At 36.2% G+C, this 60948-nt stretch overlaps 2 protein-coding genes across 3 annotated transcripts; both read right to left on the bottom strand.

Moving 5' to 3' along the window:
* Positions 1–17988: 17988 nt before the first annotated feature.
* LOC149840994 (small ribosomal subunit protein uS4y-like) lies at positions 17989–32743 on the bottom strand. 2 transcript variants are annotated; one of them, XM_090003529.1, is made up of 3 exons: positions 32518–32743; positions 31642–32023; positions 17989–18491 (listed from the first exon to the last, which is right to left on the bottom strand). In XM_090003529.1, the coding sequence occupies exons 1-3, from the start codon at positions 32543–32545 to the stop codon at positions 18308–18310; spliced, it is 594 nt and encodes a 197-aa protein (XP_089859655.1). In that variant the 5' UTR covers positions 32546–32743; the 3' UTR covers positions 17989–18307. The 2 variants fall into 2 exon arrangements, with proteins under 2 accessions (XP_089859655.1, XP_089859654.1); XM_090003528.1 differs by lacking the exon at positions 17989–18491 and adding an exon at positions 26797–27213 and having other exon boundaries at positions 32518–32688.
* Positions 32744–44584: 11841 nt separating this feature from the next.
* Positions 44585–47135, bottom strand: LOC149840993 (expansin-A10-like). The gene is made up of 4 exons (XM_090004615.1): positions 47066–47135; positions 46760–46889; positions 46321–46633; positions 44585–45336 (listed from the first exon to the last, which is right to left on the bottom strand). The coding sequence occupies exons 1-4, from the start codon at positions 47111–47113 to the stop codon at positions 45030–45032; spliced, it is 798 nt and encodes a 265-aa protein (XP_089860741.1). The 5' UTR covers positions 47114–47135; the 3' UTR covers positions 44585–45029.
* Between the last annotated feature and the right edge of the window lie 13813 nt (positions 47136–60948).

Raw genomic sequence — 60948 nt, 5'->3', positions numbered from 1 at the left:
TTTGACAGTGCAAAGTCTAGTAAAGAATATAACTGCATTAAAAAAAGTGTTTTCATCTTATGAGTAGAATGCATATCCCCATACACAAAAAGAAAGTCAAGAGAAATTGTAGATATTATATTAAAAAATAAATTATGGGATTCATGTGTGAAGTTGTTGAGAATCATTATACCTTTGGTGAATGTGATTTGATTAGTTGAGAACGAAGACATGCCAGGTATGGGTTATTTCTATGAGGTCATGGATAACATAAAAGAGGCTATTAGATATAATTTTAATGAAAAGAAAAAGTTATACATTCTTACATGAAACATCATTGATCATAGGTGGAATGGGAAACTTTATCAACTTCTTAATGTTGCAACATATTATTTAAATCATGCATTTAGATGCTCTTATACATTTAAAATGGATAGAAAAGTCAATAAGGGACTCTTGGATTGTGTTGAAAGGTTAAACTCTGATTATGGTATTCAAGATCAAATTCATAAAGAAATAAAAATTTATGATAATGCGTTGTATGATATGGGGAGACCTGCAGCATTGTGAAACCATATCATGATGTGTCTACATAATTTATTTTGTCTATTTTAATTTTAATTTCGTATTATTATTTAGTTATAATGTTTTACATGATTGTATCTGTTATTGCCTTACTGATTTCTCATTTTATTATTTTTTTTCAAACATATGGTGGATCAGGTTTGAAAGTGATATTTCAAACTTGAGAGCTTTTTTCATTTGCATTCTTAGTCAAATGTGTGATGCAAGTGGATGCAAGAGAAATTTGAGCATCTTTGAGCAAATATATAAAAAACAAAAAATAGATTGGAGCACAAAAAACTCAATGACCTCGTCTACACTCTTTACAACTTATGACTGAGACAAAGGTATATAAATTTATAAAAAAAAAATTTATTATTATGTGTTTATTTAAAGTTTTTTATATCATACAAAACCCAACTAATTTTAATTTTTTTATGTCATCTTTTTAGGTAACTAAAAAAGTTATTATCAAGGAGTCACAAAGAACAATTTGATCCAATTAATTTGGAAACTTTTGATGTATTAGATGCATAAGTTCAAGAAGAAACAAACATTTTAAAAAAAAAGGATATTCAGTGGATAAACGTGAAAGAAGCTTATGACATATATGATGAAGAGCTCACGTACATTGGAGATGATGTGAATGTCGAAAAAGGAGAAGAAGAAGAAGATAATGATGATGAATGATGGTATATTTTTAAAAAACTTGGTTATGATGTCTTATGCAACTCATAAAGACATAAATACTTTATATATGATTTTATGGTTGTATTTTATGCAATTCAACATTATTTCATGTGTTATAATTTTTTTGAATCTTTTCTAATTTTTTTTATTTTTAATAATTTATTTTAGATATTTTTAAAAAATTATTAAAAATTTATGAATTTTATGATACAATATGATATGTATCTTATTTTGAACTTGACTGGTATGAGTAACGATACAATACTTACAACCTTGGCAATCACAACTAACAAAAATGAAGTAAGGACTGGGTAGAACACAAGGTTAAGCTAGCACAACAATCAGCAATCCCACTCTATTATACATGAGTGATGACTAAAGAGAATCACATCATGCTTGGGTAAAGTAAAGAACTTCAAACCAAATCCACTCCACTAACAAGAGTTATGTATGACAAAGAAATACATAAAATGAATGTGATAAGATGCTTGTTCACTGAATTAACACCTAACTGGTACATATCATAACCAAGCACAAGATAATTGTCTAAGAATAATATACACTAAAAGATGGGAAAAATGATTTCACACATAAATGTTTGGGGCAATTATGAATAAGTCTACACCAAATGAACCAAGTTGCAAGTTGTTAGGACCCGACTTTTAGAAGATGATGCATATTTGAGCTTCAAGATCCACATGTCTTTCCCTGCAGGCAGTGAGGGTCGTCTAGGCCTAGGTGAGACTCATGAGGGTGATGTAACAACTGAAATATCCTCTTCACATGTAAAAAAATCAATGAACACATGTCCATACTAGAAGAAAAAAAAATCATGATACTTGTACATGCAAAAAGCAAAGAAAGTCAATCGGCGGGGCCCACATGGGATACGTTAATTAAGAAGTCTAAGGTGAGATGTCCCCACCTTTCTAGAGGATTCTTTCACCTTTCAGGAAGGTTATTAGGGAGAGTCTAATCATGTATTCTTAAGTTAATTTTAATTTAAATTTTTAATTAGAGTAGGAGTCATGATACAGATAGAATTATAGAATCATCTTTATAATCTAATTTTTGTTTCATAGTAAGATTCTCTGGTAGTATTGATTAATTTAATTACATTGTTGGGTTTGGACTCTACTTCAGGCTCTCATGTTATAAATAGAGGTTTGAACAACTGTTTTGGATTATTAAATAAGATTGAATTGATTTTCTAAACCTCTCTCTAGATGTCCCTCTCTCTCTTAGACGTCTCTCCTTTTTCTTTATATTCTCCCTCATGTTTATCTCTCTTCTTTCTATGATCTATGTAAAGCCAGGCTTTCTTAAGCTTGTCTTTCATCCATTCTAAGGGTCCAAGCCCTTCTTGTACCTGTATCTTTGTTATGGAGTGATTTCTATCATGAAATTTGATGTAGGAGCCCCATCAGTTGTGATCAGTCATCCTCTCAAATTTGTTCCAAATATTTATACACTCCATGGACTTATCTTAATCCCCTATCACCATCCCTTGCTTTCTCTGCAGTGTAGTCTCATTTTGTGGGTTATTTTGTTTTTTCTAATCTCCTGCAGATACCTTGACCATACCTAAATGTGTAGACCCCTTTAATACCTCATTATATCGGCTATACAACTCCTGAAACCAATCCCAACTTTAGCTAAAACCTACCAATGGTTGAGACCCGAAACACAAAAATTGCATTCTATCGATTCGACAGAATGTATAATTTTGCTAGTTTGACCCTATCAGCATCTCCAATGACCCTGATTGACCTCTCTGATGCCAACACCTATATCAGACCCCAACATGTGATCCTAGGTCCCTCTAAAAGCCCTTAATCAGGTCCTTTTAGATCTGGATCGAAAACCCTATTTGAACAACTTATTAAACTCAATTTTGACCTTTTTTTTTTATACAACCTAACTGAAATATATCGCAACATAGATCTTGGGGTTGCGGGTAGCAGCCACCACACAAACTAAAAAATAAGAATATCAACAAAGTAGTTAATCATATATTCATATCATTAGATTATGAAAGAAGTGGCCTTTGGCAGGCAATAACAAATAGGCTAAAGTCAAAGATAACTTGAAGGAGAATACTAGGGTGATCCACTGAGATTTATAATAAGCCAAGAAGAAGAGCATGCATGTTTGTGTGATGATACTACCGTGGAAAATTTTCTTATAGAAATCACACAACTCCACATGGGAATCAATATGAGTTTACTTTCTCCACAAATTTTGCCTATATGGACCCTGACAATAACTAAACATGAGCAAAACCACGCATCTAAAAACAAACTCCAACCACAAGATAAGCCAGACACATGATAAGTCAGTATAGAGCAGATGGTGAGTGAAAAGAATTTGTTTAGAAGCACTATAGCTTATTAAACTCGATAACATAAAATGGTCAGCAATAGGAGTGCCAGCCAAAATAGAAGGAAAGGACCTCTAAATCACTTCGAATGCCGTGACTATCCATGCCAGCCAAACTGTTGCTTACCATGGAAGTACATTTTCACAAAAATATAAAACCTCAAGCATTGCATAATTAACTATGACCATCATAACAAAAAAAGAAAAACCTACGAGGATGATGTTCCTTGCATCAGGTGGGATAAAAGAAAAAGAAGAAAAAAAAGATCGTTACAACCTATGTAGAAATTTGTACAAGCAAAACATTTGAAAATTCATCGAAATGCTCCAGTAACCCATTTCACGACCAAAGGAAAGGAAAAAGAAACCCTAAACTGATGGGGATGGTAAGACTTGTAGAGAGAGAGAGAGAGAGAGAGAGAGAGAGAGAGAGAGCACATCAAATCGGTTTAGGGTTGGAGAGGGCTTTTGGAGTTCGACATCTTTCGAAGTGTGTACAACAAGGGTTGGAGAGGGCTTCCAGCATCCGGCATCACATAACAACAACGGTTGGGGACGCCTCCGGCATCCTGCATATCCGACGGTGCACGATCACCAACGCCAAGGGTTCTTGCAGCTCGGTAAAGATCGAGTGTTCATCGTCGACAGAGAAAGAGAGAAGAAGAGAGGACGGACAAAGGGAGAATGAGCGAGGCTGCACCATTTTTTTTTTGTTGTGGAAATAGAGGGAAAGGATGCACAAAATGGGAAAACCCCTGTTTCACTGGCGATGTATTTGGTTTCATCAGTGAAACTTATGTTTTCTGGCACAAAAGTTTGTTGCGCCAGTAAAACCCGTTTTTCTTGCGGTGCTAATAGTAAGAGATGGTGCAATTTAGTTTCAGTTGCATTCGTGGAAAGTCGTCTTTTGCATTGTCTCTCTCCCTTAGATTCTGTAGTGATAATGTTTCCTGTAAGAGCCCTCTTTTAGCCATTGGTGGGCCATGTTCTTCTATTTTTTGCGCAATTGATTCTTTGTTTTGCAAGGATAAGCCACTGGATTGACTACCCTCTACGGGTGATCACTTGTAATTTTATTTTCTCATATTGGTAGAATTCGACTTTCCCTCCCCCACTCTCAGCGTTTGCCTCTCAAAAACAAAATGATCAAAAGCCTGATATAGGGTCCCAATCTCAAATGTCAGTTTCCTAAGCTTAGCTCGAGTATTTCTCAAAATCAGAGGGTCCCAAATACAAACTCCGAAAGTCCAATTCTTTTCATGAAGGGTCAAATGCAAATTTTCCAATTAATAAAATAATTTAATAGACCAACTTAAACAAAATGACCAACAAGAGTACGTATTGGCAGAGACGAAGTCACAGTTCGAAGGAAGCTCCTCGTGAAGATGGCGCTTCCCAGTTCGAGAGTTCCTCAGCCACTCGAGTGAGAACAAAATGATATAGGGTTGAAAATATTAAAATATTAATGGCCAATTTCTCGGTTCTTCCAGTAATTGCTCTTCTTTTTATTATTTTTGTGTAATAAAGAAATTACAAAAAATCAAAGCTTAGAAAAAAAGAGGTCAAGATTATCCAAAACCAACCCTAGGGAGCCGTGGTGATGTTGGATGCGAAAAGATATGCCTTATCATGATTGAGTGGATCCTATTTCCTTATTCCCTCTTTTTCTTTGAAAAAATTTACGTAAAAAGAATAAACTGACTTTTTGTTTTCTTTTTGTTTTCTTTTTGTTTTTTCAAAGAGGATAATTTTAGGTGGGAAATAACTGCAACGCTCATGAGAGGGAAATCATCTTTAGGGTGACCTTTTGTGGAACGTATTGTTTGACACTAGGGGAACCTGACCAAGTTCATGAACTTCAACGTTCCAATCGCAAATAGAGAAAACCAATATCTCTGTCATGAAATTTGTTACATATTTCATTTCTAACATGGGAGTTCATGAACTTGATCACGTCAAACTCTTTTATCGGATTGCTTTCTTTGTTTGCCTCCACAAGGGCTCGGCTCATCTAGTAGTGGGGGCGACTTATGAATGTCACCTAGGTGATGGGACGTTACAAGTTCAAAACCTACGGGTGACATTTCAAGAATGTGTAGGGGTGGCAGTGGACCAGGGGAAAGCGGAGCCCAGCCCCGCCTCACCCCGTTTGAACCCGGGATGAAGGGCATGAAACGGCGATGGGAGTTCTTCGTGAAACACGTCCAAGTTCATGATCACGAACACCTCCTGTTCTTGTGACTTCGACGTCATATAAAACTTGATTTAGTTCATGAAATCCAAGCAATATTTCGGTGGTTAGTTGTGTATTTGGCGTCACGTGAAACAAGAACCAAACTTTTTCCGTCTCACATGTTCCCAACGTTAGAGTGGTACTAATGGAGTTCACAAAGCTAGCTGGGGACAGTTGGCCACTAGACAGGATTAGGGTGGTGGGACCAGAACGTCTCTTTATCTTTTGTTGACATTCGCACCGTCAGATTCATTGAGATCGACAGTGGAGATGACCATGTTACAAATGGCAATTGGTCTGTGTGCGAAAGGAAATTACATATATGGGAAGAGAACAAAAGAAAGATAAAAAAGTTCCCAGTGTTACTAATGGAGTCTATATGATACTCCAACGTTTCTCTTTGATCATCCTCTTTTGTTATCCTCACTCAGCCTCTCTCCCTCTCCCTTGTTTTCCCATCTCTCTCTCTCTCTCTCTCTCTCTCTCTCTCTCTCTCTCTCTCTCTCTGTATTTCTTCCCTCTAAACACATTGAAGCCATTATTGACAAACTCATGATGGCCGAGACATACAGAAAACGTCCCAGAGAAGAAGAAAAAGAAGGGAATGACCAAATCAGAGAAGAAAAAAAAGAAGAAAGACAAGAGAGACCCCACAAACGATCCATCCACGACATCCTCTTCCTACTGGAGTCCGAGGAAGAGGAGCCCACGGACCCCAACCTCTCCTCCCTCATCACCACCCTCCAACACGAGCTCTCCTCCTCCTCTCCATCGTCATCGTTATGCGAGCATAGTCAACAAGGTCTAACCCAACCAGACACGAGCCCACTCAACCAACAAGGCCCAACTCCCCTCCTGTTCATTGACCAAGAGACCCCGCAAGAGGTCATGAGGTACCTTCTAGAAGCTTCCGACGACGAGCTTGGCATCCCCATGAGCCCCATCGGTCAATCTCCTCTAGAGAGAGAAGAGCAAGCCCACCAATCTCCTCTAGAGAGAGAAGGATTCGACCAACTGGAGATCGAAGAAGGGCTAGGATTAGGGTTAGGGTCAGGGCTACAGTTGAAGAGGGAGGTGGAGGAGGAGGAGAGAAGTTTGGACTGCGATGGGTGGTGGGAGATGGACGACCAGGATGCCAACTACGACGATTTTTTGCTCTGCTACGATGAGGGTAAAATTGGAATATGAGGAAATCGTTGGGGGCACAGGAGGAGAAACACTTTGTCAGTGACTCAGTTTGTCACGGTAGGAGAAACACTTTTACTATGTATTGCATTTTGGTCCCTCGTCCTTTTCGCTTTATTTTCTCTCGGGCTGACCTGATATTTTTTTGGAGAATAGTATTGTAAATTTTTAGAGATCTCGATCCTTTTTAAACTGGTTATAGAAGGAAATGTCTTTCTTGGTTGACTGATATTTTCGTGTCTGTAAAATTATGTAACTACCCTTTGGGCGAGAATTGAATCCGACCTTGCACACACCATTACACCATGGTTGGTTTGCATGAATGCCGCAACATTTAAAATGTTTTGCAAAATTTTCCATTACAAGAAATGGACAAATAATGCAAATGATATCACTTCTGTTTTTAAGATGGTTTGGAAATATTCGGCGAAGGCCTAATGATGCTCCGGTTAGAAGGACCGAAAAATGGGAAAATCTATTAGCTAAAAGAAGTTGAAATAGGATTAAAAAGACTTAGAATGAAGATGATAAGAAAGGACATGAATGCTTTGAACTAAGGACATGATATTGGATAGAAATGATTAGAGCAGAAGGATTCATGTGAAGGACCTAAAATGATTTTTTTTTTAGCATATTGCCAACCCTAATTGTTTGGGATGAAGTTGTTGTTGTTGTTGTTGTGGTATATCACTTCTATTTTAATTTTAAGTTACTAACGCTTATATAATAAATCTTTTTTGGAAATCAAGTTAGTCTTAAAGAATTAGAGGATATGGATCGACTTAACAAGATCTTAAACAAGCCAATAAATATGGATGCATATTGGTATTCTTTTGAAAAATATTTTTTAAATATGGTTTTTTCTTGTCCGTTCTTTACTCCAAAAAAAAAAAAAGTTTTTTGTCGACCTTATGAAAAGATGGGGGTTGCGTTTTTCTATTTCTATTAAAATTTTACACGGAGAAAAATTTAATATGTAAAAGAATTCAGACTACCATAAATTATAGGCATCCAATGACGTAGCCATTTCACGTGGAGCCTGCACTCTGTAAGTGTGGACCCCATGCAATTCTTTTTGACTCATCACATGAATGGTTGGCATCGCATAACATCATCTTCTGGGGCCCACCGCGTCGGCAGTTTACGTTGGGTCGATCTCTTTACAGCTTGTTCAGTATTGTACAACCTTTGTTTAATGCGGTGTGCAGAAACGTGAACAGACGGGTAATAGGTCGGATAATTTTATTTTGGATCGTACATCCGTGCAACCATATGAGTATTACATATTTATTACGGATCTTAGACTGGATTTCGGATTGGATTTAAAAACGAAAAAATATTTACAATCTGAGCTAAGGTTAGGCAGACCCCCGACCAGTTATACAACCATACCATTTGGAGTTCAAACTTGCAACTTCGAGAAGCACTGATTGCTCCTGCCAAACAAGAGGAGCTCCGTTGGTACAATTAGTCATTTGAGAAATAATAAATATATATATGTGATTTAATCAATGTCACGTCACATTTAATTATGAAATTTTATCATAAAAATATCAAACCCTAAAAACAAATTAACTGTAAAAAATCAAATTATCAAATCCTATTAAATCATAAATACTTAAAATGCAATAATATAAATCATAAAATAAACCAAAAAACCTTAAACTATAAAATATATATATAATTAAATAAAAAACCTTTAATTCAAACCCTAACCAAACAAAATAAAAAGATCCCTGGTCAAATTATAAAACCTTAAAATATAATAAAATAAATCATAAATAAACCAAAAGACCTTAAATTATAAAAAAAAACATAAAATTAAATAAAAAATTCTTAATTCAAACCCTAACCAAAGAAAATAAAAAAATGGCTAATCAAATTAATTAATATTAAAATATAATAAAATAAATCATAAATAAACCAAAAAAACTCCAAACTATAAGAAAAAACCATAAAACTAAATAAAAAACCCCTAATTCAAAACCTAACCAAAGAAAATAAAATAGATTATAAATAAACAAAAAAAAACCTAAACTATAAGAAAAAAATCATAAAATTAAATATAAACCCTAACCAAAGAAAATACAAAAATCCCTAATTAAGTTAACTATAAAAAGTTTTAAAAAAACTGATTCAAAACCTAATCATAAAAAATCAAAGAAAAACTAATCAAATAAAAAAAACCTTAATCAAATTGAATATAAAAAGCCCTAATTTTAAAATTTTAATTAAAAAATCTTAATCAATGAAAAAACCCTAAATAATAGAAATCAATGCGAAGAAGAAAAACGAAAAAGACAGAAAGATGTGGGTGGTCTATGGTGGCGCGGTCGATTGTGGGCTGTTGGTGGCCTTGCCTGACCTGCACGGAGAAAGAGAGAGAGAGACTCATGTTTTTTTTCAACACCGCCCCCATGCATCCATGTTCTCACCATAACATAAGGGTGAAGTGAAAATTACATGTTTTTTTTCAACACCGGCCCATGCATCCATGTTCTCACCATAACATAAGGGTGAAGTGAAAATTACACCCAAAAAAAAGATGTAGTGGACGCATTTCTCGTGTTTGTCGCATCCAAGGTTTGATGGCAGTAGCATCCCGTGCGTTTGTGATGTCATATGTGTCTTATTACGATCTTTTTGCTAAGAACCCTGTGGCACATACTATGCGGACTAGGCAAGTCTGTGTAGCAAAAGCAGCACGCGGAAGTGACTTGGAGCAACTTGAGGCGGTGCATTGGGAGACGATACCAATGAGTAAAAGTGATGCATGGGAGGCAACTTTTTAAGGACACCGTGTGGGAGAGGTTGCCCAATCAGTGCTCAAAGCAATTGAGAGACAGCTATTGAGGGCCACAGCGTAGGGGCGGATGCCCAATCAATGTTTACAGTACTTGAGAGGCCCAATGAGATTAGAGGCTTGTGAAAAAGTGACAACCTTGGGAAGGATGGCCACACGCGAAGCCACAAAGGTAAGCAGTATGGCAGGCAATCACCAACCAATAAGCATGAGAAACCTGCAAGCAAACAAGGTGGTGCAGCAAGGCACCAAGCAAGCAATTGAAGAGGCGAAGGCACAATGTCCAAGAAATGTAACTTCCAAGGTTTCTTTTGAGTGAGAGTGTATCAAATACCACCTTAAAAGATGAAATTGCATTTTTGTTTTTGAAAGGCAAGCTAGGGTTAGGCGGACCCTTACCAGTTATACAAGTATACCATTGGGTTCAGAACATGCAATGTCCCAACACAAAGGTGACGCACCAGCTGCTCCTACCAGACAAGCTCCTCCGTTGGTACCAAAGTGTGATTTGCTTAGAGGTATTTTGTTTCATTTACGAGAGCTTAAAAACCAAACAAACATCTTTCTTCAGTGAAATCTAGGGACCGCAAATGGGCCATGTTTACATAAGCAGCCGAAGGAAATCACTCGTCATTAATTTGTGCTCCTTCATTCTTAATCAAATGGCTTGGTGTTCCTACCAACGGTGGCTCCGCTTGTTTGGTAAGAGCTGTTAGTGAACGTCACCATGTGTTGGGACATATCTTGTGTAACCTGTGGGGGTCTGCTTAACCCAATAAATAATAGGTTACAATGTCATAAAACATGGATGGTTGAAGTGTTTCACTTGCAAATAATAAGTTTAGAGTTCAAATCCTTTTGCTTATATTTTTGAAACAATGTATTTATTATGTAAAGCTGGTGGAGTTTGCTTCACTAGGTTTAAGAGTAGAAATTCTTTTAATTTTGAAAATGTAATTTTTTTGAGAAAAAAAGCCTGAGATTAGCTTGTTAACTCTTGCTCGTCATGAGATGGAGGTCGGTTTGGTTCACCACCAGAATGATCTGAAGTTGAACACCCTCTGTTCGGCTTGTTTAGCTCATGATTTACCAGCCTACTCATGCCCCGACTGAGCACATTGTGTGTCCGAAAGCAAATAGGGTCCAAGATTCAAATAGCCGATAATTAGTATTAGTTTTGTTGGTCATAATGGCCGAGCCTCACAAGTGACAACACGTTCCAAACCCGGTCGAAACTTTTAGGATATATATATATTACCTACATCTAGACACAATACTGTTAGTTTTAAGATATCTCAAACGAAGCCCAGTTAAAGAAACTCTTTTATCGTCCTCTAGTTCGTTTGATCTGAAGGCGGATTGTGATGCCGACTGGGAAAGTTGCCTCGATACCAGAAGATCATTATCTGGCCATGGTACCTTCTTGAGTACAAGCTCATTATCATGAAAAACAAAAAAATAAAATATTGTTTCATGATCATCCGCAGAGGCAGAATTATATCACTGAATGATGACTGCTACATGTAAACTTATATAGCTAAGATTTCTTCTAAATGACCTACGGGTTCTACTATCTACACCAGCAACATTGTTTTGTGATAATCAAATATTGTAGGCAACCCCGTCTATTATGAAAGCATATTGATCTTGATTGTCATTGGGTTACTAAGAAGATTTCGTCTCCAGTAATTCAAACTTGCTCATATTTTTACAAAAGCTGTTGAAAAAGAATAGCTTCACTACCTTCTTTCCAAGATGGGTATTCATGACACACGCGCCATCTTGACGTGGAGTATTAGTAAGATAGGGATCCATTGATCACGACACCTTATCATCAGCTAAATATCAAAAAGGAAATGTTGTTATTCAATCCCTTCATTTCAAGGTTTTTTTGTTGTATACATAAAGGAATGATGTAAACTCAATACTAGATATACAAGAATACTCGTTTTCCATTTGGGTTCATCTTATCTAACAAATTTTTGCAGTAAAAACAGAAAAAACAAATGAGGATGATAACATCATAAACTGATCCATCTTTTGAAATTACAGATTTCCTTCAATAAAAGCTCTATTTTTTTTTTCAATTTATCCCAAGTTTTGACCAGGCCATTTGTGTTGTGTTGGTCCAGTAGTCCCGTAGGATCACTGTGGCAACCCTTGAAGATGTGTAGATTTCGTTCATGCCAGGGCTGTAAAATCCAAAAAAAATAAGATAAATAAAAGTGAGAATTTTTGCGAAATGATATGTCTATATCAAATCCAACGGAATTCCAGTTAATCCAAATTGGTCCACACGGGTCCAATAAAAAAATACGGATTGATAATCATATTCGAACTCCAGGGGGATCCGAAGATTCGACCTGATTTGCGAGGGAATCTCAAGAAATTTGAACATTTCAAGACTCTGGTGTAAGATCCGAAATATATTAAATAGAAGTTAATGCAAAGATAAGAAGAATCGGAAAAGCCCACGTGAAAATAAAAAAATCTGCCAAGTAGAGAAACATCAAGCGTAAGCTTGTATAAATTAATCCTGCTAAAACAAGCAACAGAGATAGTGTGGTATAGTGGTTAGGCTTTGTTACCTTCTAGGGTTTGATGTAGGTTCAAAACCCACTGTGAGCACACATGTAGTATAAAGAAAAATCTTTTTTCTTTTTATATAAAAAGTGGAAATAGGCCCATATAGGTTTAAGTATAATAAATTTTACAATATTTGCAACGAAATTGAATATAGCACAGTACCCCTTTGAGAGTAGACCATAGTTCAAAACCCCTTACGTACATGGCTTCTTCTATAAATTACTTGCGTTTTTACCTCTTTTAGCCCTTTTCCACGAAAAATGTGACAGGAGTTTTGCTACTCCTCTCACTTTTACAAATTTTTAGGAGAATCCCACCACAAGTGGTGGAGGGGTACCACAAAAATAAAAAAACATGCTCAAAGAGGGGAGGGGCATCAACGGAAGTGAACTAAAACCCCCAAAATTGTGGGAGACTAGAGGACGTTTCATGGGGTTTCAAAAAGTTTTGAAAAGGCTACTTTTAGGGAGATTAAGTAGGGAAATGGAGGCTTGAAAAAAAACATGATTTTAATTGACTCCACCATTTTTTTATCTCTCTCTCTCTCTCTACTCTCTAAGCCTTCTACGACTTCCATTATTGACGTGGGAAGCTCTCCTCTTCGCTTTACGTGGAGCTCCAACCGTGAAGAAGGAAATGTCATTTTCTCAGGCTTGATCTTCCAAACAAGGTAGGAGTATTTTATTTTGTATGTGCGTGTTCAATGCCCTACAGCACAAATATGTTGTAATGCCATCGATTTGAGCATGGACGGCACCATCAACACGAGTGGTGGTCAGCTTCATAAGGCATGATCGGGCGGGTGCCAAACCATCCGTTCGCTTAAATGATGATCTAAGAAAGTTCAGCCAACAGCCTCGCTGTGATGGCCGTAGGGATCGCGTGATGCTGTTACAAGTGTGCACGCAATCTGGTGTGTCACTACAACAAAGAAAAAAAAAACAGAAACCCATTATTAAACTAGGGTACCGAGAAAGTAGACATTTTATTTTGGTTGATGCCTTGAAATACAAACGTATCTGGATAGGTATGGTTGAGTCTTTCTTTTAAGTGGATTCGGTCATTTCGTGGGATGTGATATCATCTATTCATTCACTTTTATATGTGAACCAAATATAATGTGTAGTTGTAGAAATATGTCTATCGGATTTATGATGATTGTTTTGTTTTAGCATCACAATCAAGGGTTACATTAACAATTCAATGGTCTTTATGTGATCAAGTTGGATACTGACCCGAAATTGTGTTCACATCATTGATTAAACATGTTTGTTCAGATCTACTGATCAGGTTTCACGAATGCACCGTGAGCCTTAATGTTACACTTGTTGCTGAAGGTTACATTTTTATTTCTTTCTTATGGATTAAGCATCAGCCAATGCCTATTAGATGACTTCCAAATAACATATTAATACATCGATCGACCTCACAAGATTTTTGAAGCCTGTAGCTCTTAGTTTTAACTCACGTTTCATTAAAAAAAAAAAAGAAATAAACAAAACCAACCTTTTATAAATCATCCCACACGATAAAAAAAATGTTGGGATATTTTCACTAAAGTGTCAAACTTGTTCTGGACGTTATCAGATTATTAGAGGTTTCTGAAAATGCCAGTGGTAGACAAATTTTTAAGGAATCTATTTCTTGATATATATATATATATATATGGCCGGTCTGCTCTTGCCGAACTGGGTTAAATTGAGTGCTTGGCAGGTGGTTTGGTGGCGCTGGCGGCTGCAGGCTGGTGAAAGTCTGTCGTAAGCCAGCCAAATGTGCTCACTCTCCTTTGCGTACAAAGGAGTAGGTGTGGGTAGTGGTTAGTTGGACCCCAACCTGATTTCCCGTTATTTTAAACCACATGTTTGATCGGTCTAATCCGGGTAGCATGCTGCGGGATTTGGAGAGGCTGCTAGCGGTGGCGAAAGTCACTGTTTGTGACGGTCGGTCGACCCATAAGGGTCTGTCGTGACCTACAGGATCCAAATGGTGGTGCTACACCACTAGCAGGGATGCGGCAGCAGTAGGAAAAAAAACCACTTCGGGTGTTTGTTGGGCCTTGCACACATAGGTGGCAGGCGGGCTCCTCAACGAGCGATAGCGATGGTTAGCAGCTTTCATTGATGGCGTCACCTGGAGGTGGCAGCCACAAGGCCACGACACGAGAGGGCTCAAGACATCCCAACTTGGTGTGATGAGTCTCTGTGACCTTAGTAAGGGCACTCATGAAGAATATATATATCAAGCAAACCATGCATCTGGTATTCATGTTTAGACTTTGATTAGTGAGATGTATGTTTCAATTATGAGTTGTAATTAATGACATTAATGCTTTAATTAATGAATGGAATGCTTTTTAGTACTTCTCTGTTTTACTCCGTAATTCGCCCGACTCTTGAACTTATCACTTTCGCTATTTCAAAAAAAAAAATCCAAAATTTTTTGTCCAAATTGTTGGGGGCGTTACAACAGCAGTCTCCATGCCGTGAGTATCGGAATCCTCCAGCACACCCCTAGGGAAGTGTATATAGTCCCAGGTCAAGCACAGGTCCTCCCACACATAATTGAGAAGTGCACGTACAAAGGCGCACTCCCAAAACAAGTGGGCCAGCGACTCTTGATCACAGCGGCACAAGCTGCACCTGCTGGCCATTTGAATGTTTCAACACTTAAGTCTCAGCTCCATGTTCACCCTCCCGTACAGGATTAGCCAGCTCATGAGCGATCCTCTTGGTGGGAGCCGACCCCCCACAATGCGTTCTTTGGTAGGCAACAAGGTGTCAGGTTGGCCAGTGCCTTGTAAAGGGAGGACACACTACAAAATTCCATCATTGAACAGGAACCACCTTACCCTATCTTCACACTGCGTTAGTGAAAAAAAATATGCCAGAAGGGTGGGTTCGATCGACCATCCCCCACCTCTATGGTAATGGTCTGACAAAAGATATCTATAAGTGTGGTCCATCCCTTCCAAATACCTGCCCCCGTCTCCACTTGTGGTTGTTCAAGGCCAACCATTTAGGTCATATTCCTCCTTAAAGATCAATGATATGCGGCCCTCCTTTGTGCAGATTTTCTATATCCATTCGCCAAGAGGGCTGCGTTATGTATGCCCAACCACCCCATGTCGAGTGGTTGGGACATGGTCCCCAACACACTTTTACTTTTCAGCGGTCATCTAGTTTGTCATTCTATATGAACCGCTGAAAAATGGTGACTAACACTCTCGGTCAGATTGGCATTCGGATTCAGATCAAGTCCGACCACTTTGAACATTTTGCATCTAAAAGTCCTATTTTCTACATTATTCTTACTGGATATGGATTCAATTCTGCTACATCATATATTGTTTGGATTGGGACTTGGATTCAGAGCTCCTGATTAAAATTGGTATTCAGATGCAGATTCACCCTTAGATTCGCAGTGTCCGGTATGTTTTGCCTGTTGGTAATCTCATATGAGATGAGGCCTGATACGATCACTATCCATTTACTTAGAAATTTTTATTTTTTTCTCCTCTCTTTCTTCTCCATTTTACAACCAAACGATTGGTGGACTATGTACAAGGCCTAAATGTCAATTCTGTAGTACGACACAACTCATTTTCTGCGGACTGGCAATTACAATGTTTGGATACTTGCGGAAAGCGAGAGAAATTTATAAAATTAAGTTTCAGCAAGGGATTTCAGGCTTTCTCACAGTAAGCAACCATGTTAATTTCTTTTTCAGTGGTAAATAATGTAAATTTATGCAAATGAATAAGTTTTTTCCCGTACAAGTCGCCAAACTTCTACTAAATAATAAAGTGTTTCCCAGGCTACTTTCTTACGATGGAAAAATCGCTTGCTTGATTTCGAACATCAGCTAGGTTGGACATGGGCTTGGATCAGAGCCTACTGCCATTTTGAATTCCATTTCCATGAAATCAACACAATGTTTTTTTTGATAATCCAACAAGGGGAACACCTCCCCCACCGACCACACATTGGCTGGGCTCGATTGGTAAAATCCTTAAGGTCCTTTTGACCTTCAAGCAAGTGACGCTACCCATGGGTTTCAAACTTGTGATGTCCTGTCAACTTGGTGACATTCACAAGTTGCCACTACCAGATGCCCTGCCTCCATTGAATTCAATTTCATTGGGTCCGCAGACAACCTAGAGTTTTGGTTAAACTCTTTATCTTTAAGCTTCCTCTTAGGTGCTTCAAATGCCATCTTAACATCATTTCAAGTTTAATTTGTATTGGAATTGAAGAACTCCATTCAACTAAGATGATTTTTCACTGGAAGGAACTGAGACAACTAACTGATGCTTCAAGATATGGGCAGTTTCAAGACTAAGTTCTGAGCCCTGGATTCGTACAACCTCTGGGTTAAACTTTATGAATAAGTGATCCTAAAGTTATGTGACCATGGCTGATCTACATGCTTAACTTCGTCTAAAATATGATATATTGGCTAGGTCAGTTTTCAACTAACGACATGAACTAAAGGTTACGTATCTAATTTTGAATCAGGGTCCGATACATATTTTCATATTTATATTCATTTTTTTTATGACGAAGAACCCTCACCCACGCAAGGAAAACCCCGGGTGGAGCTCCACGGCCACCCTGCCTTATGTGAAATTTATATTCATATACTTGAATCAATATTTTTGGTTGTAACTTTAGCTCAAGTATTCAACCTTATTAGACCCAAGGCGTTTGGCTTAGTGGGATGGGGCCTAAACTGTTTGACGGGAAGTCTAGGTTTAAATCCCATGGGCATCACCCCCTGCGTAAGCCAAAGCTTGGTGACTCCCTGGGGTCGAGGGGTAAAACCTCGGAGTCCACTAGGTATGCACCTGGGGCGGACTCAAACTTGCTACGGTTACTAGTTCAATTCGGTCTCGAACTCAAGTCCAGATCCAAGTTCAAACATGATGGGCACCTTTAAAATCTGCCAAAAAATAACAAAATAAAGTATGTAGGCTACAACTTGCATCTAATAGAAGACGCTAAAGTTTGAGCTTTAAAGCTTTCAATTTGGGTTGATTTGGGGATAAGATGTCCCACCAACCAAATGCAGATTAACCAACACAGCTTAGGATGAGAAAACGCTGTCCAAGTTTCCAGTGTCGAGACACTTGAATAGTGCTGACGCTTCTACAAACCCATTACACTGACCTAAATCACAACCAAAACACAAGATCGAGCAAAGGAAGTTGGCCCATACCCTTTAAAATGAACTCACGCCAACTCCATCCCCAGAGTGACTAGACGATTGGTCCACTGAAGTAGCCAAGAGATCAATCCAATTGAGACAGCATACCCAAAAGGGCATAGCAACAAGGTCATTTAAAAACCAACTGAGGCTCCGCTTGTCAGGTTGGAGCAGCTAATGCATGTCACCTTGTATTGGGACGTTGCAAGTTCAAATCCCAATTGTATGGCCCCAGCTAGACTATCTAATAAAAAAAAACAAGACCAAGCCATATCACTCCTAGATTGCACAATTAGCTGTAGACCCCAATGGTCTGCTCGGATTGGTGAAGAGGAAACTGAATTTGCTCATCTTTTTAAAGGCATGCTAGTGTAAGTTCAGCCACATATTGAATTAATAAAATACTGAAATGTATAAGCATCAAAGGTTTAAATTCACTGCCATGAAGGCATGAACTACGAATATATCCTCAAGTAGAAGCAAAAATGAAAACAAAAAAAGAAAAGGCAAAAAATAAATAAATTCTCCAACACAGGCGAAGTTACTGCAGTATCACCAAAAAGAAAAGGCTACAAAGCTACCAGACAGAAACATCTGTAGGACGAAGATGGAAATATGAGAAGGAATAATAGTTCAGGTTTAGAAAAGATTTTTTCGAAGTATAGGGGAACGAGAAGCTTAATTTATCAATCCTCATCCTCTTCGTCTCCATCACCACCACCAGCCTTCTTGGATGCAGCCTTGAGATTCTTTCGCTTCAGACGACCAGGGCGTCCTCCACCCAGTGGGCTTGTCAGTGAGAAGTCAATGTGTTTCTGTGAATCTACACGCACTAGAAACGATGGAATGTTCACCACCTGCCTACCAACCCTGCAGCAAGCAGGACAATGATTTTTTTTTTCAGAAGCGACCTTGAATAAATTAGACGGAGCATAAGATACAGTAACATTCATGTAAACTGTCCATTCTATGGACACCAATGGAAATCATCCCACTTGAGCAAATGTAGTTAGAGAAGAGACCTTTCAAGCTACAGCAGACTCATCCATTCCACAAGAACTACTGCAGTTGAAAAATCATAGGTGCAAGTTGTAACAACTAAATCTAAGCTCATAGATGTCAGCATGATTTGTTTGTAAGGGAAATAGCTCTTTGGATCATCTCTTTTCCATGTAAAAATATGATTTTTTGAATCATAAAATTTTGATACATTATGAGCTATTGCTTTTTTAAGCCCTTAGTAAACCAACTTACATGTTGCAAAAATGTGATTTAAACCATAGTAAAAGTTATCCACGATATTTTTAAAATATTGGGATATCATCATTGTATTTCAGCAAACAATATTAAAGTTAAAATATTGCCAATTTAAGTATATCACAATATTATAACTATTTTTAATGTTTTTATCTATTTTTTACATCTTAAATATGATTTTCTTTTTTCTTTTTTTACTTATTTTTTATTATATATGTATTTTATTGTCTAAACATGATATTTTCTTACTTTTGTTATTTTATACTTTTAAAAAAAATTAGGCCAAGATATAGCCAATACTGATATTTGTGACTATATTTTAAACTTGTTTTCTAATGAATAAACTATATAGATCACATCTATAAGGTCAAGTTTGCAAAAGCAGAAAATATATATAAAAAAATGGTGCTTTCTACTAGGTTGTACATACAAACAACTAGCAAATTTATATCCTATATATATCCTAGTGAAAAACTGTAATTTTTTTTCTTTGCACATCTGACCCTCGAGATGTGATCTACATGTTCGGTTTACTAGAAACCATCCATTGGCTCATGTTTTTCAGATTTTCAAGAAGTTGAAAAATCAATGTCCTACAATTTACCGAATTACAACTCTAAAAAATTGTATTTTTATGTCAAAAGAATAAGATCCAGGGATCAATTCCCACTATTTTGACCCTGCTGAACACACCCATGGGATCATATTTGGTCAAAACATCTCATAGTTTTAATTAGAAGGTTCATAAACCACAGGTATATGCCCTAACCAATTTAATCCCTTGACCATCCCAGCCAGCAGCCCATAAAGCACGGTTATGGGTGTCTACTTAATCTGAACTTGCAGATGTATTCCCTCCCTATAACTACTTGGTAGGGAACATGTATTAGATTAGGTAGTTGTGACTAGGATAAATTGCTTAGGATGTGCAAATTCCTCTGACGCTCTAGAGGCTGAGATCATTCTACACAAACTCGATTCACGGACAAGATCTTAAGAGAAATGCAATTCCATCCAGTTCTTCCAATAGCTTATTCTATCTAGGCATCAAAACTGAGAAACTGGAGACAAATTGAAATCAAATATGTTTTTATGTCATTATGAGATAACAAAAATCAGGAGGGTCTATGTTTTTGGAAGGCAACTTACGTTAATTAAGCTGCCCCGTAGCACACCTAGGACTCCACTGCACGTAGGATGCCTGACAGAGGCTTAGTAGGAAAGTTGATCTAGGTCAAGATAAAACAGTCTTGATCACCAAATTCCAGAATGATAAGACGGAAATCTATTATTCCGACATCCATTTCAGTCTAGCACTTAGGACAAACAAAAGAACCTTAAAGACGTGAATTGCATGTTGAGATTTGCAGTTGGTACAAAGACAGTCCAGCAACAACATCCGGCTAAAGCATACAGCACATATACTCATGCTTTCCAACATCTAACCATCTTTTAAAATGGAAAGAGACTGAAAGATGCCAAAATCCCCAAATATAATACAAAGATAACCCACACACCAATAATCACTACTAGATCCCTAAGGATTTAGTAAAGGGTAAATAAAACAAAAAGGACTTGGAATTGACAACCAAATAAACACAAAAAGAGATGGACATTGACACGCATGCAGAGAAAAAACAAATATTTGCATAAGAAAACAAAATTAATCAAATAAAAAGTTGGATTGAAACAAAAAAAATGTGCTTAGACTAAATGGAGCTTGGGTTCTAGAATTGGAATTCCAACACTGGTCAAATTTTGAGAGACGAGATTGACTCAATACCAAGAATTTGGGGCCAATTTCATGTTTTTAATCGGGACCAAATAGGTCAGAATCTAAGTCACAGGGATTCGGCAAACCAAGTGTCGCACCAGCATCGACGCAACGCGGGTGCAGCACCCGGTGCGGTCAATCCAACCATGGGTGTGGTCAATGCACCCATGGTCATTTTGGTCCAGTTTTTGGACTTAAAAAAATTGCCCGATGAAATGGACTGCGAAGAGAGGATTAGGGCAAATTTTTTTGCCCCAATCATCTCCTCTCCTCTCTCGCTCACCTCCCCCTGTCTCTCAGGGGAGCCCGACGCCACCTCCTCCTCTCCCTGCTTCCCTATTTTCGCAAGGGAGGGGGTGAGCTCCTCCCTGCCCCCTGTTTTTTTGACAGTCAGGGGTGGGGCGAGGCCCCAACCATTCCCCCCCCCCCTCCTCCTTGTTTTTCCTGGACGGGCCGAGAGCTGGGCTCGGCCTGACATACCGAGCCTACCCCTAAACCCTCCTTTGTGAGCTGGGAGTTGGGCTCAACCCGACTAACCAAGCGCACCCCTCAACATTCTTTTACGAGTCAAGGTCAGGCTCAGTCTAACAATCGAGCCCACCCTCCTTGCTCCCTCTGATTTCAGGGGAGGGGTCGAGCCCATCCCTGCTTTCCTGTCTGTTTTCGCAGGGGAGGGGGTGAGCTCCTCACTGCTCCCTGTTTTTTCGACAGTCAGGGGTGGGGCGAGGCCCCAACCCTTCACACCCTCCTCCTTGTTTTCCCTGGACGGGTCGGGAGCTGAACTCGGCCTGACAGACCAAGCCTACCCCTCAACCCTCCTTTAAGAGCCGGGAGTTGAGCTCGGCCTGACAGACCAAGCCTACCCCTCAACCCTCCTTTGTGAGCCGGGAGCTGGGGTCGGCCTAACTGACCGAGCGCACCCCTCGGCCTTCTTTTGCGAGCCAGGGTCGGGCACAGTCTGACAGCCAAGACCACCCTTGGCCTTTTGTTTGTCGTTCTAGCTGTCGTTCTAGTTGGGTTTGGGTCCGCTTCGACTACGTACCTTTCGGTATTTATTTATACATACTACTACTATATATTTTAAACGTATTGTATATGTTATTGACTTTGCACTCGATATTATAAATCTTGAATCTTGATTGTGTGCATAATTGATTTTAATATAATTTTTGTGTTTTTAGGATAAAAATGATGGATAAAGGGAAAGGACTTGTATCATACGCATCCCCACATGTGAGTTCTGCTGTTAATTTTCCTGATAGTTGTAGTGGGAGTGATGATGTAGGGCCACTAATGAGTACATGTAGATAAGCTTGCAAAAACATGAGAAAGAGGACAAGATTTCGATGTAAGCTATGTAAAAGAGATTTTCTTGGGTCTTGCACAAGAGTGAAGGCTCATTTGTTGAAGATACCAGGACATGATATTTCATGATGCAAAAAAGTTGATGAGAGAATACGAAGACAATACAAGAAAATACAAGAAGAATATGAGAAAAGAAAGGCAATAAGTGATGCTTGTGCAATTAGTGTCTCATTTAGAAGTCACCAAGAAGATGCTAAAAAAAAGTCAATATAGGAGATAGATGAACGATACAAGCAACATTCAATACATATGAAAGAGAGGATATAGATAGAAAAGTAAAGAGGTATTTTTATTATAGTTCACTCTCATTTAATGCGGCTAGAAATCTTTATTGGAATGATTTAGTAACATCTTTAGCAAATTGTAATTTGAGTGGCTATGTGCCTCCAAGCTCAGAAAAAACTACGAACCACACTTCTTACAGAAGATAGGGCAAATGTGAAGAAGTTGCTGGAGATTAAAAAATATTCATGAAAGCAAAATGGAGTTTCTATTGTTTCTGATGGATGGACGAATATTCAAAGGTGTCCACTGATCAATTTCATTGCTTGTTTGCTTAGTGGCTCAGTATTCTTGAAAAGCAGTTGATGCATCTGAGGAATATAAAAATGCGAAGTATTTGAAAAGATTGTTTATAGAAGTCATAAAAGAAGTGGGTGATCAGAAAGTAATACAAATCATTACATACAACGCTCCAGTTTGTAAAAGTGCAGTGTTGAGTTTGGAGAGTGAGTACCCTCATATTTTTTGGAGTCCATGTGTAGCACAGAGCTTAAATCTAACCCAAAAGAGCATCTGCAACCCCAAAGAAGAAGAAAATTCATAAACATATAAAAGAAGTGGGTGATCAGAAAGTAGTACAAATCATTACACACAACGCTCCAGTTTGTAAAAGTGGATTGTTGTGTTTGGAGAGGAGTACCCTCATATTTTTTGGACTCCCTGTGTAGCACAGAGCTTAAATTTGACCTTAAAGATCATCTGCAACCCCAAAGAAGAAGAAAATTCATAAACATATGCTTTATGTTCATGGATTGAATATTTAGAAAGAAATGCTAAAAGTATTAGGAATTTTGTTGTTAACCACCATCGTGCTAATGCTATATTTAATATGCATTCTGACTTGAAATTACTGAAGGTCGCTGAAATATGTTTTGCATCCATCATTGTGATGGTAAACAAGATTAAAAAAGTGAAGAATGTTTTGGTTAGCATGGTGACTCATGAAAATTTGACATTCTATTATGCTGATGATGATGTCAATGCTGAAAAAATTAAGAAATTTATTGTTGATGATGAGTTTTAGAACAGAGTGTTATAAATCCTTCAATTTACACAATCTATTTGGAAAATGTTGAGAAGTTGATAAGATGAGCCTATGCTACAAAGAGTTTATGAAATGTGGGATTTCAACCATGAAGAAAAAATCCTACATTTGATGATTAAGAATTTTTTAACTATATTCATTCAATTTTAGTCAGAAGATGGGATAAGAGCAACACTCCTTTGCATTGCATGGCACATTCTTTTAATCCAAAATATTATGCAAAAAAGTTGCAGGCATGTGGTATTGGTCGTGTCCCTCCAAATTTAGACTCAGAGCTATCAAAACATAAAAATATCTGTATGACGACTTTTTCCACAAGCATATCTTCTAAATCAAGTCACGCAAAAGTTTGGAAAAAATTTATCTTCGAGATTATATGGATCAGCATTACTCGCAAGAGAAGAGGATAATATAGATCCTATCACATGGTAGTCAACATTTGAATCAAAAAAACCTCTTCTCCAACGTCTTGCATTAAGATTGTTATCGCAGTCTGCTAGTTCATCTTGTTGTGAAAGAAATTGAAGCACATATTCTGAAATCCACAACATGAATAACAAATTCACCAACAAGCGTGCAGGGGATTTAGTATATGTTCATTCAAATCTTCGACTACTTTCGCGAACCAATGATGAATAGGTACTAATTTTCTCTCTTAGTTATTTGATTATTTCTTAGTTTTTCATTTAAATATACTTGTATTATATTTAACATCTTCAAATTGGGTTTGTAACACAGACAAAGAACATCCAAATTTTTTGATGTAAACTCAAAAGAGTGTGACTTCGAGGGAGAGCATGATTTTAACATGACAAACATGGATTTATCTAAGCTCAGTCTTCATTCTAATGATGCATTTGATGAAAAAGAAGAAAATTATTAAGATTCATTACTTCATCGTCATATACATTGTAGGATATACTTTTGGTACGTAATTTAGTTATTTTATGCTTTACTTATTTGATTGATATTTAGGTTGATTTAATTTTGGTGTTAGTTTTTGTAATGTAAAATAAAATTATAAAATTGTTAATTTGATATATTACATACCTAATGAATGATATTATGACAATGTTAACCGGTAAATTATGACAATATTAACGGTTAAAACTTTAAAATTAAATATATATATATATATATATTATAATATATATATATATATTATAATATATATATATATATATAATTTTTTACATTTTTGCCATGCCGCACCCTCGCACCCAAGGTTTTTTAAAGTGTCTCACCCCCACCCATGCACCCATGTGACATAGGTCAGAATCTATGTCACATAGTTGCGGATGCAGGGGTGCGAAAGGGTGTGTGTGTGTGTGTATATATATAAATTTTAACAGTTAACAGTAAAACTCATGAAATAAAAAACAATTATCATCATCAAATCAATTCATCATGTATAAATAAATCAAATTAACAATCTACAATTATATTCATCATAAAAACAAACACCATAATTAAATTAACCTAAATATATTATAAAAACAATCAAATAAGTAAAGCAGAAAAGAAGTAAATTATATAATATACTAATAAAATAAGCAAACAATGCATAATTAGATACCAAAAGTATATCCTACACAATGTAGATAACAATGAATCCTAATAATTTTATACTTCATCATCAAATGCATCATAAGAAAGAAGATTAGGCTCAGATAAGTCCATGTTTGTAATGTTGAATTCATACTCTCCCTCTAAGTCACACTCTTCAGGGTTTACATCCCAAAATTTGGATGATCCTTGCCTACATTACAAACTCAATTTGAAAATGTTAAATACAAGTATATTTAAATGAAGAAACTAAGAAATAATCAAATAACTAAGAGAGCAATTAGCACATGTAGTCATCATTATTTCGCAAAAGTAGTCAAAGATTAGAATGAACATATATTAAATCTTGTACACGCTTGCTGGTGAGTTTGTTTCTCTTCATGTTGTGGATTTGAGAATATATGATCAATTTCTTTCACAACAGGATGAACTAGCTGGTTGAGATAACAATATCAATGCAAGACGTTGGAGAATATGTGATTCTGATCCAAATGTTACCCATCATGTGATAGGATCTATATTATTTTCCTCTCTCATGACTAATGTCTGTCAATTTAATCTCAAAGATGAAAATTTTTCAAACTCTTGTGTAACTTGATTTAAAATATGTGAATATGAATAAAGTCTTGTCATAAACGTATTTTTATGTCATGATAGCTCTGGCTCTAAATTTGGAAGGACACGACCAATAACGCATTCCTGTTATTTTTTTGCATAATATTTTGGATTGAGAGAATGTATCATGCAATGCAAAGGAGTGTTGCTCTTATCACATCTTATAACTAAAATTGAATGAATATGATTAAAAAAATTTAAATCATCCAATGCAGATTTTTTCTCATGCTTGAAAACTACAACTTTTATGTTTTCAATCATCCCATATTTCATAAACTTTATGAATCATGGACTCATCCTTATCGACTTCTCTCAACATTTCTCAAATAGGTTGCGTAAACTAAATGAAGTATATGACTTTATCCAAAAACTCATCATCAACAATAAATTTCTTAATTTCTTGAACCTTGATAAGATCATTAGCATGATAGAATGTCTAATTCTCATCAGTCACCATGTTAACCAAAGCATTCTTCACTTCTTTAATCATTTTCACCATCACAATGATGGACGCAAAACGTGTTTCAGCAACCTTCAATAATTTCAAGTTAGAATGCCTATTAAATATAGCATTACGGTGGTTGACAACAAAATTTCTAATAATTTTGATATTTTTTTAATTTCTTAATTCATGAACATAAGCATATGCTGGTAAATTTTCTTCTTCTTTGGGATTGCAAATACTCTTGAGGGCTAAATTCAAGTTGTATGTGACACAGGGAGTCTAAAAAATATGAGAATATTCTCTCTTTAAACTCAATGTTGCACTTTTACAAATTGAAGCATTGTCTGTGATGATTTGCACTATTTTTTTATCACCCACTTCTTTTATTACTTTTATAAACAACTCCTTCAAGTACTCGTCATTTTTATATTGCCCAAATACATCAACTGCTTTCAAGAATACTGAGCTACTAAGCGAAAAAGTCATGAAATTAATCAGTGAACGCCTTTGAATATTCATCCACCTATTAGAAACAATAGAAACTTCATTTTGTTCCCATGAATATTTCTTAATCTCTAGCAATCTTTAAACATTTGCCCTCTCTTCTGCAAGAATTATGATTCATAATTTTTCTGAGATTGAAGGTACATAGCCACTAAAGTTACAATTTATAAGTGAAGTAACTAAATCCTTCTAATAAAGATTTCTAACTGCATTAAATTGAAGTAAACTAGAATAAAAATATTTCCTTACTTTTTTATCTATCTTTATTTCATATGTATTGAATGACGCTTGTATTGTTTCTCTCTCTACATAATGCATCCACTTTTCTTTTCTTTTTAGCATCTTCTTGGTGGCTTAAAAAGGGTACACTAATTGCATAAGAATCACTCATTGTCTTCCTCTTCTCATATTTATCTTGTATTTTTTTGTATTGTCTTCGCATTGCCTCATCAAATCTTTTACATCCTGAAATGCCATGTCCTAGTATATTCAACAAATGAACCTTAACTCTTGTGTAAGACCCAAAAAATCTTTTTTACAAAGCTTGCATCGAAATCTCTTGTTTTCACTACCTCTTCCAGTTTTTGCAAGCTTATCCACATGTGCCCATAATGGCCTTCCATCATCACATGTTGCAGTTAACAAACTTGAATCAACACTCCCACTACCACTACCTGTAACACTTACAAGTGGGGACGAGGATGACGCAAGTCCTTTACCTTTATCCATCATTTTTACCCTGAAAACAAAAAAATATTATATTAAAATCAATTATGCACACAATCAAGATTGATAATATTGAGTGCAAGGTCAATAACATATACAATAAGTTCTAAAAATATAGTAATAGTACGTAAAATTATGTTTTAGCAATAATAAAAATATGACAAACCCCTTAAATTAATAAGGGCAAGGGATATAACATCAAAAATTCGGCCAATGTATCCGATGTATTTTGGCACTTATCTATAGAAGAAATCTTTGGTTAGGGTCAACAACGGGATAAAAGCTTCTTGTACCGGAACAAAATACAAACAGTTCTCAGAAGAAAGACCATAAATTAAAAAATCCAGCGAAGCAATTTCTGTTGGTAGCTTAAAATCACCAAAACGACATTCTAGAGAAATTATAAAGCATTGGCTTTGATGAACTGCACAAAAATTACAAACCCAAAATATAAAAACTTGCGTAAAAGCGATAAAGGGGCCTTTTAGATAACAAACATGAAATGATTTCCATGTTATTTATAAATTTAAATACATAACATATGTATAAATAAAGGTTGATACACTTAAAAGAGATCAAAGTAGAACATTAAACTGAAGCATGCCACATTCCAGCAACAAAAACCTTTCAAAAACTTGCTAACCTCATCAACATTAATCAGAAATCAACAACAACATCTACTTTTGACTGAAAAAAAAGTTTATACTGCAAAACCATGAACAGCTGAAGAGCAATTCCAATCATGTTGTTGCGCAACTTATTTGACAACAATATATGGGGTAAGAAAAAAATAATGTTCCTCAAATTAAACATATGTAAACATAACAATTCATGCATTTACCAAAAGGAAAACACCAAGTTGCTTATGAAAAATGACTAGATGTTCCCATATAAAGTTCACAATGGATAAAGCATAGATATTTTCATCCAAAGAATATCACAAAAAATGCGCTTAAATTTAGATTCACGTAGTAATATTTATAAGGGTTGTTTTGCAATATTGTCACCTTGTGAATCTAAGTTAGACAACTAGCAACTAAAAACATCGGTTAATATACAAAGGGAATTTTTTGTGTGTGAGAAAGAGGACCCTAAACCTGATTCGAGGAATCGACGAGGCACGAAAAAATATCGAAAAAAAAAACTACAAACAAGTGAAAAGGAAAAGAAGAAGCCACTTCTAAAAGTCCATAGCATGGACATACAGATGACAATGAAGCCCAAATTTTGAAGCCTGAGAAAAATGAACACTGAAACACAACAAACACCATCCATCCACTATCCCAACATAAAACCAAACAACAAAAGAAAGAGAGGTACTACCGAGGGTTTAGCCCAGATTAAGAGAGAGAGAGAGAGGTACACAAAGGGAAAAGACATTGAGAGAGAGAGAGAGGTACACAGAGGGTTTAGCCGAGAAGAGCGAGAGAGACGAGGGGAGAGAGAATAGAGACATACTTGCCAGAATCTTCATGCCGGAATCGTCACACCAAAATCGCTGCTCGGTTGGAGACAAAGAAGAGGCATCGCCATGTCGGGACCGGGAGGAGGGGGCAAAATGTTTTTGCCCTAATCCCCCTCACAACCCATTTCATCGGGCGATTTTTTTAAGTCCAAAAATTGGACATTTATGACCCTGGGTGCATTGACCACACCTAGGGTCAATTTGGCCGCACCCGCATCACGTCGACATGGGTGCAACACTCGACTGGCCGAATCCCTGTGACATAGGTCAGAATTGAAAATCCTAGATTTTCTAACAGAACCCTAAGAGGTAGCTAACATTCAAGTTTAGGAACTCAACCCAAGAAGACCAACTTTAATGGAATTGCAAGTGAATACAAAACAGACATGTTGGAGCACGCACACAAAAGCCACACTCATGGGTTGAATAATTCTTCTTAGAGAAACATTAAACAAAACTCCTTCAATACATCCAAAGGCGAAGGCATTTATAGAGAGGGTGGGCATGTGCCCACCTTGACCCACAGAAACCCCTTTGGGGGCATGAGTCCCCTGACCTGCAGAAAATATGGGCAATGCTCGACCTAAAGTTTTGGCCATTCAAAATAAAGATCAAAATATCTTTTCGCCAATAGCTACATATCACACAATGTTTAGCTATCCATGCCATGATCTACAACATCTATCCCTCTCTCAAGCCTAAATATTTGATAGAGTTGGCACACCATGAAAACTATATAGGAAAGATGACTCTTCATATATTGTTGTTTGTCCCTCTTATTTTTTAAGTCTTTTTCTTTAAAGAGACATTTGCTAATTAAGTGATTTGGTACTGGGTAAAAATCTATACATGAAAAAAATCTTTAGTATGTATCACCTAGAGAAAAGATTCCTAGAGGTCTCCAAATCTCTTTTAGTATGAGAGCCCTTTATTTTGTAATCCTAAGAATATGTACCTCTTGATATTGTACTTATAAAGTGTTGAAAGGCTATTATATTTCTTTTTTCTCAACAAGTCCTTGCGATGGAAGAATTTTTTTGAGAGGTGCTTATGATAACTGATTTTGGGTGATAAAGCTTGATGTGATAATCTTCTTTTTGTTTATGTAATGATGATTAATGTGATTTAACTCGCGAAGTTTCAATACCAGGTAGTGAATCCATCTGGGAGGACACTGCCAAGCTTCAACAATTTCTGCAATAAGTAGCAAAATATCATGATTATCATCAATTGCTAGAGCTCAATGAGGGCCTCGAGAACTTGGATGGGAGAGGTATTGTAACAGTTCTAATAAAAAATCAAGGTTCAAATTAAGATAAATATTATTCACATGTAAAGAGACTTCATGGTTTGTGGGGTGTTTTTTTCAGTGAATCTAGGGGAAACCCTTGTGGATTTCTATCTGGAGCCCCTCAGTTCTGACATTAGTGACAAATATTGGCGATATTTTGAGGCTATAGGAAAAAAATATTTTGGTCTTTATTTTGAATGGCCAAAACATTGATCAAGTCAAGGCGAGCACAGGACGAGGTCCACTCTCTCTCTCTCTCTCTTGTGTTTATGGTATAAATGCATAATTGATTATGTAGGTTTCTATTATCATTTAGGTTTAGAGATTTTTGTGTTTTTTCAATTAGCATCTAGGTTTTTAATGAGACAAATATTGCATTTCGGTTTTTAATGAGACCGATATTGTATTTAGGTTTTTAATGAGACGGATATTAATTAGTTATTTATGTATTAATCAATATTATACATGATCCACATGCTTGATTTTAGTTAGAAATTTAAGGGTTTTATTGTTTTTTGTTTCAATTAGCTTATGTATGAAAACAATGAATGAGGTTTGCTAGGATCGAGGTTTTCATTTAGTTTTTTATAAATAGCATGAATATTTAATTAGGTTTTAGATTTTTTGTATTTTTAATAGTATTTAGATTTTTATTTTGATTTTAAATAATAACAATTTTTTATTTAGGCATTTTATGTTTTTTAATTAACATTAAACAAAATTCTACATACTTGAATAGCATTTAGGTTTCCAGCTTTTGGGTTTTTTCCTCAAATTAGTATTTAGGTCTTTAATGAGATGGATATTAATTAGTTATTTTTGTATTCTTTTAATCAACATTATACATTGTCCAGATGGTTCATTTTAGCTAGAAATTTGAGGGTTTTGTTGTTTTTGTTTCAATTAGCTTATGTATAAAAAACTATGAATGATATTTGCTAAGATTAAGGTTTTCATTTTTTTTAATAGCATGAATATCTAATTAGGTTTTAAAGTTTTTTTGTATTCTTTTAATAGCATTTAGTTTTTTAGTTTTTAAAATAAGATGAATATTTAATTAAGGTATTTTTGTGTTTTTTAATTACATTGAAAGATGATTCTACATGCTTGAATATCATAAATGCATAATTGATTATGTAAGAATTAGGGTTTTAATTTTGTATTTGTTTAAATGACATGAAGTTTGGATTAGGGTGTTATGTATTTAATACTTGACTTTGGTTAGAAGTTAGATTTTTAGGGTTTTTTCGTTTCAATTAGTATAGATGAGAATTTTAGTTTTTTTTTCAATTAGCATGTGAGGTTCCGACTGTGCATTTGTGCCCACGCTAGCTTAAATTCTTGGTTCCGACCCTGAATGCAACCCACGAAAATTCTTTCATGACTACATCTAACATGCCGCATATCACATAAAATTTCCTTCTGTATTGTCCAATAAATATCTCACACCACCATGCTAAAAAATATTAAAATTGATAAAATCCTCCATGGACAACAAAAAATCAGGCGAAGACAACATACTCTGCCTAAGCAAAAGCAAAGAGATGCATTTCAATTGACCATGTGTGATAACCATCAAAGTTTTCTCGTCATATACACTATTAAATAAAAAAGAATGTATATATATATATAGAGAGAGAGAGAGAAGACATCAATGGAAAGACAAATATAAAAGTTTTCTCTACCTGATATGCCTCTGCCTGATGAGGACTCGGGCATGGTGGATCGACTTGGCCATCCCTGACTTGAACACAAGTGTTTGGAGACGGCGCTCAAGGAAGTTCTCGACGGTTAGGGCCAGAACGTAATCGAGCTTGTTCTGGCTCTCGTCCAGAAGCCCATACTGGTTCATCCGCCGCAGCAGGGCGTCACCCTCGAAGATCCTGCGCTCGTTCTTTTCATCTAGAGTGAGGAGCTCCCTGGCAGCATTTCTGATACGGCTGAGTGCGTACTGAACCCTCCAGAGCTCCCTCTTGCACCGGAGCCCGTACTCTCCGACCAGCTTCAGCTCGGCGTCCAAACGCTCCTTCTCGTAGGGACGCCGGGGCTTCTTGAACGTTTTCCCATCTATGCACGCAGAGAAATTAGGACTTCCAGTCATAGTGATCAAATAAAAAGGGATCCAAAAAACACGATAACAAAATTTTCAAAAACAAAAAAGCCAAATACAATCACTTTCAACAAGAAGGCCATAACAAGACATGGGGTTTTATAGATACAAATCCATCCAAAAAATCACATCATAAAAAAAAAAACAATGACAAGTAAAACAGAAGCACTAGAATGACGAAAAACAACGGAAAACGGAGAAAGGGAAGCGTGATCTTCAAGGGATCAAGCAATGATATCAAATCATGCGAAGAACAACTGGAGAAACCCTAAAATCCGTGACTCCACTGAAATTACAGAGAGAGAGATCAAAAGTCCAAGCACAAAAGCTACGGGACAGTTTCTGAAAGGATCAAGAGATCGAATACGAGAAAACGGAAATCCCAGAACGACTGGATGCAAATGAAGAAACCCTAGATCTTCACGCACAGAGAGAGAGAGAGAGAGGTTACAGTTGCGGTAGAAGCTAACGTGCACCATGGCCGATGGTGAAGGAGAGCCCCAACAGCAGCAGCAACAGGACGCTCTCTCTGTCTGCCTCCGGGCTTAGAGTTGGGGAGGCGTCATCCCCTTGGGCTTCTTATGAGGTTCCCAAGACAGCCCTTTCAAAAACCCTAGTGAGGCCCGTTTGGCCGCAAAGGATTTATTGCGATTTTGTGTTTACCTTGAGAGGGGCCCGAGTTGGTGTTTGGGCACCGGATGGGGGTATAAGCGGGTTGGATGTAAACCCGAACCGAACATAAGAACCGAATTTATTAGACCCAACAATGGTTGATTTTAATGGACCTAAATCTCGGGTCGTGCCCAAAATTACTTAGACCCATTGAAAAAGGAGTGCTGTTTTTGTCAGGTACGGAATACCGAAAGAGGATCTTATCTGCTGACAAATGATTTTGGAGACCTATGTTGATCCTCGCTGTCCAACTGATAAATCTTAACGGCTACTATTCGTCCACATCCAAAATGCACGTTAACCCTATGCGTTGGTTGGATGGCTTGGATTGAACGTAGAATGGATCCCAACATATGTCAAATGACGGGATCTGTGATCCGTTATTCATAACTTTTAATAGAGAGCTATCCTACTTTACCTAAACCTTTTTTTCATTTGTTGATTAGCCAGCTGAGTTTAGCGGATCCTTGCCCGTTATACATCAAAGAAAGAAAAAGGCATTACAAATCAAGCAAGGGTGGGATTCCAATCTGGTTGTTTATCTTTCGGCATATAAGCACAAGAAGCAACCCAAGCAAGGAGCTTATTCTTATTTAGGATTGCAAAACTTATAACGTTTCAAAATTTCAACCCAAAAAAAATTGAGTTTTTTTTTAAATCAATAAAAGCAAATTTTTTATTAAATATTCTAAACGAGTTACAGTACAAACAATCATCATATCATAACTGAATTAAAATTTTAATAGCATTCACTATTAAAATTTAATTATGTCCCAAAAATTTAAAATTCATGTCAAAGTATTTTTAATAAAAAATTTATAATAAATATTTTTCTAAAACTATCCCCAAAAAAGAAAAAGATTGTCTCTCAATGTCGTTCTAGCTAGCAATCTGCATCAGCTCTGCAGCTATGCATCATAGCTCACCTAAAAACCCATAAAACGGGTCAGACTCGTGAAAGCCTAGTAAGGATTACCAATACAGGTAGACTGAAACCAATATACACGAGATACATTGCTTTCAACTATCAAAATAGATAAACATTCAATTATTATTTGCATAATGCCTTTGCATCATATTCACTTACCACAAGCACTTTGCCTGATTTCATATGCATTACATTTTAGGCAACATGCATTGATACTTAGCATAAATATCGCATTTTTTATATTTCCTACACTCAAATCAGTTAAACATATAGAGCAACCATAGCATCCTTAGATATCCACAACTAAGAGCAGTGTATGCTCATACTTGCATTTGCATTTCGGTTAAGGATTGAACACAATAACATCTCTAAATATTCATAACTAAGTGCGGTGTGTGCTCATACTTGTATTTGCATTTCGGTTAAGGATTGAACACAATAACATCCCTAAATATTTATAATTAAGTGTAGTAGGTGCACATAACTTGCATTTGCAATTGAGTTGCGTATTTAACGAAATAAAAGCATGCTTACACAATTAATGCCTATCACCATTGCATAACAAGAATATCATTAAAAACTAATTAATAATCTTATGCATGATTAGATAAACATGCATGCACTTACCATTGCAGGACATGAGATCTTTTATGCATGGGTGACTTTAGTTGTCTTTATTTAAGTTTTATTTTAATGTGATGCATGTCATGCTTAACTAAATGCATAAACAATTAGGGTTTTGACTTTTTAGCCTTGTGGGTACTACACTGACTTAACTTGGATTTGAACCACGACTCAGGAGGATATATTCAAATAATTTTTTTCTTTGCCCTAGTTGAACACCTTTCACCAGTCCTAGGTGAGGGACAACCTAGTCGAGAGAGAGATCCCAACACCTCTATCCCGATACATCAAACTTCCACTCATGAGTTTCGTGACCTACCACCACGCGGCGAATGTGGAGACCTTCCCTTATCTTCGTGGTTGGGGAGGAACAACCTTCCATGCTCAAAATATATTCGACAAAACCGAAAGTATTGTTTACTCTTTCATTGTAATCTCAATAGAATTAATGTTTACATAATTATTTTTTTAATCTATTAATTATATTATTTATCCATGCACGTACAAGATGAATCTAATCTAAGATTCAGGACTCCAATTTAGGTTCATCGATGCAGAATTCAATGTCAAATATGCTATCATGCTACACATGTAATTTGTAACATATCAAATTCATTCAGGCGTTCACATATAGGCATTGATTATGATTAACTATATGCATCCATGCACAATCACATAAAGGCACAATGCATAACACATGCACTTTAATAGCAGTGTGCATTCAATCACACATGCGAAAATAAGCATTTCCATGTTATGTTGCTTTAGACACTTAGCACCTGCATAAACACAACATTATAGGTTGCATATACATGTTCATTTAGCATTAAAAAACATAGGCTCATATCATACATTCATTCATTGCATTGCTTAACCGATCTATAGCCGGTTCGGGACTCACTTAGGCTTATATCTACTTTGTTATTCTGACTGTCACAACTCTATGCACATTATGAGAACAAAGTTGAAACTTTTACAGAATGTGAGAAATTTTGTCAGCTTTCTAATATCATAAACTGTTCATAAAAACTTTTTTGAATAAGGAAGATCAATCGATTTAGGCTTGTATATGCTTTGTTGTTCCGATTATCACTGTTCGGTACACTTTCTTAGAAAAGAGTTCAATTTTTTTCAAAATATGCAAAATTTTGTCAGCTTTCCAATGTCGTAAATTGTTTGTAAAAACTCTTCTGGATGAGGGAGATATAATTGATTTACCAGACATATGTCAATTTGTTCACACATAGTCAAGAATACATACTCAGGTGAAACGATTAACACATGCAAGTTATTTTCTTGTTTACTGAACTCCCCCAAAAAAATGTACTTTATTGATTTTTTTCTTTTTATTGGTTGAGTTTCAACAACACCCCAACCGTTGATTTATTCAATCTCACCAACGATTTTAAAACGATAAACACACGTATGTTCTTTTGAAATCCATTTTGGCTTTTAAAAACAAACAACATAAATTATTCTTTCTTTTTTTTTTATCAATCATAAGAGACTGAATGCATGTGTACTCATAAGCATATCAATTCCACAATGACAATATGTATAACAAGGATAAATTCGATATACCTAAGGGTGAAGATTTGCAAAATACATACATGATTTCAAAAATATTTTTCGAAGAAATCAGTCTTGAGATACTTTTCTAACTCCGCATCATCGTCATGGTCTGACTCCATGGTCGACTGTACTTATCTATGCATGTATTAAATGCATATGTTATCAACATGTGATCACAATTATGACAGTCACACACACACACACACACACAACCACTCAGACAAGGAAGTAAGTCTTCACCCCAAAATCACTTTTCTCAGAAATGTTTTTGGTAAATCTACACTATATGTAGATTTTAACAATTATTTTGTTAAGAATTGAATCGACCCAACCCAATGAGGTTTGACCAGTCTATTCCTAAGTTGATCAAAATTGATCCATAAGGGAATTAGTTTGTGATATCTCGCGCGACTAGTTTGACCAATCAGCTTACCCGATTTAATCCCGTAGTGCAATAAAATAAACATACTTTGTTTTTTTTTAACTTCACGCTCTTATACACATATTTGTATATATACATACCAGTATATATGTATATGTACAACATATATATGCAGTCTTAAAACGTACTATATTCATGACTGATCCATACTTGAACTAGTTCATGAAACCAGTAATCAGATTTTAAAACCAATCTGATGCTCAATAAGATGGAGCCAACATTGATCTCTTAGATATGATGATCGATGTATGGTTTCAAACCTATTCAGTATCGGAATATGCTTGTGAATATGAGCTTCGGTCTACGAGTATTGAATAAAACCTTCTACTTTGTTTCATCAAAATCAATAAGCATTAACGTCAAAACAATCAGTTTGATGGCTCGATCCACACCAATCATTTGATGCGTGCCTATAACTCCTTGATCAACCCACCTTCAATGGATGTTCAGACTTCCTAAACTCAATAAATGAAGGAGAGAAGCAAGAGGAAAAAGAGAAAAAAGAGAGAGAATGAGAGAGAAAATAGGCAAAACTCTAGAAAATCCCAAGAGGGGGCATGATCCCTTATTTGACCCTCTTATATAATTTTTTAACATTCTTAATTCCTAAATTTTCAGTCCAAACTTTTTAAATTCTAAAACCACTTAGTCTAAGACTACTACACCACTTATTTGGCAAGTTTTGACTTCTACATTTTTTTCTCTCTTTGCTTGTTTTGTTTTTAGGAAACTTTTGAAATATCAATTTCTAGAGTTTTTATCTTACAACTTTTAAATTTACTTGAGGTGCCACATAAGATGAGCCCACATAGGAGGATGCCCCATCCTATGGACGTCTACCATTTTATCAAGCTTAATTAATTCAAGTTTTTCATTCTATAAAATGCCTATTTAATATTTTATATTATTTTAAAATATGGATTTCAAATTCATACAAACTTAATTCTAATTTAATGCCGTTATATTACATACAAGCCAAATTAAACTCAAATTCCTCTAAAATCCCATTTGACTTTATTTTGACATAATTTGCCAATTATTTTATTAAAATTTTAATTTTTCATAAATTTAATTTTGAATGCAAATTTCAATAAAAATCAAACTAAAATCAACTTTAATTCTTCATAAATATCTTTTAAAGATTAAGTTAGACTAAATTGCATTTTTACTTTTCTTCACATAAAAAGCATCATTAATATTATTGTATTCATTAAAATGCTCTAAACAATCACAAGTAATACATCTAAATTCAATTTCAACAAAGATTCAAATTATTTTATAATTTAAATTTTGAATTGACATTCAATTTAATTATACTTTAGATAAAAAATCGAATTAAATCCAAATCCAATTAAAATATCCAAGATTTATTTATTAAATCCAAATTAAATCTAAATCTAAATTTAAATTTCATAAATTGAAATCAAAATTCAATGAGACTCCAAATTCAAATGCACGCTCAATTCAAATCCCAACTAAATTAAAATTAAAATTAAATTCTAATTAAGTCCAACTTGAATTCAGATTAAATCTTATTTAAAAATCAAAACTCAATTCAAAATAAATTCCCAATTTGATATTCATTCCAAATCCAAATCCAAATTAAGGCTCGGATTATAATTAAATCTTACCTTAAGTTTAAATAATATTTTAGCATTAAATTTGTCTTTATTCCTCATAAAAATATCAAATTTTTATAGGGTTTACAAAACTAATCAAGCAACTTGTTGGATCTTGGTACTGGATTCAGTGAGGCTATATAATCTCACATATGTAACCCATAACTCATATGTATATTGGATCCAGGTATAAGATCCAAAGTATGAATCTATGTATTAGATCCAGAGAATTCAATGACTAAAGCTCTTGAAATGCGAGCCACACCTAGAGTGGTGGTCCCACATTTCATTGGATTCCCAACATGTTTGGGAATCCAAGGAGACAATTATGGTTGGGATTAGGGGTACGCAATGAGGAGGGTGGCCTGATGGGCTAAGACAACCTGGCCCGCCATGGGCCGAGTTTGGGCCAAGATTTTAGGCCTGAACTCGTTAGGTACTGGGTTTGGGCCAACCTAATGGGCCTGAGTTATTTATTAAATTTTCAATAATATAAAATTTTAAAAATTTAATTATTACATAGTAATTATTAATATTTATCTAATTAGTTGCATTAATTTTATAGAAACTAGAAAGATAATTAGTTGGGTACTGGAAAGTTGAAAACTTATTAATTATTATTATTTAATAATGGATATCGAGCCAGGCCGGATTTGGCCTCGATGCCCACCCCTAGCTGGGATTGGGAACAACTACTCCAAGGGAGGTTACATATACTCAGTATCTACACATGCATGAATATGAATCCTAAATTATGCATATCCCCCTTGACGCAGACCATTTTTCAAAAATTTTCCTCTCCCCCATTCTTTCCTTTGTGCACACTACGATCTCATAATTTCAACACAACTCAAGTGTGTGCTTGAGCATGCTTAAGCTCTTTGTTTGGGCCTGCAAAACAAATTCTATAAGTCAATCAAATTTTGCTCATTTCACTTGCTAATTTAGCATAAATAAAGTGTGTCTTGCCTCGTATCACTTTTAGATTACAGAGTTTAGCATGAATCCATTATTGTCATTGCCAACTCAAAAAATTTACAAATTTTTATATTTAAAAATGAGTTCGGCCTGAAATTGGTTTGACCCTAAATATCCCAAATGAACAAATTTTTGTACCTTAAACGTATTTGTGACAACCTAAACTTTAAACAACATTAGAAAAAAAAAGCAAATAACTTTTTACGTTTAAACCCTACATAGATATATATATGCTCCTAATTTTATGAAGGTGCCTAATCAAAGTATTTTCATTATATGTCCTTATTCAACACTAGTTGCCTTTAAATGAGTACATTTTATGTTTAAATTTAATCTTTTCTTGGTTTGAGCACAATGTAATTGGTGATGTATTTTACTTGGCTTGTACTATACAACAATGATTTTTTTAACACTCAAATTGAGATATAAAAACTTGAAACTTTATTTCAAGATCTCTTCACCTCTATAATAGCCTTTGATTTCTAAAGCTTAGAATACAAGTGGGAAGAATAAGAAAAAAGATAAAGATAAAAGGGTGAAGAAGATGATGACTTGAGAGTTAGTTGGATCCTCGGGTCTTCTTGGGCTTCCTTGAATGCATTATTGCTTTGGCAACTTACTTTTTTCCTTTTTTTTTTTTAAATTTACATAGGTTATTCTTTTTATAGAGTTGCTAAATTTCTCCCATAAGTTTAGCATCCCATGATGAAAGTTATTCCAACATGGATGCTGCTCTTTTGCTGGATGGATGCCATCTATACCTGTAACCACCCTCATGATCTTTGTCTTCACACTTTTATGAGTACCAATCATGACATGGGTGAATGTTTGAGTTAGGGTGATGCATGGCTGATTCACCGTAACCAGCACCAAGGGTGATAAGAGAGATTTAGTATAACTAGTATATGTTATACTCATTTACCATAACAAGCAAGCATGGTAAGAAGAAAAGTTTACTATAACCAGCACAAGCTGCCCTCTTACTGTAACCAACAAGCATAATAAGAGAGGTTTACTGTAACTAGCACAAATTACCCCCTTTTATTGTAACAAGCAAGCATAGTAAGGGAGGTATAATGTAACCTGCATATTTATTTTAGCATGTGTAAATGAGTATATATTTGATACACTTGCATATATATTTAAATTATTTATTTATTTATTTTTATTATATATTTTATATGCAAACATACTAGTACAAGTCCAAACACAAAAATGATTTTAAATTCAGACTGACTAGAACTTATTTGACAAGATTTGCAACAAAACCAAACTCAACTCAACCCCTCAACAAACAGATTTGATCTAACATAAGCACAAAATTATCAATATGGGTTTAAATTAAATAGCCTACTCAAATTCATACCTAAACCTGCTTCATATTGGCTTGGTTTGGTTTGATTTTGTGTCATTTTTAAACTTGATTCAAAGTGAGTATAATAAAATTGAGCCCAAACTCAGTCCAACATGAGTTGTTTATGCTTCTAAGCACAAGTGAGGGCCAAAGTGTGCCACAATAGGTTGAGGTTAACCAATAATATGCCTTATGAATCAAATTTGAACAAGTTTGAAAACCTAGACTTGCACCCAAGGCAAACAAATTTGTGCAGGCCAATGTTGTAGTATTAGTGAGTATCAGCCGATACGTATCATATTGCCAGAAAGTCGATATGACACTAACCTCAGTCGACTAATTTTTAATAAATGTAAAAAAATAGAATAAATTATTTTTTATTATTTTTTTATTATTTTAATGGTTTTAACATGTGCTATGTTTTGATTGACTTGCAATATTTTTTAATTATTTTTTGGTTGATTCAGAATAATACACTTATCAATATCGGCTGATATGCCTGAATCGTTGGCCAAATGATATATGTCAAATTTTGATACTGACAACATTGGTGCAAGCTCACATCAAAATTCATGTTTGGTTTGGCTCATCTCAATCCAATAGTCCTTGGATTGGTTGTCTAAAAATCTCTCACTTTAATGAATAAATGTTGAATACATTTATAATTTTATAATAATGCGTGCTTTTATATTGTAATGAAGCATTTGCCTTCTAAATACGAAAAATGATCGTATTGTATGAAAAAAATGATGTGTTTTTCAAAATACCTAGAATTTTTGGAATATGCATGTTCTCTAAAGTCAAATTTTTTTGTTCATAAAAGGACCTTTTTACCCATCACACAAGTGAATTTTTTCTAGATATGCAAACTTTCTTCTAAATACTCAAATATGTGAATTTTCTCTAAAATATGTGAATTCTCTCTTAAATATGTGAATTTTCTTCTACACATTTGCGAATATCCTCATGCTTGTGCCTCTTATGTGGTTTTATTAAAAGGAGGCCAACATATTTTTTAACTAAATACTCTTACATTTGTGAATGTCCTAACTTTCACACATGATTTTTTTGACATATTTGTGAACATCCTTCTGCTTGTGCCCCTTATGCAATTTTAGTAAAAGGAGTTTGCACATTTTGGGGACCTTTGCAACTCATGGTTGTGAACATTGTACTGTATTTGCAAAAGTCAGGACATGTCAGGCAAAGGGCATCGTGCCCAGTATTAATTTGCAAAAGCGCTAAAGTCTTGAGCAATTCTTCAAAAGTGCCGCTCAAACTTGATAGATATAAACAATTGTTTTTCCATCCATTGGACGTTCAATAGACTAGAGATTACATATTCCTTGTTTAAAATTTATTTAGTAAAAAATATGTTCTAAATGCTAGTGTTTCTAAACAAACTCTTTTAAATAATACACTGCATTTAAAATTTTATAATATAATTAGTGGATTTTTGTGTTGAAATAGCTGGATTGAAAGCATGTTTTATGGTTAAAAAGAAAAAAATAGTAACAACGATTGTAAAATAATAATAAATTTTAGATTTTGTTTGAATGGTTCTCCTCTTTCTTCCCCTCCCCCCACAAGTAAATGGAATATTGGCTCTCCTCTTTCTTCCCCTCCACACATACCTATATATATATCGAGAGAGAGAAATGCGTTCGGCCAGGCCCTGTTTTTGGGTTGGTTGAACCAGTCTTGTATGGACCGTCATCGTTCGATGGGACTGTCCAGACTAGTACCCTTTAAAACCACGCATTTTCCAAAAAAACTTTGAAATTTGATAATGAAATGATGATCCCACCCTTCGGACCCCTTCTCTGTCATGCTCAGTGCCAGCCTTGCCTCAGACATCTACACCCATTCTTTTTTTCTTTCTTCCCATATTGGCCTCCCTCTTTGTGGATCGACCACCGCCACCAACGGACCACTGGTGCTGGTTGCCCCCGCCTGAGCACCTGCTCCACCCTCCGACCCTTGACTATGTGCAACCACTATTGCCACCACCACCAGAGCACCACTGCTACCGCTAGTTGCCCCGCCTGAGCATGTTGCTGCTCATCTGGTCTCTGACAATGTGTAACCACCACCAGATATTACAGGTAGCTCCCACATGAGTGTCACTTTACCCTCCGATGACAACGACACTTCCAGCGCTTTGCAACACCACCACCACCACCACCAGATTTCTGTTTCTATCGGTGGTCATTTATGCCTTTGCATCACTGCCTGAGTCCTTCGCTCCTCTGGCCACCACGGAAGTCCCAACAGAAAGTTGCGTGGAACGGCAAGACGTCGAAAAACTTGAGCAAGTCGGTAAATTTGCGTTGAGGTAATCTGTGCTAAATCCTTTTTATTTAGTTGTAAATTGTGTGTTTGTGATAGATCTTTAATGCTTTGCTATAAATTAGTGAGGCATATTCCCTACGCAACCATAAAGATAAAAAAAATTTATTTTTACTTTTACTCGGGAAAACTTTTCCAAGCGCAGAAACCTAGTCACGCTGGCTCAGTCAGACGTACATACAGTCGCTGTCCCGATCAACGTAAAACTGCGAGGGCTTACTCCTTGATCCCAGGGAGTCGCCAAGCTTTGGCTTACGCAGGGAGTGACGCCCATGGAATTGGAACCTAAGCTGCCGGTCAAACAGTCTGGCCCCATCCCACTACGCCATCCCCCTTGGATCTCATAAAGACAAAATTTTGTTGACGGCCCCATTAGGTTCATAGGAAAGGAAGTAGTTTTCAGATGAAAATGTCTTCCTTTTCTTCTTGCTTAAAACAAACGGTCCTGGAAGAAAAATGCGAGCCCCAAGCACTGCCTAGGTTTAGTGCATCGGGGCTCAATGCACCCTCATGGTAAGAGAAGCCTTTTTCCTTTGAGAGACTTCGGAGAGAAAGTGCTTTCTCATAGGAGGAGGTATCAACTCATTTTGACAGAAAAACTGTTTGTGTATTTATTATATGGATTCTGCCACATATTTCTAATGGAGATGCTTGTTTCTCCCAATCTAGAGAAAAAGGCCATATTTCCTAAGAAAGAGACGGGATGAAACAAAGGCATCTTCAGAAAGCTCTTCCCCACTGGGAGGGATGGAGAAGGTGTTTCACGGATAGCCAGCATGGCATCATTATTTAGACAGTATTTGGTTGCGTGTGAATTATACACTCTCACCTTTACCCTTCACTGACGCACTTGCTCATGAAAATGTGCATATGTTTCCGCTCTTGTTGTTCATTTATTAATTGTTTTTCATTGTTCGAGTCTATTTTTCAATAGATAATTAAAGCATGAATTGATCTCTCAACCATTTTCTTTGTCCTCAATTTGATTCAAGTCATCATCATGATTTTTTCAAATAAAATGATTATTTGATCCCCACCGTTTTAAGATTGATCAGTTTAAAAACTAATTCCGCCTGTGAATTGGATGATTATTTGTTTTTGGCTAAGACTGTGAAATGGGTGATTTATTTATATGTTTTGATAGGATTTTTGCAACATTTATGTGCTAGAAGCTTTGATACTTTTTTCTATTAATGTTGTCCAATTTTGTAGAGTTTATCACTAATACGTGTGTTTTGCGAGATGGGGTTTTTGAGGACGCAAGTGTAAAACTCATAAAATTTTTGATATTTTTTGAAAAAAACAATAAAATTAAAGCTAAAATATTATTCAAAATTAAGCTAAAATTTTAATTATAACTCAAGTATTAATTGAGATTTAGAACAAATTTCAAGTTAAAAATTTATTATAAATCAAGGTTTTGATTTTTATTGAATTTAATCTAAGTTTAAGTTGAACTTAACTGAAAGTTAAATTGAGTTTTAATATTAGTTAAAATTTGAACTATGTGTATATTTCAATTTGGAATCTTATTACATTTTGATTTCAATTTCTAAAGTTTTATCAATTTGAATTCGGATCAAAATTGAATTTAAATTCAGATTTAATAAATATATCTTGAATATTGCAATTAGATTTGAGTTTGATTTAGATCCAAATCAAAAACTTAATTGAATATTAATTCAAGTTTTAAAAAGATAATAAATTATATTTTTGTTGAAATTGAATTTAAAATTTTAAATTTAATTAAAAAATAATGCATGCAAAATATTTTTAATAAACAAAATAATAACTTTTAAAAGAAAGAAATATAAAAATATAAAATTAGCTTAAAAATAATTATAAGAAATATTATACAAAAAATTAAAGTTAACTCAAGTTTATTTAAGTGAAATTTATAAATGCTTCGTATCCAAACTCAATGGGAAAACAAATAACAAAAAAACAAAAACAGCCAGGTGAAAAGACGATTGCCTATACTTAAATACTGCATTTTTCATTCCTAATAAATTGTATCGATATACATTGTACAATCTTATACATGAAAAATATATTCTTCTTATTACAAAGGAGATATTCTGCAAGATGCTGATTACAATGACCTTATATATCATTACTCCTTCAAACAAGACTTAGGGAAATAAAAAGAAAAATTAGGACAACCCTTTGTCTCCCTCTACATCTATAACAATGGCGGGTGGTAAAACTCCACCTCTGCCAATATCTGCTCATGTGCCAAGTGGGTACGGCACCCTCGAAGCACACACACAGTCATGACCCTTAAAACAGGTCAAGATCCAAGAATGATCATTACCATTTTGAAAAAACAAGAGCCCTTCACATTGGTTTTACTGCAAGTAATAACCAGTAGTACTATAGGCAGAGCTAGACTTAGGGTGACTAAGAGAAAAGAAGGTGCTGATAATTAGTAAAATTGTGCTCCACTGAAAGTCTGCCCAAAAGACCAACCGGCAGGGGCGACATTGTAAGAGACCACAGAGCGGCCATCACTGGTGGTGACCTTGAAGGAGAGAGCCTGGCCATTCAAGTAGCTGTTGCTCTGCCAATTTTGGCCCCAGTTCCTTGACATTGGCTGCCAACCAGTCCTTGATCCTTTAATGGAAACTGCGTGGACGTCCCCAGCACCACCAACATTGGTTATGAGAATAAGGTTGAAGTAAGCGTGCCCATTGATGGTGAATCTGATACCACCCCTCTTTCTGCAGGGTACCCTGTCTCAAAAGGAGATGATTCAAAATCTTAACCTTTTAAGCTGCTGTGTCAGAGAGAGAGAGAGAGAGAGAGAGAGAGAGAGAGAACAAATTTCTCTGGAGATTATGTTGTATTAGTTGGTTTTTCCAGCTGCAGATAGCCAAGAAAAATATCCTTGCGTGTTTTTTTTTTTTCTGTTTTTGCATTTAGGTGGGAATAGCCAACATTTTTTTTTCATGTAATCTCTTTTAACTTTGAAATTTTACGGAAATGAGGAGATCTGCCAAAACCGTAATAGGGTTGGAAAAAAAAAGAAGAGAAAGAAAAGAGTAAAGGACCCCTTCTAGTCGAATAAATGCAAAAGTAGCCTATTGCTTCTTCGTTGCAATTAAGCACGAAAGGGCCGTTCATAAGGGCATAAAATTGGAAAGCACGGGAGAGGACCAGGAAAGTAACTCTAACCGTTTTTTCAATCGAGAAAGCAACAAACGTGACATCTTAAACCAAGGCATATACAGACAGCCTGGAGAGCAACATTAATGTAACAGAGACTAACCAAAAAGGAAACAAGAAGCCTTTTTCACAACCAAAGACACAGCATGTACCACTGAAGGTGGTATCCCATGTGGTAAGCGGGGTCCTGAACCAAGTTGAAGGCCCAGGTTCGAATCCCTTTGCCACATGCGGCTTAAGAGATATCTGGTAAGGGTCTGCCTAACCCCAGCTTGCCTTCCAAAAAAAAAAAGACACAGCATGAGCTTAAGAGAAGGCAGAAACTTGGGGAAATCTAATGTCCGGTAAAAATCAACCAGTCAAACTTCAAAGAAAACTTATGGTCGCCCTCTTGAAAAGATTATGGTACTCAGAAAAAGGACTTGTAACGGGGGGAAAGAAAGAATTGAAACAAAATCTTTAGGGCAAGTTTTACATGAGAAAAAGCAGTCCTTTTCATGAAGGTTGCAAGCCTACAAAAAGGATTATGTTAAAAAGCAAAATATGCATACCTTCTGAAAGCAACAGGGACAATCCCAGCCCTGTACTGAGCAATGCGCTGGAAGACAGGCTGAGAGAGGTCAAAATGCTGAAGAGGAGGATTGCACCAACCCCCTGCATTATTGGGGAGGGCATTGTTTGGTGGACAGAAATTGGTGGCAGTCACCACAATAGAGCCGGGCAGGCACCACCTCCGGCCACTCACGCACCGTATCTCAAAACAAGCCCCGCAGCTGAGCCCATTGTTGAAAAGGACAGTGCTCAGTGCTGCTGTGTTGGTCCCATATCCCTGACTGTATAGGTTTCCATACCCACATGCACCACCTGAATATCAAAGAAAAGCCAACCAACATTTGGTAAAACACAAAACTTCATTATCTTGTTTTACGAGGATAGGAAAAATTATGCAACCGCGTATCATAATTTTTTCCTTTTCTTTTTGTCACATACCCATTGTGCCGGATGCGTCACCACCTCCATAGAAGGTTGCATGCGCAGTGGACCAGCCCCATCCATACCCATAAGCAGTTGTGAACAATGGAAGAAGGCCAACCAAAAAAATCAAAAGGGAAGCCATTCCCTGCAAAAAAGTAGAGATGGGGATTTCCCTTTAGTTACATATGGACATGACTTTCTTGAAAGAACTCCAAAGAGAAATTACATATTATGGTGGGATGATAAGGTGGAGAAGGAAAAGGAGTTACACAAGTGTGTCTACTTCTAGAGAGAGAGAGAGAGATGATGGTGATTACTTACAAATGATGGGCGGATGAGTGAGGAGGCAGAGAAACAAGCAAGTATCATAGAGAGGAAAGAGGGAAGGAGTGTGGGGGAGGAAAGGAGGAGGAGGTTGGGGGTGAATAAATAGAAGATGTTTGGGGGTGGGGGAGCTTCTTTTCTTTTGCAGGGACAGGTTTGTAATCCAAGAGTTCACCAACTAACCGACACTTGGGCTGCTGTTGGTGACTGGTGAGGTGTGGGTGGTGAAAAACCGCTAATGGAGACCAGTTGTGATTTTAGAAAAGGGACCGTCGGTTAGAGAGGGAAAACTGGTTTTTGGAGTGGGAGACCGCGTGGTTTTGGGGGTGCCCATGTGAAGAAAGGGTTAAACTGGTCCCCACCACAAGTGGTTTTCCTACTAGAGAGCGTTGAGCAGATGGAATCGGTTAAGTTGCTCTCTTTTTTTTCATTTCCCCCTTCTTTTTCATTCTCTCACCATGTCAGTAAAATGCTTAAAAGTGTCGGTTTTAGTAATTTACGTGGTAAAAATTAGTTTTGAATTCACGTTTGAGGCTTTAATGGGATCCCGAGCCAAAATTCACATGCACTTTTTGCGAAGCTCGCGTTGATAAAATTAAGAGCCTGTTTGAAATTTGGTGTTCCCGATGCAAAATTGTGGTCAAAACTTCATGATGGTCCTGTTTGGAATCTAGGCACTAGGATGGGTGTCTATGCATTTGGGATGGGAAGTGAAGCCCTTTCTCCTTTGTATTTACACTAAAAGGACGCTGCCAAATCCGCTGCCACTTTCTCAAATCCGAAAACTCCATCAACTCTCATCCCAGCTAGCGATTCCAAACAGGCTCTAAATGAACTTTAGGAATTTGTTTCAGTGGCTTTTGTACTGTTTTCTTCCTTATTAACCTAAATAGATAATGCAAGGACCACAAAGTATTTAATTCATCGAAAGTAAAAGCATCCCTTAAAGTTTTTTCTCTCTTTTGCATCGAGAAAAACTTCAAGTGGCTGCCTCATGATCGATTGGTTATTTGTTGAAGGTTGATCTTCTATCTGAACATAAGCCTACTGAAGTGAAATGTGCTCTTTTACTTGGTCTTGTAAGTGACTTTTGTAGTATGACATGAAAGCAGTAATACAAATACTTACATTTCCCTTATGCTAAGCTAAAACATATCTTATGGAATAGGGAAAGAAGGGAGCGTGCCACCCAACAGCTAGGGGCGTCAACGGGTCGAGTTTAACCAGACCAAACCCTATAGAGTCCGGGCATGGTAATAAATAAGAACACTCAATTTAAACTCAGGTCCGGACTCAAAGGTCCAATTAATATATGGACCTGGGTATAGTTTGCAAAATTTTATATCAGACCCAGACCCCACCTGAGTTCTGATTAAGACCTGCAATTTTTCAATGTAAAAATGATAAAAAATATATTATTTTACTGGGTATAGTCTGGGTCTGGTTCATATAGTACCTCTCGGATCCGGGTATGATTTCTCTTATAATAAACCTGATTAGACCCAAGTTCAGATCTGATACCATACTATAAAACCTGGTCCAATTCTGGTTTTACCTGGGTCCCAACCAAACCCGACATGTTGACACCCTACCAACAACCCGTATATCCCTCTTTGCTCTCATGCTAAGCCAGCAGCAGCAGTAGCACAAACACATACACATGCCTGTCGGCCTTCTTTTACCCTTTCTTTATTTAGTACGGTTTCTCCTTTTTATTGTTTTATATATCAACCTGAACCCCTTTTTCCTTCTGCTTCTGCCTCTGCCTCTGCCTCTGCCATCCATCTATCCATCTGCATGTGATAGTTGTATGTTTACTTACCCCCACACTCTGTCATTTCCCTTTCTATATGCCTTGCAGTTTTCCTTGGCCTGGTTTGGTTCTCCCTTCTCCCTTCTCCACATGTCCACGAGACTTGCCAAAGAAACCAAATGTTTTGAGAGAGAGAGAGAGATTTTGATAAAAAAAATAAAATAATGAAAATCTAAAAAAACATATTTATTAGCGGCATTGCATGTCCTTGAGGCTTGGGGCAGCAACTCATGGGTCAGACGGTCGATCCAATTTCAATAAATTATTCTCAGATATTCATCAAGGAAAAGATCTGGAATGAGCACTCTTGGACACACACACACACACACACACACACATATATATATATATATATATATATATATATATATATATATATATATATATATATATATATATATTAATGATGATGATGACGACGATGAGAAACCCTTGCCGAAGCAATAGAAAACCCCGGGTAGGACCTCATGACCACCTTGCCTCACGAGGCCCATCTCTAAGTCGGATATATATATATATATATATATATATATATATATATATTAATGATGATGATGAGGAGAAACCCTTGCCGAAGCAATAGAAAACGCCGGGTAGGACCTCATGACCATCTTGCCTTACGTGGCCCACCTCTAAGTTGTATATATATATATATATATATATGATAGAAACCCTTGATGAAGCAATAGAAAACCCCGGGTAGGACCTCATGACCACCTTGCCTTACGTGGCCCACACACACACACACATATATATATATATATATATATATATATATATATATATATATATATATATATATATATTAATGATGATGATGATAACCCATGCCGAAGCAATAGAAAACCCCGGGTAGGACCTCATGACCACCTTGCCTTACCTGGCCCACCTCTAAGTTGGATTTGAAGATATATGATCAGGTTCTTTGGCATTTAGATTTATATCAAAGTTTTTTTCTAGGATCTATGTGTGCATCAAGAATTAGACCAATTTGTTTGTACTCTATACATTTAAAACTGTTTAATTTTCCAAGCCTTTCTCAACGAATTAAGTATTACCATATAAAGTTTGGAACCAAATTCAACCCTGCTAATTATTATACGAGAACCAGTTTCCATAATGATTTGTGTTCAGTCTTGTTTCTTAAAAAATCAGATTAATTTCAAATTAAGTCTACCCCGTATTCAATCCGTTTGAACACCTAAGATACTTTTGTGTAGTTTTACCTCAAATTTTAATGGTATTCTGTTACTCTTTGAAATTTAAAAATAGATTTACAAAAACACACCTAACATTTAGCGTAATTACAAACACAGACCTATCATTTAAGAATTTAAAAATTCACGGCTAGGTTAGTAAAATAATTTTCATACACCCGCCTCCTACAATGGGCTACGGGTTTACCATGGTCAGTCATGTTTAAATTACGAAATTACTCTCTTCGTTTTCACCATTTTATCACAATCAAAATAATTAAGGATTTCTTGCCTATCCCCAAAAACAAAAAAAACAAAGAAGGCTTCTTCCCCAACCTTGAGCAATGATCCCACCATTGGAGCTCTTATATCCGTACAGTGCTTGGTGTGTTTCCTCTCTCTCTCTCTCTCTCTCTCTCTCTCTGCATCCTGATGAGATCTAGCACTGGAAAACAAACCCTCTTTTTTTGGTGGGGGTAGTCAAGAAACCTTCATCTTTAGTTTTTGTTTAAAAAGGTTAAAAAATTTGAGGGTAAATAGCTTGATTTGATTAATCATGGTAAACTTATCTTAATTGAAGGAAGAGTGTATTTGACACTTATTTTGCTTATCTAGGCGTGTATTTGTAAATTCTTAAAGGATAAGAATATGTTTGTAATTATGCTGATTTTATAATTTTTCTTAAAAATAAATTAAGAAAAGAACCACAAAAAGGATTGCTCTTTTTTGTCGTGGTTTATCAAGGGAGAACATATGGCATGGGCAGTTTCTTGCTTTCTTTTCTAACTGGGTGTATATTTCTTTAGGAAGACAATATTTAACTATGCAATAAAATTTTTTTTTAAGGAAAACTATGCAATAAATTTTTTTTTTAAGGAAAACTATGCAATAATTCTGTTCCAACAATTTGTAAGTAACTCAGGCACATGTTCGTTGGTGATTCAGTCAACAAATGGGGATATGCTTATCATTAAACGATCATCTCCACGCCACCCCCCATCTATTAAACTATGAGCAAGGTGGTACCACCGCCTGTACCTGCTCTCTCTTCTCTCTCTGTCTGTCTCTCTCTCTCTGTCTGTCTGTCTCTGTAAACAACCAAGAGAAGCTCTGGACTTTCTTCCGAGGGGCATTTCACATCTGATCATCTCATCTGGGCCGTTGGATGGGTTCTGAAATGGTCTGTAATGAAAAGTCATATCGTGCAATTTGTCTCCTCTTATGTTCTGTCAACTAGTCTACAAAGAAAGATGCCCCAAAAGTCATACGCCACATGCAACCTCTTACGTTCGTCAGACCTGCTTAAAATCTTCTCTCCTTTACCTTCTCACTCTTTTGTTCTTTTCCCTCTCTTCTGTCTCTACTCTCTACCATATTATATATTATTTGTCACTGAAAAGAAACCCCAGACACCATAGGTTCTAAAGCTGTCAAAAAAAGACAATCAGATTAAATTTAATAACATTATTAATACTAATACTAATAATAAAGTTAATTTAATGTGTGTTGTATCCACTACAATTACTGCTGATATTATTGTTAATATGTTGTACATAATTGAATTGAGAGGACATAATCACTATTGCCTAATTGTGGATCAACAATAATTTTCCTGACCAATGGATTTGGGGCTCTCACATTATCCAGATTCAAATCCAAAAATATGAGTCTTTTTATGTTGGATTTTGGCATCGGATCCCATGTGGCTATAGGGTCCGACAAATAAAACTTATAACTCATACATACGCTGGATCCAGGTATTGGATTCAAAGTATGGATCTAGATATTAATCCAAAGTTAATCATTGGGTCTCACAAGAGAATTCAATGATCCAAAAGTAGTGGTTCCTTGAAATGTGAACCACAAAAAGAGTGGTGGGCCCACTAGTCATAGGATTCCCAAAATAGTTATGCTAAGTGTCATCTAAGATTGGTTAGAAACGACTACACTAATGGAGGTTACTTATACCCAACACCTGCACATACATAAAATATATACAAAAAAATGCAAATCCCCTTGACCCAGGCAGTTTTCTCATTCTCCCTCTTCTTCTCTCTATTCTCACCTCCCTCACTCTAAGCACATCCCGATCCAAAAAATCCAACAGTAATATCAGTGCTATGGTTCTGGTGTGCACAGAGACTCAACGCCGATCGCTGCAAACACAACCACTGCCAGAAAACCCTAAGAACCGACGACTGTGCCCAGCAGTGCTGCATGAGGGAATCAACTACAGAGGAGAGGGGGCCTCTGTCAAGCAGTTGCCAGAGAGACTGCTTAGGTGAACGAAAAATCCCTCTTTGAGGGAATCACTCTTCACCGGAAAGCAAGGGCATCGGGGAACCCCTTGACGAAAACACCATACACCTACCCTTGTTGAAAAATCAAATAGAGGGAGGCACCTCACCGAAATCTAGGAGATCCAGAATGTACAACAACAACAAACAACAACAACTACGCCTTCATCCCAAAACAATTGGGGTCAGCGATATGAACCAAAAAGAAATTCATTTTGGGTCTTCCACATGAATCCTTTTCCTCCAATCATTTCTATCCAACGCCATGTCCTCGGTGAGGTTCAAAGCATTCATATCCTTTCCTATCATCTCCATCCAAGTCTTCCTAGGCCTACCCCGACCTCTTTTAACTAATATATTTTCCCATTTCTCCAACCTTCTAACTGGAGCATCATTAGGCCTTCGCCGAATATGTCCAAACCACCGTAAACGATTCTCTCGCATCTTATTTTCAATGGGTGCAACACCTACCTTCTTACGTATCTCTTCGTTCCGAATCTTATCTTTTATTGTATTTCCACACATCCATCTAAGCATCCGCATCTCAGCTACACTCATTTTTTGAATATGATGTCTCTTGGCAGCCCAACATTCCGTACCATATAGTAAAGCGGGTCTAATAGTCATCCTATAAAACTTTCCCTTCAACCGCAATGGCATTCTACGATCGCACAGCACTCCAGTAGCACTTTTCCATTTCATCCACCCAACCTTTATCCTATGATTTACATCTCCATCAATTTCTCCATACTTTTGAATGATGGATCCCAAATATTTGAAATAATCATTCACCGGTATATCTTGCTCACCAAGCTTCACTACACTCCCATCACTACTTCGTTGCTTACTAAACCGACATTCCATATATTCAGTCTTACTCTTACTCAACTTAAAACCTCTAGCTTCCAATGTCTGTCTCCATAATTCTAACTTAGCATTAACCCCAGCTCTAGACTCATCAATCAAAACAATATCATCAGCAAACAACATACACCACGGTACATTTTCTTGAATTGATCTCGTAAGTTCATCCATCACTATCGCAAATAGGAAAGGGCTTAAAGCAGATCCTTGATGTAACCCAACCGTTATCGGAAAATTGGTTGTCACCCCTTCACAAGTGCGGACATTGGTTACTACTCCTTCATACATATCTTTAATTATACTAATGTACTTGAGAGAAACACCTTTCTTCATCATTGTCCACCAGAGAACGTCCCTAGGTACTCTATCGTATGCCTTCTCTAAATCAATAAAAACCATATGCAAATCTTTGTTCATCTCTCTATATCTTTCAATAAGTTGTCTAAGAAGATGTATAGCTTCCATAGTTGATCTTCCAGGCATAAAACCAAATTGATTCTCCGATATCATGACAACCTTCCTCAACCTAGACTCAATCACCCTCTCCCAAAGTTTCATAGTATGACTCATGAGTTTTATACCATGATAGTTTGTGCAATCTTGTATATCACCCTTATTCTTATATAAAGGCACCAAAGTACTCTTCCTCCACTCATTAGGCATCTTATTTGTTCGCCAAATCAAGTTAAAAAGATTTGTCAAATCAAGTACTCTTCCTCCACTCATTAGGAGATCCAGAATGTAACACTCCAATTTTTCTATCCCAAAAATCGTATATATATATATATATATATATATATATATATATATATATATATATATATATATATATTTGAAATGGTTTTATAATGACAAGTCCAAGACCAAGTGATGCGGTCAATCTGATCTTTTTGAAGATGTACACGTCCAAGATTAGGGGATGCAGTCAATCTGGCCTCTATGAGGGGGTACATGTCCAAGACCAGGTAACCCAATGGAAGACTTATTTCGAGATGCGGTAAAACCCTGTGAGGATGAACATGATAAATAAAATGATTTTGATGGATTGTGTGAATTATAGGAGTTTGATGTAATAGCTCATTGAGAAAGTACAAATTTGGATTTCTTTCTATGATAGTAGTGTGATTATATGTTAAACTCAGGTGTGAGGATCACATTCTTATCGATTACAGATTATGGGATGAAGTTATGATTTAAACACTTACGATAGCGTATCGGTGAATAAAATATCACGCCTACATAGTCTATTGCAAATAATTGCATTTGAGATGTGATTGATTAAAAATATATTACACATATATAACATGATTGGTATATATCACAGAGATCCGATTATATCTGACTAGGGTTTGTCTAAAGGACACATACCCCGTAGGTGCCAAACATGGAAGTACTGATAGTACTAGATTGTGACATGTACTTATGTAGAACCTGAATTGAGGCATAATATACACATGTGGAGCCTGAATTGCAGCATGATATACTCATGTGGAGCCTGATAGTTGCAGCATATTGTACTTATGTGGAGCCTGAATTGTGGCATGATGTACTCATATGGAGCATAAATTGTGGCATGGTGTACTCATATGGAGCATAAATTGTGGCATGATGTACTCATGTGGAGCCTGATAGTTATGACATGTTATGCTTATGTGGAGCCTGAATCGCGACATAATGCACTTATGTGAAACCTGATAGTTGCGACATATTGTACTCATGTGCAGCCTGAATTGCGGCATGATGTACTCATGTGAAGCTTGATAGTTGTGACATAATGTCATCATATGGAGCCTAAAATGCGGCATGATGTACTCATGTGAAGCTTGATAGTTGCGACATAATGTCATCATATGGAGCCTAAAATGCGGCATGATGCACTTATGTGTAGCCTGAGTCACAGCATAATGCACTCATGTGGGGCCTGATAGTTATGGTATGATGTGATCATGTGTAGCCTGAATTGCACATGATAGACATGGCAAAATGTTGTCTAAGCGGCATGATAGATCATGCAAAGCTTGATATTACCACTTGTATCCTGACATAGACATGCGAGTCTTATTATGAAGTACGATACCTATTTTTGATTTTTTTTTTTTTTGGGATGTGGTGTCAGCACTCGAACAATATTTATTTTGGACCACTTGTAGCATGTTAAGATTCAGGAAAAAGAAAAAGTTTAGTTTGAGATTTGTTAAATTGTTTGAAATCCTACAATGGATCAACAAAGTAGCATATCATGTGGAATTACCACATATCAAATACATTCATGACCAATCTCACATCATTGAATAAGAGAATGTAGAGGTACAAGAGGATCTAACCATGTCAGAACAACCAATTGAGATAATTGATCGTCAAGATCAAGTTTTGTGATCATAGACTATTTCGTCGATCACGGTACGTTGGCAACACTATGGCTTCGAAGAATGTACATGAGAACCCAAGACCAACATGAGAGAAAGATATCCTGACCTATTCACATAATTTTGTAATCAGATTTCGTGGATGAAATCCTTTTTAAGAGAGGTAGGATGTAAAACCCATGAATTTCTAGGTATTTTTCTTAATATGAGAATGTCAATCTTATTTATGATTCATATTTCTAAGATAAAGAATAAGAAATTAATAGGACTAATTAAATCTAGAATAATTAGTAAGAAATGAATTTTAGAAAAATATAGCCTTGCATTTGAATTTTGGAAAAATATAACCTTGTATATTAATTTTAGGAAAATATAGTCTTGTATTTGAATTTTAAAAAAAATATAAGCTTGTATTTGAATTTTGAAAACATATAGTCTTGTTTATGAATTTTGAAAAGTATGACCTTGTAAATAAATTTTTGAAAGTATAGCATGATAATTGAATTTTGGAAAAGATAAGATTCAATATAGAATTTTCATAAAGTAAGTAAGAATATTCTAAAGAATAAAAGGTACATAATTAAAATAAATAGAAAAGGCAACTAAATAGTTAGAATCTAATTAAAAAATAATATACAATTAAAGTAACTAAAAAGTAACTAGAAAGTACAAATTAGGTAGGAATTATCAATTTGATTCAAACCAAATGCAAGTACACTAATGATTAGATTGATTTTTCTAAATCCAATAAAATATCTATTAAATCTAAAAATATCTTTCAAAGAAGCTAAAATATCTAACCTAATAGGTCTTCATAATAGGGTCAAGGGTTATGCTTGGGAGAAAAGTGTTGGAAAAGTAAGATGATTTAATCTCCACCATTGATTCCTTGTAATTCATCTCAACCTTCCATTTAGAAAGTAATTATTACCCTCCCCTTATAAATACCCCATCAAATTGAGAGTTTCAAGCATCCAAGAGCTTCTCTCTTCCTTCTCTCTCTTGTTTTCTTCTCTCCTTTTGATTTTTGAGTTTTCTTCTTTCTTCACTTAAGAATAGCGAAGGGTGCCTCTGTAGAAACTCTTCCCTATTCTCTTAGTGCTTTGAAAGAATTCAACCAAGAAGAAGTTTTAACCTAGATCCTAAGTTAAGGTAAGTGAATTTATTCTTTATACATCTTAATATTATTCAATTTTTATTCTTTCTCATAATCCCTATTTTCATCCATATAGGCAAGTGTTTTCATAACACATGTACGGCTAGAAAATGAGTTGTTATTATACTTTTGACTTTGTTTTTATCCCTTCTCAAGATACATGATTTTCTTTATTATGTTCGTATGAAAAGAGAAATAATTTTCATGTCCAAATGATAGTTCATTGCCATAAAAAATTTAATTAGTATTAAGAAGTATTTTTTTGGATATATGCATTCATGCATTTTAGAATTATGCAAGTCATGTTTTATTCAAATTTAAAAGATTTCTTTTGAAAATCCATGTGCTCATGAAAAGGGAAGATTTTACTCTTAAAAATTCATGTAAAAGGATATGTCTTGATCATACTTAAATTTTTGAATTTGATTCATGTGAATATGGGAGAATGAATGCTCAAGAATTCATATGATGTGCAAATCAATTTTTGAGAAATCTGTGCAACCATAATCACTAGCATCATGCCCAAAGCAAAGTAATTCAGATAGTTGTGGTTCACCTAATTCAAAAGAAGATTTTTGATCTCTTCCAATAAAAATGAGATTTTTGAAATTAATATGGGTTGTTGAACAATTACATTCCTGGATTTGGATTTTTTCTAATTAGATTATTGGGTTGGATTTTTTCTAATTGAATTCTCTCACTAATTGATTTTCCTAATTGAATTCTCTCTAATAGATTTTTCTAAATGAACTCTCTCTCTAATTGATTTTCCTAATTGAATTCTCTCTAATGGATTTTCCTAATTGAATTTAGGATTTTGATTTACCGAAATGGATTTGGATCTATTCAAATAGAGTTGGATTTACCCAATTGAATTTTAGATTTGGATTTACCAAAATGGATTTAGATATACTCAAATGGATTTACCCAATTGGATTTTTAGATTTAGATTTACCCAATTTAATTTTAGATTTGGATTTACCCAAATGGATTTAGATCAACTCAAATGGATTTGGATTTACCCAATTGAATTTTTTGATTTGGATTTACCCAAATGGATTTGATTTTTAGATGTTTTTAATTGGATCTTGGATCCTTCTCAAATGGATTTGGTTTCAGATCTTTTTAATTGGATCTTGGATCCTTCTTAAATGAGTTTGGTTTTGGATCTTCTTAATTGAATCTTGGATCCTTCTTAAATGGGTTTGGTTTTGGACATTCTTAATTGGATCTTGGATCATTCTCAAATGGATTTGGTTTTGGATCTTCCTAATTGGATCTTGGATTCTTCTCAAATGGATTTGCTTTTGGATCTTCTTAATTGAATCTTGGATCCTTCTTAAATGAATTTGGTTTTGGATGTTTTCAATTGGCATTTCTCTATTTTTGAGTGATGTATTCAATCATTGGAGCCTTACTAACCACATTTTGCTGGTATGAGCCTTACTAGCACTGGGTTTTCTAAAATTGGGTGGTTTGGCTTTTTCAAGGCCAGCAACCTTTTATTCTTCTCAACATTTCTAGCTAACATAAAGCATTCCTTCAAATTAGTTACATTGGCTGGAAGCACTTCAATTTTAGTCTCATGCTTCAAACTTACAACATACGACATACTACGTTGTCAAAATCGCGTCTTCGATCTCAATTTCTAGATAACATGGAACATAAATCCTAAAAATTTTGTGGTAGTCCCTTTGTTTCAATTGTCAGATCTCAACACTGTAATTCACAAAGAATGTTGGTTCAAACTTCTGAGTTAAGGCCTAAACGAATTAATCCCATGTAGATCTTGCATTTGTCGAAGCCAATGGCAACAATAAAAGGCATTCTCATCTAAATGCATGACAACATACTCTAAACAACTATCATGTGGAATATTATGACAAGTAAATCAGTGGTTGGCCTCAAAAACCCATCGTTGAGAATACTACCTGAAAATGAAGGAGTATCATACTTACCGAATGGCAATGCATGGAACTATTGTTGGTTTCCACAGTTTCAGCTTGCCACAATGAGGCACTGAGCATTGATGCTCTCTGATCGGTCGTGTGAGATATGCAGTCGACTTCTTTCAGCCTCTAATGGCCTTATAGGCTGTGAATGCAACCAATTGACCTCTGATTTTACCCATAGCTTTCTGCAAATTCTAATAATTCTTGTTGAAACTAGTCTTGAGGTCTTGCACCTCAATTTGAAGCCCTTCCACTGCAGATTATATCTCTTCACCGAATTTGGAGAGATGGCCAACTATTACTCATTTCTAGTAGAGCTTTAATCGCCATCATTTTAGAAGACAATTCACTCTGATACTAAATTGATATGATACTAATTAAGATGAAAATGAGGATCAATGCTTGGTAGGAAAATTCAGTAGCTATGTGCTCCTTACAAGGCTGTTGATGGGTTGATTAAGCAAAACGGTTGCTCAATCGATAAATTCTATCAATGGAGTTGGGGAATTTCCCTGATTCAGATAAATTGAAGCTGAAACAGATGACAAACACTAGAGAAATGGACTGGAGTCGATGATCTGGCTGGTGATCAAGGGATTGCCTGCGCAGAGACTAGTTAGTGTGTGGGAATGGGCAAACCAGTCGATTATGTGGAATGAGGTTTGGCCCAATGAAGATTCCTAGGATCTGTAGATATGAGATTTAAAGAGTGGAAGGCATGGATATCATCAGTCATGTGGCTGGTGATCGGCTAAAATTGGGTCACAAGCAAATCAGCAATTAACCGCCAATCAACTAGTGCAGGCCATCTTATGTTGGGACGTTGCAAGTTCAAATCCCAATGGTATCGTTGTATAACTGGTAGGGGTCTGCCTAACCCCAGCTTGACTTTCACAAAAAAAAAACCTAGTGCAGGCCAATGGTAGACACTCTGATGGTCGACGACGATCACAACAGCAATCGAACGGGGATCCAAGGAATCTCACTAGCAGAAATTGGTCCGATGATGCATGTCCAAAGAGCTTCTTAGGCCACAATTGGGTAAGGAGAAAGTCCGAGGAAGCTCGTTTGACCGGCGATGAACTCAATCCATGTCCAATTGGGTAGTGGCAGGTACCAATGTACCAAGTGGCAGCCAATTGGCAACTGATAGACAGGAGAGAGAAGATTAGGTGGAAAAGAGGGAAATTTGAGAGAGAGAGAGAGAGAGTTGAGAGTTGATAGAATTAAGAGGAAGAGAAGCCAATTCAATTCATGGTATGCCAAGTCATCACACTCAGCTTGTTTATAGGCTTATTACATGGACAATGAGTTGTGGGCCCTTATTTACATCAAATTGATCTTATTGGACCTAGGTTCAAGGCCCACTGGCCGAGCAAGAGTGTGTGTGTGTGTGTGTGTGTGCAATTGGCTCAAAGCCGGGTGTAGCAAGCCTAGTTGTGAGCTCGTATCACCATGTTCCAGTGAATTTACAATGGAATTACAATGGCGAATCTACCTATCAATGTGAATGCTTGAGGTGCATTTGGCAAAAGCTCGGATTCGATAGTGTCTAAATCCAAATCAGTGAAGAAACCTGTAGTAGCAAAATAAAAGTACATTAGGTTTAAATTATATTCTGACAACATAAAACTCTTAAGATTAACTTTTATGGATCAAAACCCGATCCGTAGCTTTCAGAGGTGGGCCAACGTGAGGCAGGACGCGGTCATGAGGCCCCACCCTGGCAGGCAAATCATATGTACAAAAACTAGAATGCTGATCATGTAGACTGTCGGTCCACTTGCATATCTGGAAAATGATAGGGCCAATAAAAAAAAGATAATGATGACTTATAGTTGGACGGATTTTGATGGAGATGAAAGATTCTGATGGAACCCAGTTATTTTTTTAGGTGGAAACATAAATTTGTTGGCCCCCCATTATTAATAAGATAAGCCTTGAAAGTTTTCACGTTCGCCAATAATTTGTGGCAACTTGAAGCACTTACTTTTTTACAATAAGGTAATAATTTGACCCTTAAAATCGTCGCTTTGATTGTGCCTTCCTTCCCTTCGTAGTGGGCTGGATTCAAATGATCCCCCAAAGTGATGAGAAAAAGGCTCTCACGTCCACACAAAAAAGAAACTCAAAATGAAATAAGCACTGAAAATATCACTATATTATTGCTAAATATTATCACTCATGTACAAACATACATTCTAAATAGATATGCATAGCGGTGAGGACCCCTTTA

Source organism: Nuphar pumila, chromosome 4 (genome assembly GCF_984573655.1).
Source record: "Nuphar pumila chromosome 4, dmNupPumi1.hap1.1, whole genome shotgun sequence".
NCBI classification, from domain to species: Eukaryota; Viridiplantae; Streptophyta; class Magnoliopsida; order Nymphaeales; family Nymphaeaceae; genus Nuphar; species Nuphar pumila.
Note: the sequence above shows the minus strand (reverse complement) of the source record. Positions and strands in the feature narration are given on the sequence as shown.

Bases quoted from the DNA above. Each gene is read 5' to 3' on its own strand.
- LOC149840993 (XM_090004615.1), bottom strand. From the start codon at position 47,113: ATGATACTTGCTTGTTTCTCTGCCTCCTCACTCATCCGCCCATCATTT. The intron at 46,890-47,065 runs GTAAGTAATCAC...ACTTTTTTGCAG, and splicing joins CACTCATCCGCCCATCATTT to GGAATGGCTTCCCTTTTGAT. The intron at 46,634-46,759 runs GTATGTGACAAA...TTTGATATTCAG, and splicing joins TGACGCATCCGGCACAATGG to GTGGTGCATGTGGGTATGGA.
- LOC149840994 (XM_090003528.1), bottom strand. From the start codon at position 32,545: ATGGTGCACGTTAGCTTCTACCGCAACT. The intron at 32,024-32,517 runs GTAACCTCTCTC...CTGCGTGCATAG, and splicing joins CGTTAGCTTCTACCGCAACT to ATGGGAAAACGTTCAAGAAG. The intron at 27,214-31,641 runs GTAGAGAAAACT...TTTTGTTTTCAG, and splicing joins ATCAGGCAGAGGCATATCAG to GGTAAAAATGATGGATAAAG.